This window comes from Capricornis sumatraensis, chromosome 15 (assembly GCF_032405125.1).
Source record: "Capricornis sumatraensis isolate serow.1 chromosome 15, serow.2, whole genome shotgun sequence".
NCBI classification, from domain to species: domain Eukaryota; kingdom Metazoa; phylum Chordata; class Mammalia; order Artiodactyla; family Bovidae; genus Capricornis; species Capricornis sumatraensis.
In genome coordinates this window covers 63,175,562-63,247,224 of record NC_091083.1, presented here as the reverse complement: position 1 = coordinate 63,247,224, position 71,663 = coordinate 63,175,562, and the positions used below count along the sequence as shown (strand labels likewise).

At 48.4% G+C, this 71,663-nt stretch overlaps 1 protein-coding gene across 1 annotated transcript; it reads right to left on the bottom strand.

The window, feature by feature from the left end:
• Positions 1-12,396: 12,396 nt before the first annotated feature.
• RSPO4 (R-spondin 4) lies at positions 12,397-47,756 on the bottom strand. Its single transcript, XM_068986800.1, has 5 exons — positions 47,678-47,756; positions 19,389-19,577; positions 18,421-18,561; positions 15,122-15,307; positions 12,397-12,500 (listed from the first exon to the last, which is right to left on the bottom strand). Exons 1-5 carry the CDS (start codon positions 47,754-47,756, stop codon positions 12,397-12,399), a joined length of 699 nt encoding a protein of 232 aa, XP_068842901.1.
• Positions 47,757-71,663: the final 23,907 nt, after the last annotated feature.

Here is a 71,663-nt window from a genome sequence, read left to right as displayed (position 1 = left end):
CAAATGGGAGAGGTACTTGTCCTGCCTGGGGGGCTATCGGGGAAGACTTCCAGGAGGAGGCAGAGTCAGAGCTGAAACCTCCAGGATAATGGAGGTAACCAGGTGAAGAGGAGGGCGAGAGGGCTCCAGGTGGAGAGCACAGCTCTGTGTAGGAGGTGAGGGGTAAAATGGGATGGAAGGGGGAGGCACATAGTTCATACCTTCTGCAGCCATGGGCCGTTCACTCTTGCTTGCAGTTGAGTTCCTCATTTAGGGAAGAGTGCCATGACCCGGCCTCTCCAAGTGGGCAAGATGATTCAAGAGAATGTGTGTAAGGTGACCGAAGCACAGTTAGGTCTGCACCATGGGGGAAGAGGAGGCAGAGGGACATTTGGGGGCTTGAAGGGGAGTAGGGGGACGTCTAGTAGTAGCCTTTTGAAACAGGGTCAGAACCCAGGGGAGGGGGAAGATGTAAAAGGTCAAGAATTGGATAAGCAAGATCCTTTATATCTTGATAAAGGCTGTGAAGAAAAATTTCAAAGATACTAAGCAGAGAATGACTTGTGGGGAGGCGCAGGCTATTCAGATAAGGTTACAAAGGAAGGCCTCACTGCAGAGGCGGCATTTGACCTGAGAGACTCAGAGGAAGAGATGGAGCCAGGCAGAAATCTAGAGGGAGAGGATTCCAGGCAGAGAGGTTAGCAAATGCAAAGACCCTGGGGCCAGAATGAGACCGGTGTGTTTAAGGAACAAAGGAAGCCAGTGTGGTTGAAACAGGCAAGGACAAGAGGACAGAAGACAAGGTCAGAGGGGGCGTGGGGGTCGATTAGGTTGGGCCTTGTGGTCACCATGAGCTCGTACCAGCCCTGACATAGTGCAAGATGCCCTCTGGATCCTTATTCCTGGTGGCTCCTGGCCCCCTGCTTCCTCCTCTGTTCTTATCAAGGTCAGTGGGCAGGTTGGCCATCCCTAGATCCCTCCCAGTGCCCCTCCACCTACCCCGGCTTATCCAACAGTAAGGCCCACCCTCCCTGAACCCCGTTTTCATAGGATCCTCAGTCCTCTTGTTTAATGCTGGGTTAACATTGCCATTGCTCTCTACCACATCCCCCGAGATCACCAAGGAATCAGCAACATTCACTGACTGAGTGGGTGATGAATGCATTGTTGCCATTGTTAGGGAGGTGGCCCAAGGTGAGTGCTCCTCCTTCTACTTCCTGGGGGCCTAAGCCTCAATTGTATCACCTGTAAAATGTGAGAGAATGTAGCCAACAAGTGTGTGAACAGATGCATGTAAACCTCAGTAGAAACTGGAGAACTGTGGGTTATACAGTAAGAGGCCCAACCCCTCTGCCAACACCTACTGGACCGGTGGCTCAGATGGTAAGAATCTGCCTGCAAGGTGGGAGACCAAGGTTCCATCCCTGGGTCAGGGAGATCCCTTGGAGAAGGAAATGGCTACCCACTCCAGTATTCTTGCCTGGAGAACTCCATGCGCAGCCAGGCTACCGTCCATGGGGTTACAAAGAGTCGCACAGGACTGAATGACAAACACACACAGACACAGTGGACTGGCCAAAATTAGGAAGCCAGGAACTACCAAGTATTAGCGAGGCTGTGGGAGATGGGAGTTTCATCCTGCTGGTGTTTGGACTGACGTGGTGCCAGCCCAGCCACCCTTCTCCTGCGCGTAAAACCTGGAGAGATTCTGCCGCAGGCCCTGGAGGGGACCGCAAGAGGTAATGGGTCTCTCGCCTGTGCTGAGGTGTGAGGAAGGGACCAGTCAGCAATAAGCCACATCTGACGTCATGGTAAGTGAGCCCAGGGACGCGGGAGAACCGCAACTGGAGTTAAGAAACACCAGGTGCGTGGGGGGATAAAAGAAGATAGAAATCTGTAGCACGAGGCCATTTCTATAAATAAAAGACCACACACACCACAAAACATTCCCACATGGTTCACAGGGATCACGAGTATTCAAGCACACAGACTGGACCCGTAAGAGTGGGTGCCTGGGTGAGAGCGGAAGAGCAAGGAACAGTAAGAGGGAAATAAAGCAAGAGAAACTTCCCTGGTGGCTCAGACGGTAAAGCGTCTGCCTACAATGAGGGAGACCCGGGTTCAGTCCCTGGGTCGGAAAGATCTCCTGGAGAAGGAAATGGCAACCCACTCCAGTATTCTTGCCTGGAGAATCCCATGGACAGAGAAGCCTGGTAGGCTGCAGTCCGTGGGGTCTCAAAGAGTTGGACACGACTGAGAGGGGTTTACGGGAATTGAGAACCATTAACTCAACTTTCTTGGCATCCATACCGTAAAAACAAAATGAAGATAAAATGGGTATGATGGAAGGGTGGCCATAGCAATGTTTTTCTCAATGAGCCAAAGTGGGCAGAGTACTCGGCACGGACATGGCACACAGCCAAGCTTCTGAGTTGTGAGTGTTCTAGCCACTGGCTCAAGTCCTGCTTCTCTAGCTTCCTAGGCAGTGCTGCCCTCTCGTGGCCAAAACAGTGATAAAACTCAGGCCACTGCCAGTTGTTTCGTTGCTCAGTCTTGTCCAGACTTATTGCAAATCCATGGACTGCAGCATGCCAAGCTTCCCTGTCCTCTATCTCCCGGAGCTTGCTCAAATTCACATCCATTGAGTCGCTGATACCATCCAATCATCTCATTCTCTGTCATATCCTTCTCCTCCCACCTTCAATCTTTCCCAGCATCAAGGTCTTTTCCAGTGAGTCAGTTCTTTGCATCAGGTGGCCAAAGTATTGGAGGTTCAGCTTCAACATCAGTCCTTCCAATTAATATTCAGGGTTGGTTTCCTTTAGGGGTGACTAGTTTGATCTCGTTACAGTCCAAGGGAGTCTCAAGAGTCTTCTCCAGCATCAAAATTCGAAAGCATACCCAGGCTACTACCAGGGAATCAGACGAAGGGTGTAGAAGGAAGGAGGATGGAGTCACAAGAAGAAGGGGATTTCTGATTGGGAAAGATATGGATCAAGTGAGGCTTCCTGGAGGAGCATTTATGCTGAAGGATAGATACTATTTGGAGTCTGGGATATTGATGAGCTAATGAAAGAAAATGTGGAGTTATTAATACATTATCAAAAGCTGATTACTGTGGACAGTGACTGCAGCCATGAAATTAAAAGTCACTTGTTCCTTGGAAGAAAAGCTTTGACAAACCTAGACAGCATATTAAAAAGCAGAGACATTACTTTGCTGACAAAGGTCTGTACCGTCAAGCTATGGTTTTTCCAGTACTCATGTAGGAATGTGAGAGCTGGCCCATAAAGTAGGCTGAGTGAGCAAGAATTAATACTTTCGAACTGTGGTTCTGGAGAAGACTCTTGAGAGTCCCTTGGACAGCAAAGAGATCAAACCAGTCAATTCTAAAGGAAATCAACCTTGAATATTCATTGGAAGGACTGATGTTGAAGCTGAAACTCCAATCCTTTGGCAAAGAGCCGACTCATTGGAAAAGAGCCTGATGCTGGGAAAGATGAAGGCAGGACGAGAAGGGGGCGACAGAAGATGAGATCTTTGGATGGCGTCAGCGACTCAATGGATATGACTTTGAGTAAACTCCGGGAGACAGTGAAGGACAGGGAAGCCTGGCGTGCTGCAGTCCATGGGATCACAAAGAGTCAGACACCACTTACGGCCTGAACAACAACCATGACTAAGCGAGGCTGTGCGCCCGTCTTCACACACCTGATATTTCATCCTCCAACACCCTGGGAATGAGTGTTAATGCTTTTGGCCTCACTGACAGCTGTGAAAAGGGAGACTCAGGGGGCAAGGTGACACACCCAAGGATTCACACCCAGTCTGGGGGACTGACTGGTATGCTCATTCGTTTTCACTTTGGGGTGGATCAAGGAAACCAGTGATCCTAGGCACAATTTACCCCTGAATCTTGGCATCAGAACAACCCCTTAGCAGAATTTCACATCAGGTTTGCACAAGTAATGGAAATGGAACCCCCAGAGAGAGAGGGAAGCTCGCTGTGGGATGGCTGGCAAGGCCTCATCTCGGAAGCTGCCTCTTGCTCTTTGGCAGGCAACTGAGGTGCCCACACTTGGGGATCAAAGGTGGGGTCTCACTCTCTGCACTCAAGGACGTGTCTCTAAGACACTGTCTGAAAAATGCTTCATTTCAGAATTTCTGTCAAAGCCTTTTGAATTTTTATTAAGAATATTATTTAATGACCAGTTTGCAAAATGTCTCCTAAGTATTTCATTTTTACTTTTTGGACTTGGTAATATATTTTTATCTCTTAAAAGTTAAAAGGAACAAGAGAAAAGCAAATCTCCTTTCCATGCCCTTTAACCGCAGCCCATGCACACCACACTTTGCTGTGCAACTGGCCTTTCCCAGGTAGCAGTGGGTCTCGGGAGCGCTCTGGGCCAGCACACCTCCTGCCTCCTCAGATTTCCCAGCCGCACGGTGTTCATTCCATCGCAAGCTATGTGATTATAGTGTAAACAGATCTCTTAGAGATGTTCAGGATGTTTCCAATTTTTTGTGATCACACATAGCCTGCAAGGAATAGCCAAGTACCAGCTTGTCCCTTTGCATGTGAACAAGGCTAATTAGAGGATAAATCACTAGAAGTGAATTGCCAGGTCAGGGGACACGCACAATGTAATTCTGATAGATGTTGTCCACATCGCTCAGAGGCTGGGCTCTAGGTAGAGGCTGGGCTTCCCTGTCAGCTGTAGAGGCTGGCCTTTTCCTCTCTGTAAAGTTTGGTTCCCTGGGGAAGGTAGGAGTGAGCGCCAGAAGCTGACCCACAGCCCGGTGGTTTGAAATTCTGGCTCTTTGCCAATCAGATAGGTGGGAAATAGTAGCTCTGTGTGATTTTATTGTCATTTAATTTGAGTGAGCTTGACCACCTTTGCTAGTGTGTGTGAATTCTTATTCTGGATCAGTGTTTTTGCCATAAGAGAGCAAAGCCTTCAGGTGCCCATGCATGAATGAAAAGGCAGCCTGGTGGAGGGCAACGGTTTGAGCTCCCATTCCACTGCTTACTTTCTGAGACTCAGATTCCATGTCTGTAGAAAAAAACAGGAATAACAATAAAATCTCCTCCAGAGAGATCTAGCAGAGCACAGATTTAAGTTTTTAATGTTAAGTGCCTGGCACAAGTTCCCGGCTCACAGTGCATAAGAAATGTTTGTTGAATGAATAAACAAATATGTCATAATGAAAACTTTTATTGAGCACTAGCTGTGTATATATAAACCCTTGCTCTTATATTAACCTATTTAAACCTCACAGTGACAATGGGAAGGACACCCATTTCCCCTTCTACAGATGAGGAAACTGAGGCACAGAGAAAACCAGAGTGTGTTAGTCAGTTGTGTCTGACTCTTTGCGACCCCGTGGACTGTAGCCCACCAGGTTCCTCTGTCCACGGGATTTTCCAGGCATGAATACTGGAGTGAGAAAACCAGAGGGTCTTGCCTAAAGGCTCAGTGATGGAGATGGGATTAGTGGCCTTGCTGTCTGTCCCTCCACCCTAGGAGAGAGGTAACACGGTCAACCCCTGTTTCCATTGTCTGTTGCTACAAGACCTCCCAACCTGAGAAGTGGAAAGCATCAACCATTTTTCTGTGCTCATGAGTTCTGAGGATCGGAGTCCAGACAGAACAGAGCAGGGCTGGCTTATCTCTGCCGGGGCCTTGGCTGGGAAGACGCTACAGCTGGGGCTAGAAAGGCCAGGGCTGACGGACCCTCTCCGGAGATGGATTCTTTAGTGGCAGGTCTGGCTGGATGATATCCTGCCTTGTGGGTGGCAGCCTGAATGGAAAAGCACTGCTAAAGGTGAGGCTGGGAGTCATGGGGGGCAGGGTGGGGAGCCAGCAGGTCCCAGGGCTGTGTCCCCCTGTTCCAGGGTCTAACAGCCTAAGGGCCTTAGGAATTCTGGGCCTGGCACCCCCACGAGCAGCTTCCTCTCCAGGCCTCTCTGCACCTACTGTTTCCTTGAGCTGGGATCCTGCCCGCCCATCACATTCACACCTCCTCACTCTCTGGTCCTGGAAGTGGAGCCCCCAGATTTGCTGTCCCTCCTCCTAGATCCTGTTCCCTGTGGAGGGGCCTTATCATACCGTTGTATGGACTTGTTCACAGGCTGAGAGATCCAGGGACAAGAGCTGGGTCCTTATCACCAACAGCCAGCACAGTCCCAGGCACACAGCAGGCACTTTATGCATATTTACCAGGTGGATAAAGAAATGAGATCAATGACTTCTGAATGGCTTTAAGTTGAGCCTCAACTTCCTCTTCTATAAACTGTTTTCAGGGATGCCAAGAAGGTGGCAGGAGATAAAGGATGTGAAAATATATGTGCATAAGAGGCAGGCAGAAAAATGGGAGTTAATATAATCTATACTGAGGGGAGGAAAGTAAAGAAAATGAGATACTGCCCCTAAAACACTTAGCAGTGTCTGGCACACAGTAGGTGCTCAACACATAGAAGATATTCTTGTTATTAGTCAGCATTGCCGAAGAATTGATGCTTTTGAGCTGTGGTGTTGGAGAAGACTCTTGAGAGTCCCTTGGACTGCAAGGAGATCCAACCACTCCATTCTGAAGGAGATCAGTCCTGGGTGTTCATTGGAAGGACTGATGTTTAAGCTGTAACTTCAATACTTTGGCCACCTCATATGAAGAGTTGACTCATTGGAAAAGACTCTGATCCTGGGAAGGATTGGGGACGGGAGGAGAAGGGGATGACAGAGGATGAGATGGCTGGATGGCATCACCGACTCAATGGACATGAGTTTGGGTGAACTCTGGGAGTTGGTGATGGACAGGGAGGCCTGGCGTGCTGCAATTCATGGGGTCGCAAAAAGTCAGACACGACTGAGCGACTGAACTGAACTGAACTGATTGTTATAACTTGTTTTTTTGGTTATAAGAAAGCAGATTTCCTGAGCCAGAATGACCAATAGCATGGTTTTCATACACGTGGAAATGGAAATGGAGACTATGAAGCTCCAGGAGTTCGGAGTTGGGTGGGGATGTTGTGAGACTTGGCAAGAGGATCAGAATTGCCACCGTCATGGAGACTGGCTATGGGATGCTGGGTGAGCGTCCTCTGCTGAGTCTGTTTCCGTTCTGTGCGAGAAAGGGCCTGGGCTCTGGACGTCACGGCCGACCCTCTGGAGCTGTGTGAATGCCACTAATCCCTTGCCGCTGGTGGTCTGTTGCAAGCCTGTTTCTGGTTGGGCGTCGCCCTCTAGTGACAGAAGGTGGGTAGAACAAGCACCGTGGTGCCTGGTCAGGCAGGTAGATGAAGTAAGCACAGGCCATGCAGAGACGCGGCCTGGAGAGACAGCCTTAGTGGGCCTCTCTGGAGTGGGGCCTACAGGGGTTAGGTAGGGGAGCCTAAACTTGGGCTAAACTGTTGTTCTCTCCTTCTGGGTAGCATCCGGAGGGGCCATCCCCCAGAACCTCCCCATGTACTCTGCCTGAATGCCCTCTCTTGCTGGGTGGCCCCACCAGTTTCTGAGCTTCTCTCTGAGCTTGATCTGTAGGAGGTGGTCTCCTGGGAGGGTCTTCTTCCAAGGAAGGGGCCTAAATTCTGGGGAGACTGTGGGTGAGGCTGAGATTGTCAAGGCTGCGTATTGTCACCTTGCTTATTTAACTTAGAAGCAGAGTCCATCATGTGAAACGCCAGGCTGAATGACTTGCAAGCTGGAATCAAGATTGCCAGGAGAAATATCAACAACCACAGATACGCAGATGAGATCACTCTTATGGCAGAAAGTGAAGAAGAAGTAAAGAACTTCTTGATGAAAGTGAAAGAGGAGAGTGAAAAACTGGCTTAAAACTCAACATTCAGAAAACTAAGCTCATGGCATCTGGTCCCATCACTTTATGGCAAATAGATGGGGGAAAAGTGGAAACAGTGACAGACTTTGTATTCTTAGGCTCCAAAATCACTGTGGATGGTGACTGCAGTCACAAAATTAAAAGATGCTTGCTTCTTGGAAGAAAAGCGATGACAAACCTCAACAGCGTATTAAAGAGCAGAGATATCTCTTTGCCGATTCGTATAGTCAAAACTGGTTTTTCCAGTAGTCATGTACGAATGTGAGAGCTGGACCATAAAGAAGGCTGAGTGCCAAAGAATTGAAGCTTTCAAATTGTGGTGCTGGAGAAGACTCTTGAGAGTCCCTTGCACTGCAAGGAGACCAAACCAGTCAATCCTAAAAGAAATCAACCCTGAATATTCATTGGGAGGACTGATGCTGAAGTTGAAGCTCCAATACTTTAGCCACCTGATGTGAAGAGCCGACTCATTGGAAAAGACCCTAATGCTGGGTAAGATTGAGGGCAGGAGGAGAAGGGGACGACAGAGGATGAGATGGTTGGATGACATCAGGGACACAATGGACATGAGTCTGAGCAAACTCTGGGAGATAGTGAGGGACAGGGAAGCCTGGGGTGCTGCAGTCCATGGTGTCACAAAGAGTTGGAGATGACAGCGACTGAACACCAACCAGAGCTGGGGTGGAGGGGCAATGAACCGCCTGAGACCCAAAGGTTGCAGGAGGGGTTTAGGCCCTGAAGAAACTTCATCTCCTAACTTGAAAACGTTTAGAAAAAACCTTGTCTGTAGCCCCCAGTTGGGTGGGGCAGAGAACCAGGTCCTCTGAGGCAAAGAATATAGTCAGGGGATAGCAGGACTGGAACTATCCATTCCTATCTTCGCGTCTTAGAATTTTGGAATTTAGAACATTCAAAATCCTAGAATTTGACACTTATCAGAAAACTCCATGTAGAATATCATCTCTGTAGAATCCGTTTACACCTTGAGATCAGAATCAGAAGTGCAGTCAACTGAACTTTAGACCTAGTAATCTGGGACTGGAAGTCATCTGAGAGTGTCCCTCACCCCCAGTCTGATCTTGGAATGAGTGTTTGCTCTCACTTCAGTTCAGTTCAGTTGTGTTCAACTCTTTGTGACACCATAGACTGCAGCATGCCAGGCTTCCCTGTCCATCACCAACTCCCAGAGCTAACTCAAACTCATGTGCATCAAGTCGGTGATGCCATCCAATCATCTTATCCTCTGTCGTTACCTTCTCCTCCTGCCTTCAATCTTTCCCAGCATCAGGGTCTTTTCAAATGAGTCAGCTCTTCGCATCGGGTGGCCAAAGTATTGGAGCTTCAGCTTCTTCCGATGAATATTCAGGACTGATTTCCTTTAGGATTGACTGGTTGAATCTCCTTGCAGTCTAAGGGACTCTCAAGAATCTTCTCCAACACCACAGTTCAAAAGCATCAATTCTTTGGCACTCAGCTTTCTTTACAGTCCAACTCTCACATCCATACATAACTACTGGAAAAACCATAGCTTTGATTAGACGGATCTTTGTTGGCAAAGTAATGCCTATGCTTTTTAATATGTTGTCTAGGTTGATCATAGCTTTTCTTCCAAGCAGCATGCATCTTTTAATTTCATGGCTGCATTGGAGCCCAAGAAAATAAAATCTTTCACTGTTTTCATTGTTTCCCATCTATTTGCCATGATGTGATGGGACCAGATGCCATGATCTTAGTCTTCTGAATGTTGAGTTTTAAGCCAACTTTTTCACTCTCCTCTTTCACTTTCATCAAGAGGCTCTTTAGTTCTTCTTTGCTTTCTGCCATAAGGGTGGTGTCATTTGCATATCTGAGGTTATTGATATTTCTCCCAGCAATCTGATTCCAGCTTGTCCTTCAACAAAAGAACCTGGCATTTCACATGATATACTCTGCATATAGTTAAATAAGCAGGGTGACTGTATACAGCCTTGACATACTCCTTTCCTGATTTGGAACCCAGTCTGTTATTTCATGTCCAGTTCTAACTGTTGCTTCTTGACCTGCATACAGATTTCTCAGGAGGCAGGTCAGGTGGTCTGGTATTCCCATCTCTTTAAGAGTTTTCCACCGTGTGTCGTGATCCACACAGTCAAAGGATTTGGCGTAGTCAATTTGCTCTCACTGTCTGCTCCTAAATTTGTTCACAATTAGTTAGGTCTGGGGCAGGGCCCTGAAATCTGAATTTGTAGGAAGCACCAGAAAGTGCTGTTAGGCCATCTAGGTTTTTGTTGTTGCTCTCTGGTCACTTCAGTCATACCCGACTCTTTGCGACCCCGTGGACTGTAGCCCACCAGGCTCCTCTGTCCCTGGGACTTTCCAGGCAAGAATACTGGAGTGGGTTGCTATATCCTACCCCAGGGAATCTTCTCCACTGAGGGATGGAAGCTGTGTCTCCGGCTTGGCAGGTGGATTCTTTACCACTGAGCCATCTGAGAAGACCCCTCCCCCAGGTTAGGCAATGGGTTTAACCCAGTTATGTCTCCTCTTCATCCATCAAAAGGGGGTATTGAGGCCCAGAATGAGGAAATGATTTGGCCTTGACCCCACTGATTGCCACGACAAGCTGAGACTTGGACCTGTGCCTCCCAGCGCTAACCGCCACCCCCCGCCCCCGCCAACAGCAGCCCAGGGAGTTTAGACAGCTCTGTGGAACTGTCTCACCTCCTAGGTGTCCCTGACCCTCCAGACATGTCATACAGGGCGCAGATGGGTTCCTGGGGCCTCTCCTGTGATCTTGGGGCTGAGAGGTACAGGAGTAGGGGAGCACAGCTCTCGTCTGCCTCTGGCTGAGCCCCCTTCTTGTGAGAGGCCTGGAGGGGCTGAGGGCCCATTCCCCACCCAGTCCCTTACACACCCTGGTCCTCTGGTCCCCGGGCATTCCAGAGAAAACCACGCTATATGGTTTAGGTTCGATTACTCCAAATTCATCAGGATCATGATTTTGCAACACCACTTGATGCCCAAGAAGCATCTGTGAGTTTCTTTTCCCTTTATTAAAAAAAAAAGTGGGTTCCTGAAACAACAACAGAGCGTTTCAGAGGCACAACTTTTTGCAGAAGAGAAGCTAGTGGCCTGGCCAGGCAAAGGGCTCTCGCGGACCTCAGGGAGACAAAGAGTGAGGCCTTTGGGGACGCGGCCCCCAGAGTCTGCTGGAGGCAGGGATGGGGGATCTGCCTGTACCGGGTGGAGGGGAGCCTGAGGGTGGGCGCTGTCTCTGGGCGGGGCTGTCCTTCTCCATCACCTTCAGCCTCTTCTCCATCCCGCTAACACCCCTGTTCCCAGGCCACCCTGGGGCCCTGGGGCCTCATTCTCTCCTTGTTCTTGGCTGCGGGCAATGCCAATGCAGGAAGCGCCACTTTCTGGGGAGTTAGGAGAGCAAAGGAAAAGGGACACCCTTGATGGTGGAATGCCAGGCAGTGAGGAGATGCCCTGTATTGCTCTTCCTGCTGGTATATGGCCTTGGATGGCAGTTGGGGGGCGTGCCACAGGCTGGGGTGTCAGGGGTGAGGAGGGGAATCCTCCCTTACTCCTGACTCGACAACTTCCTTCCTCACCTCCCCAAGGCTCCCAAGGCTTCCTTGCAGCTGTGGGTGTGCTGAGCAGGTGAGCAAGTGGAAGGCTCAGCCCATGGGATCCCTGGGTGACCTTGGACAAGTGCCTTCTCAGCCTCAGTCTCCTCAGAGGTACAACAAGCAGGAGGAGCTGGAGGGAATGGAGTGGCCTGGAGAATCTCGAAGTTCCTTTCAGCCTGCATGGCCTCTTCTGGAATGAGCTGGGACGCAGGACATAGGTGACCAGGGGCTCGGGAAGCAGGCCCAGGGCACCTTGAGAGGGAGGGTGCTGAGGGAGCACTGATGCGTGCAGCAGGCAGCTTCCAGAAGGGTGGACTCGGTACAAGTTTGGCTGTCCGGCCAGCGGCCCCGTCACAGCTCCTCCACGGCCAGCTGGGGTATCCAGAAGCCCGAGGAGCCTCTTCCAAGGGCTTCCCAAGGAAGCTGGGGGCTGTGGAGATGCCTCTAGGGATTGGCTAGAGCTGGAGGCACCCATAACTCTGGGTTCCGGAGTCTCCTCTGGAGTGGAAGTAGGGCTCTCAGGACTCAACAAGCCCGCCTGGGCTGTGGCCTGGGCCCTGCTCTTAGAAACACCTTCTCTGCAACGGGGCTGAGGAGGGGCGGGGAAAGACCTAGAAAAAGAGGTGCGCTTTCTTTAAGGAGGAATAGAGAGTGAGGAGTTGGGGAGGGGGCGGGGTGCACAGGAGTAGGTCTCTGTCTTAGTGTGTGCGTGGTGGTGGTGGGGACACAGTGAAGAAAAACAGGAGGAAAGGAAAAGATAAAAGGAAAGCCAGAAAAATGAGAAAGGAAGGGTAGGAAGGAGGGGAAAACCGAGGTGGCAGAAATGTAGGAAATGCAGGAGAAAAGAGAGAGGAGATGTGAGTGAGAAAAAGAGAACAGGGAAGGGAGAGGAGGGGGAACAGCTTGAGAGTGAAGGGGTGAGAGCGAACTCTTGACGTGGCCCACGCCTTGGCTGCAGGCTGGGCGCCTAGGTGGGCGCTGGCCGGGGCCTCCCATCCCCCCTGCCATCCAGCTTCCGGTCCTTGCGCGGGCGCCGCTCTCTCTGGCCCTTCTTCCGATTGGGGTTTCTCTCTGCAACAAGAGCACAGAGTATTGTTGCTGACGCCATCCTGACAGACGAGGGGTAGCCCCACTCCCCGCAGCAGGCTCGGAATGACACAGGGGTGCTGACCTGACAACCACTCCTTTTGAGAGTTGGGACGGCAGCATCACGTACCCTAAACCGGACACTCTCAATTCCTTAGGGGCTGAAGAGGGCACTGACTTGTGGGGCACCACCCATGCTGGGCATCTGCCTCATTTAGGGCTCGAGGTCCATGTGGGGCCCCCTTTGTCAAGAGCCAGGGTGGCTTCGAGGGCTGGAAGGAGTTGGGGAACAGGATCCACCCACGTGCACTCACGGCAAGTTTTACCCGGCTCTTTGCTGGAGACCCAACACCTTTCACCAGGGTCTCAGCACCAACCTCCCCACTTTGCTCCCGGCCCAGCTCTGCCCTCAAACAACAGTGACAGCAGCATCTGGCTGATGCTCCCGCTGTTGCCAGCTGTGGCTCCAGGTGCCCTGTGTATCTCATCTCCAGGATGTCCGGGAGGCAAGGGCAGCCCGGATGCCCCATATGATGCTGTCACTGGGGTCTGTACCCGCTGGCTCTCCCACCGTGGGGAGTGGATGAACACCCCAGACCTGCCGGGGAATCCTGACCCCACTGTGCCCCCCACAAACACACAAACAAGTCCCATTTCTCAGGTGAGGCAACTGAGGCCCAGGAGGGCCCTCACTTACTCAGAGGCACAGCCTAGGCTGGAGCTCTGGGCATTACTTTTGAGTGACTCCTGGCTCACCTGGAGCAAAAGACCATGTCGTCTCCATGGCCTGTACCCCAACCCCCGCCCTTGTTCACACCATCCTGGTCACTGGCAGCTTCATCCACTGCCACACCCTCACCCTGGCTGTGCCCTCTGCCTGGAATCCTGTTCCTGTTGTGAGAGATTATCAACAAGCAAGAAGACGGAGGCATGGGTGGGAGCAAAAAAGTGAAAGTTGCTCAGTCGTATCCGACTCTTTGCAAGCCCATGGATTATACAGTCCATGGAATTCTCCAAGCCAGAATACTGGAGTGGGTAGCCTTTCCCTTCTCCAGGGGATCTTCCCAACTGAGGGACTGAACCCAGGTCTCCTGCATTGCAAGTGGTTTTTTTACCAGTTGAGCCACCAGGGAAGCCCAAGAATACTATCCCTTCTCCAGCGGATCTTCCCGACCCAGGAATCGAACTGGGGTCTCCAGCATTGCTGGCTGATTCTTTACCAACTGAGCTATCAGGGACTCTGGTGGGACCAAGGACAGCCCTAAATTTCTGATTTAAAAGCGTCTGCACATCCAGGCCACCTTCTTGCATCACTGGCCCCACACTCTTCTACAGGAGCTGCTGGGGGCGTCCCCAGGTCTGGGGTATCTTCGTTTCTCTGGTCCCATCTCACACTCATCCCCTGTCCCCAGCTGCCCACCATGTATGGGACAGTCCCCCCGGAAGAAGGCTCATCCCATCCAGTTCCCTAGCGGCTGCCCTAGCTTCACGTGGTGAGGAATCAGCTCGCTCAGAGCTGAACTCTGTCTCATGTGTGAATGAATGCCAAGTGCTGTGGAACACTTGTCCTGTTGCTGACTATCCTAGGGCCACCAATGTGCTGTCAATCAGGAGGTGAGACAGCTCTGTTAGACTTTACAGAGAACTGGTCGCCATTTGGGAAACTGTGTCTCTGATGGCAACATGGTGGTGCCTGAGGCCCTGACTGTGGACAGCTACCGCCTTCACTGTGATGTTACTTCAGTCAATACTCTCTGGTGTGTTGGACCCAAGCACGGCCATAATGAAATTTGTTCCTCCTTATAGTTAGGCACTAGGCGTGGGTGCACGCTAAGTCCCTTCAGCCGTGTCTGACTCTTTGTGACCCTATGGATCATAGCCCACCAGGCTCCTCTGTCCATGGGATTCTCCAGGCAAGAATACTGGAGTGGGTTGCTGTGCCCTCCTCCAGGGGACCTTCCCGACCCAGGGATCAAACTCTCATCTCTTACATCTCCTGCATTGGCAGGCACGTTCTTTCCCACTAGTGCCACCTGGGAAGCCCAGCTAGGTACTATACTGACTTTTCTTTTTTAATGACCAGTGCAGATGGCTCACATTATTCATGACTTTGTTTCAGAGTGTCAAGGGGGTGTCCCCAGTCCTTTATTATAGGAGGTATCAGTCTGAAGGGGTCTCAAACCCCTGCTGGAAAGGACAAGCTTGATCTTCCTAAGGGGTCTGAGGCTGACCCTTGCAGGTGGACGCTGGGGAGGGCAATGCTCAACACACAGGAAGCTGTGGCTAGTGGGGGCCTTCGGGCTGTGCTGTGCTGAGTCACTCAGTTGCCTCCGACTCTTTGTGACCCCATGGACGGTAGCTCACCAGGCTCCTCTGTCCATGGGGATTCTCCAGGCAAGAATACTGGAATGGGCTGCCATGCCCTCCTTCAGGCGGTCTTCCCAACCCAGGGATTGAACCCAGGTCTCCTGCATCGCAGGCGGATTCTTTACCATCTGAGCCACTAGCGAAGCCCTCAGGCAGCCCTATAGGGATGCTTTGTGGGGTCTGGGTCCTGCAGTCACTACGCCCTAACTGTTGCCCACCGTGCCCACCCTGGTGCTCACCTCCTGGGCAGGGCCTCCGGATGGGGCATTTCCTTGACTCAGACAGCACCTGGCAGGTGGCTGCCTCCTCCCGCCCGGCCCGGCCGGTCTCCCGCACGCGGGTCTCCAGGCCCCAGGCCGAGCCGCAGGTCTTCCCGTTGTGTGTACAAGGGCTCCAGCTGCCCCAGGGGCTCAGCTCACACTCCTCTGGGGGAGGGGAGGGGAAGACAGACAGACGGACGGGGTCAGTTGGCAGTGAGTGTCCCTCAGATCAAGTGCAGGGTCTGAGGAGTTCAGCTCCCTGAAGACACCATCTCCAAGTGTTAGAGTCCCAGGCTGTCATTAAGGAGCCAAAGGGGAACGTTTAAACAGCTACTTATGAGATCCTGGGATGAGAGCGGTACTAATGCAAACACAGGCCGTGGCGGGCCGGAAGCCTGAGTGACCGACTGTGTGGCTTTAAAGGGGAAGGCTTCCCTGAGGAGGTGACATAGGAGCCAGAGGAAGAGCAGACTTATCAGGCGGCAGCGGAAAGAAGTGCATCCCAGGTAGGTGTGCACAGCCCTGGAGGCCTGGCCATCCTGTGTGGGGCACGAGGATGCTGTAGTGAGGGGCAGAGGGAAGGTTCAGGATGGGAGGGACAGGAGACAGGCTGCAAGGTTGGCTGGGAGGCCCTCAGGGCCAAGACCTGGTTTCTGAACCTGATCATGTGCCCCTGATAAGTTTAGGAGGTAGGAGTTACGCTGTGCTGTCGTGAGGAAAAATGAGGTCATGGACAGAAAAGGCAGGGAGTAATTTTTTTAAAAATATATGAATATATAATATATAGTATTCTTTCACATTTGGTTCTTTTAAGAGCCCTGGAAAGGTAGGCAGAGAATAGGGACGCTCTTAATACCTCCACTTTGCAGATTAGGACACGGAGGCCTAGAGCAGGTAAGGGGTAAGCTGAAGCTCCAATCCTTTGGCCATCTTATGCGAAAAGCAGACTCATTGGAAAAGACCTGGATGCTGGGAAAAATGGAGGGCAGGAGAAGAAGGGGGCGACAGAAGATGAGATGGTTGGATGGCATCACTGACTCAAGGGACAGAGTTTGAGCAAGCTCCAGGAGATGGTGAAGGACAGGGAAGCCTGGCGTGCTGCAGTCCATGGGGTCAGAAAAGAGTTGGAGACGACTGAGTGACTGAACAACTAGGGAAAAGAGGCGCTTGCACAGCAGAACAGCAAGTGTTTACGATCCAGCAGGGCCCAGTAACCAGGTCTCCAGATCCTGGAACTACGGTCCTTCACAGACGCATTCATCTGGGAAGCACAGCCTGATACCTGCCATGTGCCCCCTGCTGTGCGGGGTGCCCGGGTAAGGCAGGGAAGGCATAGCCCCAGTCTGCCTCCCAGAGCTCACCGTCTACAGCAGTGGGGCTGGAAGGGCAGGGTGCTTGTCCAGACCTGGGGAAGCCCCAGCAGCAGTAGGAGACCAGGGGGCCCCATCCCGAGCCACCTGGTGGGCTTCCTAGAGGAGAAGACTCCTGATCTGAGTCTTGAAGTGGGCATGGGGAGGTCAGCCAGATTCAAGGAGGGGCAGGAAGGACAAGTGCTCCAGCTGAAAGAAATGAAAGTGAAAGCGTTAAGTCGCTCAGTCATGTCTCTTTGTTGACCCCACGACCATAGCCCGCCAGGCTCCTCTGTCCACGGGATTCTCCAGGCAAGGATACTGGAGTGGGTTGCCATTCCCTGCTCCAGGGGATCTTTCTGACCCAGGGATTGAACCCGGGTCTCCTGCATTGCAGGCAGATTCTTTACCATATAAGCCACCAGAAAAGCCCATAGTTGAAAGAAACACCCCAAGCGAAATCCCCGGATGACTCTGCCCTCCGTGGGGTAGCTGGAGCACAGACTCAAATGGGGGAGGAAAAACCTGATAGGGTTGGAGAGGTGGCAGACGGGGACCACATTGCCCACAGCCTGGGGAACAATGGGAGCCACTGAGGGGCCTGGAGCAGAAGAGAAACCTGATGAGATTGTCATTCTCAGATCATCGCTCTGACTTCTGGAACGAGAGACAGTGTGGGCTGCAGGCAGTGAGACTGGAGGCAGGCATATGGGCAAGAGGCTGTGGCCAAGATCCTAGCAACGGGCAGAGAGTGGGGAGAGAAAGGGATGTTTGGGAGTAGGGTGGGGAAAAGGGAAAGGAAGGCTGGGGCAAGTTCGGGAGCTTTATCTGGCTTCATTTCCCCCAAAGTTTTTTTTTTTACCACCTAACATCTGTATTTATTCTTGTGCATCTTCTGTCTCCCCTGTAAAATGTCATGTCTACAAGGGCAGAAACTTTGTCTGTTTTGTTCACTAATACGTCCTCAGCAACTTGGAAAGTTGCCTGGAGCATAGAAAATGCTCTAGCAAATATTTCCTGAGTGGATGAACGAGATTGGATTGGATGTAGGATGACAGGCAAGAGTCCACAGTGATGCTCATGCTTCCAGGATGGCCAGCCTGTGGATGGTGGAGAAGGTCATTGATGGAGGAAGCCCAGAGGAAGCACCAGGCTGGGGGTGGGCACAGAGGGAAAAAGGCACCCACAGGGCAGGTGAGGATATGAGTCTGCTGCCTGTGAGAAAATGAAGCTGAGGAGAGCAAGTTAGGAGCCATCAGTGTTTGGAATGACCGTGAACATGAGCCCAGAGAGACTGTGTGGGCAGAGATATGTGATTCAGGTGAGAACGCTGGCAAAGAGCCTCATAAAAGGACAGATCACAGAAGCGGCGCTCACACAGGAATCTGAAAGGAGTAGGGGGAAAAGAGAGCAGTCACGACGACTAATATGACAGGCAATAACAATGACATATATTGAGCACTTACTGTGCCAGCTACTGTATTAAGTACTTTAAAGTGTATTAATTTACCCCTTACAACAACTCTCTCCCATGAAGTAGATTTTATCTTCTATTGTAATTTTCTTAACATTTGGAGAAACTGAAGGACAGAGAGCTTAACTGACTTGCTCAAGTTCACTAATGGGTGATTTTTAGAGACAGCATTTGAACCCAGGTCTTATTCCAAAAGCAATACTCTTCTTCTGGGCTCTGCAGCCACCCTTGGCAATAATAATGATGTAGATGTTGATAGTAATAGTAACCATCACAGTGGTGCCTATGATGGGTCTAGTGTATTGAAGGGTTGCTGTGTGTCCCTGACATTGCATTGGGTTTCCCATCATCACGTGACATTCTGCTACGGTTTCTTCCAGGTCTCCTGACACCCCTCACCAGCCCCTGCTCCAGAGAGGGAGGGGACAGGGCAGGGCGAAGATGCCCCCACTCACCCTGGCACTCCCGTGTGCTCTGCTGGGCCGCAGTGCCTGGCGGGCAGGTGGGCAGACACTTTCCCTTGTACAGGTAAAACCGCCTCTTGCATTGGATGCAGAAGTCCTGGCTGAAGCAGCTTTCACATGTGGCTCCGCATTCTGTAATATAGCCAGGACCAGCCTTGGTGAGGGGAGCTACCTGGGGAGGGGACCCTCTGGGACTGCCCAGGACTGGGGAGGGCCTCTGAGTGACCCAAGCTCTGTAGCATTGGGGTCCGGATTCAGTGTGTCTCTGGAGAAGGGAATGGCAACCCACTCCAGTTTTCTTGCCTGGAAAATTCTATGGACAGAGGAACCTGGTGGACTACAATCCATGGGGTCACAAAGAGTCAGACACAACTGAGTGACTAACATCTCATTTGAATCCCAGACTTGTCCACAAATGGGGCTGCATTTCAGAACTCCTTTTCTCATTTGAACTGAGGCTCAGTGGGGGCAGGTGTCATGTCCAAGGTAACATAGTTATTTTGATTCTCTTTATCATTTGAGCTGAGGCTCAGAGAGAGCAAATACCTTGCCTGAAGTCACACAGTGAATCTGGGCTGCAAGCAAGGACTCCCTACTCAATTTCCACCAAAGCTCAAAGATAGTCATGATTTGCCCAGCTCAGAGTGAAAACCAAAGTTAGGAGTTAGGACTCCTTTTCCCATTGAGCTAGGCCCAGGGAGAGTGAGTAGCATGCCAAAGGCCACAGAGCAAACAAGTGTAGAGGTGGAAGTTCCCTGCCCTGTTGTTAGTGTTGAGCTCAGAGAGGGAACTGACTTGCTCAGGGCTTCAGAGCCAGCCTGAAAGCAAGCATATATCTGAGTCTGGGCTCAGGCATACACTACTTCCCCAGGGGCTATTGTGTTAGGTGAGAGGTGGGATGTGGACCAGGAGTGCGCAGGAGCGCAGCGCTAGCATAAGATAAGGAAGGGGCCACATACTTTTGCACCTGTTGACTTCCTGGCCTCGGACGCCGAAGTAGCCAGGGGGACAGTCGTGCACACACTTGCCGTACTGGCGGATACCTTCCCGACGGATGAACAGGAAGAGCCTCTGCTGGCAGGTTGAGCAGCCGTTCTCCTCTGAGCAGATAACACAGCCTGTGCAGTTGCCCCCCAGACCAGTGCCCGCTGCCAGCCAGACCAGGATGGAGAGTAGGGAAAGGGAGAGAGAGATAGTGAAACCACAAGTGTCAGCAGCTCAGACTGTCTCATTGGGATAGAACAGTAATTGAGCATGTGGCCATCCAAATGACTGCACTTCCGATGCAACTATATCATGTGACTTTGGTCATGTGACCAAACCCTGGCTAGTAGGTTATAAGGTAAAGCAGTGTGTGTGCAACTTCTAGAAAGCTTAAAGGGCAGGGGCATGCCCTTTGTCATCCCCTGATCCTTCCTGTTGGGTGGAATGTGAACACGAGAGCTGGAGCACAAGCGTCTCTTTTGGATCACGTGTTAAAGATGTTGGAGAAATAAGATGAAAAGTTCGGTCACTCCCTGGCATATTTAATCTTCACTAACACAGCGTGTATTTTTGAGTGTGTTTGTGGTGCACATGCATGAGGGGGTGAAAGAAGACCCTCATCTCCCTGCTGCCTTTGTGAACAATACCCCATTCCTCACTGACACCATTATCAAGGGCTCCCAACATCCTCAAGTACAGGAAGTAAAGGGAAGGAACTTTTTGTTCCAGAAGTGGCAACCAAAGCTGGGGAGAAAAAGGTGAGAAAGATCCTAGGAAGAAAGCTCCTCCAGGGCTTACAGGGAGTCTCTGCCGTCCGATTACCTCTGATCATGCTGACACCAAGACAGGAGGACTCAGGAGAGTTAGGAGCTGTCAACTTGGGGAAGACGGGGTTGCTGTGGCTTCCCCTCACTTCCCAAACCCCCAAACCAAGTGAGAGGAGATGCAAGGGTACCTCTCACAAAGACTGTTGCCTGCATAAAGGGGGTGACCAGCACCTCACACCCCGGTTGGATGTTAGCTTGTGTAGCTCTGCTCCTTCCAGCACCGCTTTGAGCACAGAAAAGAGACCAGGAGAGGGAAGGGCCAAGCTGAGGGGGGAGGCAGCAGAAGAAATTGCACATCCTTTATGGCCAGCATGAGGGGTTCTCAGTGGCAGGCCTCCCCAGGAGTAGTCAGGCTCAAGAAGCCTCACCCAAGAAGGCTGGTTTCTGGCAGGCGCCTCAGCAAGAGGCAGGACAGTAGACCACTGGGGGTAGGTGGAGCTGGGGAGAGTCAGAAAGTAACCGGGTGTCATTAAGGGACAGGAAAGGGCCAGGCAGCTTCATAGAGGCAGAGATTAGGGAAACATGAAACTGTTGCATGTTCATAACTCACCAAGTTCAGCTTGTTTCATAAACTAGTTACCTTGGCACTATGTAAGCCCACTGGCCCTGCGATGTGACCCCACCAACAAAGGGCAAAGAGACCCTCTGTTGGCTTGAGGTGATCTCTGCCACCTGGCAAAATAGGACTCAGATTAGAAATTATATTCAATGACAGAGAAACAGAAGGGTATTTCCTGAAAACTGAGTTTGTGGTTGGAGACAGCCTGACACAGGCGTGGGTTGTACTACCCATTTTGGAACTAAAGAAACAGAGGCTCAAAGAGGTGAAATGACACACCCAGCATCCCCCAGAATCAGTGGTGCAGGGACCCACGTCAGTCAGCACCACACTGCCACTCGGCGCATTTGCTCGGGGGCCTCCTCTGTGTCAGGCAGAGCCTGGGGCTGCAGGCATGAGCAACACGTGGCCCTGCTGTTCTGGGATCTTACAGCCTGGTTGGGAGGGTTGCAGCCCACAAAAATGAGTGTAATAGCAACGCAGATGGTGACAAAGCAAAACACTTATTAACTGTTGTCTCTTGGAAGAGTTTAGGGATCACGCAGCCCAATCCCTGCAGCTTCCCTGGGGACTCAGAAGCCAGAGAAGGTGGAGCCTTCCCCAAGGTCAGGCAGCCAAATAGCACAGAAATTCCAATTAGAGCTACTGCAGTATTTGTAGAGTGAGATTTCAACATGCTGCAGAAAAAACAACCCAACAAGGACTCACCTCTGACCTGGGAGGATGTCAGTGTGTGCATGCATGCATGTGTGTGGACAGGTGATGGATCTCAACTACCATCATTCATCACCACCTCTTTCAAGAGCTGTTGGCTCTGCCTCTTGCTGCATCCCTGATCCCAGCCGTTGGTAGGGTGCCCTCTAGTGCCTTGCTGTTGTAATGACACCCCTGACTTTTTGAATCTGATGGCCTCACTCTGGCTTTCATCACATCTCTATAACTCATAGGAGATTAATCCTGAATATTCTTTGGAAGGACTGATGTTGAAGCTGAAACTCCAGTACTTTGACCACCTCATGCGAAAAGTTGACTCATTGGAAAAGACTCTGATGCTGGGAGAGATTGGGGGCAGGAGGAGAAGGGGACGACAGAGGATGAGATGCCGACTGAACTGACTGACTGACTATCAGTTCAGTTCAGTTCAGTTCAGTCACTCAGTCGTGTCTGACTCTTTGTGACCCCATGAAATGCAGCACACCAGGCCTCCCTGTCTATTACCAACTCCCAGAGTTCACTCAAGCTCATGTCCATCGAGTCAGTGATGCCATCCAGCCATCTCATCCTCTGTCGTCCCCTTCTCCTCTTGCCCCCAATCCCTCCCAGCATCAGAGTCTTTTCCAGTGAGTCAACTTTTCACATGAGGTGGCCAAAGTATTGGAGTTTCAGCTTCAACATCAGTCCTTCCAAAGAACACCCAGGACTGATCTCCTTTAGAAGGGACTGGTTGGATCTCCTTGCAGTCCAAGGGACTCTCAAGAGTCTTCGCCAACACCACAGTTCACAAGCATCAATTCTTCAGTGCTCAGCTTTCTTCACAATCCAATTTTCACATCCATACATAACCACTGGAAAAACCATAGCCTTGACTAGACAGACCTTTGTTGGCAAAGTAATGTCCCTCTCTGCTTTTGAATATGCTGTCTAGGTTGGTCATAACTTTCCTTCCAAGGAGTAAGTGTCTTTTAATTTCATGGCTGCAATCACCATCTGCAGTGATTTTGGAGCCGCCAAAATTAAAGTCTGACACTGTTTCCACTGTTTCCCCATCTATTTTTCATGAAGTGATGGGACCAGATGCCATGATCTTCATTTTCTGAATGTTGAGCTTTAAGCCAACTTTTTCACTCTCCTCTTTCACTTTCATCAAGAGGCTTTTTAAAAGTTCCTCTTCACTTTCTGCCATAAGGGTGGTGTCATCTGCATATCTGAGGTTATTGATATTTCTCCCGGGAATCTTGATTCCAGCTTGTGCTTCTTCCAGCCCAGTGTTTCTCATGATGTACTCTGCATATAAATTAAATAAGCAGGGTGACAATATACAGCCTTGACGTACTTTTCCTATTTAGAACCAGTCTGTTGTTCCATGTCCAGTTCTAACTCTTGCTTCCTGACTTGCATATAGGTTTCTCAAGAGGCAGGTCAGGTGGTCTGGTATTCCCGTCTCTTTCAGAATTTTCCACAGTTTATTGTGATCCACACAGTCAAAGGCTTTGGCATAGTCAATAAAGCAGAAATAGATGTTTTTCTGGAACTCTCTTGCTTTTTCCATGATCCAGCGGATGTTGGCAATTTGATCTCTGGTTCCTCTGCCTTTTCTAAAACCAGCTTGAACATCTGGAAGTTCACAGTTCACGTATTGCTGAAGCCTGGCTTGGAGAATTTTAAGCATGACTTTACTAGCGTGTGAGATGAGTGCAATTGTGCAGTAATTGACTATAACTCATTAGAAAGGGCATTGCTGTTCCTCCCATTTTCCCACGGTTACAGATGTAGAGACTTGAGTGCTAATTTTATGAATAATAAGTGATGACAGCTAGAGTTTGTACAATGTTGCTTTAGAAAGATCCAGACTTGATGGCTCCTCAACTTGACTATGCATAAGAATCTCCAGGGAGGCTTGTAAAGCCTCTAGGTCCAGGAATGTACATTTAAACAAGACCAAAATAGACATAATTGGCATTTTGTGTGTGTCTTTTCTTGCTTACAATCTTCTTTCCCTGAGAATCAGACCTGGCAAGTATACTTGTACAGTTTGACCTTGTTCCCTAGCCAGTGGTGGACAGGTTGTACCAAGGCCTGACAAATCATCCATGCTGGGACCATTAGACCATCTTTCTAGAGAATTTTGACTGTGGGTGGACAGACCATGGTTCAGGATGGCCTCTTGACCTAAGGACATTTGCAGGAGGGCAGAGTGGCCTGTTCCAGTGTACAAGTGTGAGAAGCTTTGGTGGGCACTAGCACTCTTTTCTAGCAAAGGCCCATCTCTGACTTTGAGGTTCATGTGGTACCACCTCTGTCCAGATGTATATAACATGGGCTTAAGCAATCAGCATCAGGTCCCCTTGACTGCAGTGATTGGTTCAGACACAGGCACGTGTTTTGATGGAAGCTAGTCTTAGGATTGTGTGTGTGTTTACACTCTATTTGATTAGAGAAGATGTAGACCAGAGTTGGTGGACAACGCATGATGGGAGAGGGTCCCAAGAACGGAGGCCATACAAGAGATTGCCTGTGCATCTGATCTACTCCTGGGAGGGTCCATAAAGTCTCTTCTCTTCTAAAACCATTTTGAGTATGGTTTTCTGTCTCTTGCAGACAAAGACTCCTGACTACACAGAAGCACAAAAAGAGAGATAAATAAATCAAATGCAGAGGGATGGGGGGGGGGGGGAAGAAAACTTCATGGGGCCCAGATGGTCAGAGTTTCTGAGCATCTTCTAAGTCCAATTTCTAGTCCCTGAAGTCTGGGCTCACTCCATGGTCCCAAAGAAAGTCACTAGTTAACATGAGGTAGCTCTCCTCATGTCAAATTGCAATATAGAAAACTATAAAACACTGGTGAAAGAAATCAAAGAGGACACTAATAGATAGAGAAATATACCATGTTCATGGATAGGAAGAATGAATATAGTGAAAATGAGTATACTACCCAAAGTAATCTACAGATTCAATGCAATCCCTCTCAAGCTACCAACAGTATTTTTCACAGAGCTAGAACAAATAATTTCACAATTTGTATGGAAATACAAAAAACCTCAAATAACCAAAGCAATCTTGAGAAAGAAGAATGGAACTGGAGGAATCAACCTGCCTGACTTCAGGCTCTACTACAAAGCCACAGTCATCAAGATAGTATGGTACTGTCACAAAGACAGAAATATAGATCAATGGAACAAAATAGAAAGCCCAGAGATAAATCCACACACCTATGGACAAAGGAGGCAAGAATATACAATGGATTAAAGACAATCTCTTTAACAAGTGGTGCTGGGAAAGCTGGTCAGCCACTTGTAAAAGAATGAAACTAGAACACTTTCTAATACCATACACAAAAATAAACTCAAAATGGATTAAAGATCTAAATGTGAGACTAGAAATTATAAAACTCCTAGAGGAGAACATAGGCAAAACACTCTCCAACATAAATCACAGCAGGATCCTCTATGACCCACCTCCCAGAATACTGGAAATAAAAGCAAAAATAAACAAATGGGATCTAATTAAAATTAAAAGCTTCTGCACAACAAAGGAAACTATAAGCAAGGTGAAAAGACAGCCTTTGGAATGGGAGAAAATAATAGTAAATGAAGCAACTGACAAACAACTAATCTCAAAAATATACAAGCAACTCCTGCAGCTCAATTCCAGAAAAATAAACGACCCAGTCAAAAAATGGGCCGAAGAACTCAATAGACATTTCTCCAAAGAAGACATACAGATGGCTAACAAACACATGAAAAGATGCTCAACATCACTCATTATCAGAGAAATGCAAATCAAGACCACAATGAGGTACCATTTCACACCAGTCAGAATGGCTGCGATCCAAAAGTCTACAAGCAATAAATGCTGGAGAGGGTGTGGAGAAAAGGGAACCCTCTTACACTGTTGGTGGGAATGCAAACTAGTACAGCCACTATGGAGAACAGTGTGGAGATTCTTAAAAAACAGGAAATAGAACTGCCTTATGACCCAGCAATCCCACTGCTGGGCATACACACTGAGGAAACCAGAATTGAAAGAGACACATGTACCCCAATGTTCATCGCAGCACTGTTTATAATAGCTAGGACATGGAAGCAACCTAGATGTCCAACATCAGATGAATGGATAAGAAAGCTGTGGTACATATACACAATGGAGTACTACTCAGCCATTAAAAAGAGTACATTTGAATCAGTTCTAATGAGGTGGATGAAACTGGAGCTGATTATACAGAGTGAAGTAAGCCAGAAAGAAAAACACCAATACAGTATACTAACACATATATATGGAATTTAGAAAGATGGTAATGATATCCCTGTATGTGAGACAGCAAAAGAGACACAGATGTATAGAACAGACTTTTGGACTCTGTGGGAGAGGGAGAGGGTGGGATGATTTGGGAGAATGGCATTGAAACATGTATAATGTCATATAAAAAATGAATTGCCAGTCTAGGTTCGATGCAGGATACAGGATGCTTGGGGCTGGTACACTGGGATGACCCAGAGAGATGGTATGGGGAGGGAGGTGGGAGGGGGGTTCAGGATTGGGAACACATGTACACCCGTGGCTGATTCATGTTGATGTATGGCAAAACCAATACAGTATTGTAAAGTAAAATAAAGTAAAAAAAAAATTATAATCAGAATGATGTAGGTCACCAAGTAAGTGGAACCCAACAGGTCATGGAGTAGCAGCTCAGCTTTAGCAAGGCTGAGGGCCTGAAGCTCTGCCCACTCAGCCTGACCACATGGCACACTAAGGGGCCCTGAGATTCTAGGGTACATGTTTTGAAAACCCTGGCTCCTTCTGTACCTCAACTGGATGCTGGCCTTCATCACTGCCCTCTCTCCCCTCTGAGGCACATTTCTCATTGAACTATCAGTATTTGAGCTCTGATTGCAACCTCCCTGAGTTTTCTTGGGGTATCACGGAGGATGACATCCCATGTGATCTCTCTTAGTAAGTATTTCCCTTCATAAAGACCATCCTCACGCAGTCAAAGTACCAATGGCCCTGAAAGGATGATCTTGTGTTGCTCCGGCAACCAGAAGGGCTTGGAATGACATTGGAGTCACTTTGTCTTTCCTCAAGCAGCCAGGGGATAGGTTGAGACTTGGATGTCCATCTTATGGAGAATGACAGTGGACTTTTTATCACTTCGGGGTAGGTAGTTTACTAAGGGATGCAGGCTTGTAACAACTCTGAGCACATGCATTAGACCAAGGTTCAGTAATCCATTCATCCATCCAACCATTCATTCAACAGATAGCTAGTGAGCCCCTACTCTCTGTGAGGTCCAGTGCTAGGGACTCAATGGTTACGAAATTTGGCAGTGATCATGGGAAAAGTACTTCAACTCTCTGGGCCTCAGTCATTCTAGCTGTGAAAGGGGGTGGTACTTAACTTGCAGATGTGATGAAAGCAGATGGTATAATACATTGGAAAGTCTTAGCATAGAGCCTTTCACCCTTGGGATGGTGAAGGGCTCAGGGCAGAGACAGAGGAGGCAGCTTTGGTCTCGGGCGGAGGGCAGTTTATTCTTTCTGTTGGGATCAGAGAATGACCAGTGTTCTTTGAAACAAGGATTCCCAATCTCAGGGTCACTCACATCCTGAGAATGACTGCAAGCCCCTTGTTTTGATGGGAGTCGATGGTTGAGTGTTTGCAAGTGATCACTATATTTTCTTCATTTAGGGATCTGAGTGGATTCAGAGTCATCTCTGCATTATCGTGCCTCCTGCCCACCTTTCCTTGAGGGGGTCAGAAGGCACAGGGTGACATCTAGGATCCTGAAAATTACCTGGTCTCTCAGGCAGGCCCATCTCCTTGGCAGCTCACAGTGAGCCTAAAATTGACAAATCCTCAATACCCAAGCCAAGAACTTCAGCTATATACTTAAAAAAAAAACAAACCAAAAAACTAATTCTCTAACAGTTAAAAAATCAGATTTCACATAAGAAGCTGGAAAAGTTATGAAAAAGTTATGCACACCGGGCCTGCATTCCCACAGGGCAATGCTTGGCTGGAATTCCACAGACAGGGCCCATGCTCTCTGATTTGCCAAGGTCCCCACCACTCCCTTTTATTATCCCTGACACTGAGGGCAAAGGTCAACTGCCATGTATTATCATCCTTGGGTGCCATGTATTGTCATCCATGTATCTTACAGCTGCTTCATTCATTCACATTAGAAGGCAATGCAGAGTAGGGGTTCCCAAACTTGGGCATGCATCAGATTCACCTGGAGGGCTGGTTAAAACACTGATTGCTGAGCCTTCCCCTCAGTCACTGATTCAGTAAGTCTGGGTAGGGCTTGAGAATCTGCACTGCTAACAGGGTCCTACTTTAAAGTGGAGCAGGGCTAAGAGCCACACTGCTTGGGTTCAAGCAGCTCTGCCCCTTATCCTTGTTCATGTCCCCTTGAATTAGTGCCTTAGCTGCCCTGTGCTTCAATTTTCCCACCTGTAAAATAGGGATCACACTGACCAACCTGAGAGAACCCTGAGGACCTGAGCTGGCCTGACAGTTAACGAGGGTCTCAGTAACATTGCTATCACCACCCGCCATGCCTCATTGGCATTTGTGATCTCAGACTTGCTTTGGTAATCAGTGCAGAACTTTTCATTTGATGTCAACATTTTTGAGGTAGAGTTTCTTCACATTTGGGGTGCGCCCAGGGAAGTGTGTCTTGCATGAGAACAGTGTGTGTCATGGTGGACTACAGGATTTAACACAGCTGTCCTGAAGGACTCCCTGGAGGAGAGGAGGATGGAGAAGAAAAAAAAGAGACCACCATCGCCTATCCCAAGGCAGGGCAACCTGAGGAGGGCCAGGCCCTTGAGAAGGATCCAGAACCATGTGTGTGTGGGGGGGACCCACACACAGAGAGTGCTGGATGGTGCATTCTCCTATCCCCGCCTGGCAGTGGAAGATGCATGTCACCGATGACCAGAGGAAATAAACAACATCTGGGCTCCCATCTGCCTGCTCAGATCGCCACATATGGGAGGCAGTCTTTGCCACTGGAGGCTGGCTCAGAGGACCCCCAGGCACATTCCTGCCTTGGGAGCAGATTTCATCATCCCCAGCAAGGCATGGGCCCTAGAGATGACTCCCGATTGGAGAGACCGGGGCGGGCGGGTGTGGGGACACTGTCTCAGCTTCCAGCCCACTTTCTGGCTGTGTGATCTTAGGCAAATGGCTTCACTATTCTGAATCTGAGTCTCCTCTTTTGCAAAATGTGGACAATAGTAGCAACCACCTCCCAGCACTTGTGAGCTCATCCATGTTGAGTACTTAGTACAGCGCATGGCAGATAAATGAGCACTATTTTAGCACTTGATTGATGGGAGGTGCATGGGAAGCACCCCAAGGGGCTCCCTTGAGAGCTGGGGGTTCAGCTTGGCTCATTCTCCTTCAAATTTCCACAGTCTTGCACACTGCAGGTGCCTGCTATTTCTTAAATGAATGAATGATGGCTTGATAAAAGTTCTCAAAAGCTGTTCTCAGGGAAGCTGCAGTCTAGTTGGGAGAACTTGGTTCATACATTGCCAAGAAAGCTGATGATGTCTGCCCAGCAGAGCTCAGAGCTAAATGAAGGACCCAGGCAGCCAGGAGCTGGGTTCAGACTGCAGTTCATCAGGGATGTTTTTCTGGAGAGGTAGATGTGGGAACTGGAGCAGGACTGGTTTGTGTCAGAAGAAAGGTTTCCTAAGAAAGGTGAGTTTATGACAGTACAGGAAATACCCTACATACGAACCTTCAGGCTGTGAACTTTCAAAGATGCCAGTGTGTCCAGAGAAAGGATGAAGAGAGACAAGGGGAAGAAGAAGTAACTGAAGAGCTGAAGAGGCTCATAGTGCAGGAGATGGCAAGGGGATGTTCTTTATTTGAGAAGACTGTTCGTTTTTGAGAAACAGGACCTGAATGTAGAAAGGTCCATAAAGTTTGCAGCAGCTGTTCAGAGTGTAATTTAGTGCTACCTTGTCATCTATGACGAGAGAAAAAGCTACTATCCAGATATCACTGGATCAGTCCTTCAAGAGGGGCAAGAGGATTGAATCCAGCAATGGACCAGAACCTGTGCCATCAACGTCAGGCGTGAGTGAAACTGCAGCTTGCCCCCATCTCCTATGGCTGATGACCCTTCAGCTCCACCGCCTCCCAGCTCCCCTCCCTCCTCCAGTTGGTAACCCTTCTCGCCTCTTCACTTGATGCCAGCCCCTGTGTGCCAGATGTAACAGTGTACTACTGTGCTTTTCAAGGTACTGTACTGGAAAATTAAAAATGTTTTTTTGTCTGTGTGAGTTTGTTTTTATGTATTATCTATGTGAAATGGATAATAAACCTGTTATAGTACAGCACTATATAGCCAATTATGTTAGTTGGGTACCTCGGCTAACTTTGCTGGAATTACAAACAAATTGGACTTAAGAATGCACTCTGAGAACAGAACTTGTTTGTATGTAGGGGACTCACTGTATATAAGTTGGTGGCAGGGAGGGAGCTTGGGCAAGAAGCAGAGAGCAAATCCTTGCTACAGTGTCAATACACGAGGGTTTAATGGGTAGAACCCTCAGAATATAGTAATAATAGGCACACATCCAAAATGGAAACTTTTAATACTTTCCTCCCCCAGCCCACCCTAAACTGCCCCTCCTGTCCACATGGGTCAATGGCTACTCCACTTGTGGTCAAACATCTTGGAGTCACTCTGACTCTTCTCCTTGTGTCCTATCCCTCATACAATCTATCAGAAATCAGTCTACACCAAAGCCAATTACATTCCCTCCCAATCGCCACTTGCCCTGCTCCGGCCATGCTGGCCTCATTCATCTTTGCTGTCCCTCAAACGTGCCAAGACCTCTCCCAACTCAGGGCCTTTGCACTCGCTTGCCATTCCCTCTGCCTGGAATGCCCTCCCTACATTCATCCACAGGGCTCAACCCCCTTGGGGTCTCTACTGGAATGTCCTTCCCCACGAGACCTCCCTGACCACCTTGCCTGAAATCACACCCAGCGCACATCCCTGTCTCACCCTGCTTTGTTCTTCTTTGGCACTTATCTCCATCTGATATGTGAGGGGTTGGTTTGAGTTTTTGTTATCTCTTTCCCACCACTGAAAGGTGAGCTCCAAGAGGGCAAGGATAAACCACAGTGCTCTGCACAGACTCTTCAGCGCCTTGCTTTGCTCACTTGAAGTATCCTGGCGAATGCTGCACATCACTGCCTCGTCCTTTTTCACAGCTGCTACCCCCTCCATGTAGAGATGCTGCATGGTTCACGAGGTACAATGATCGTATCCACTTCAGAAAAGAGGAAACTGAGGCCCAGGGCAATGCTGCTGCTTGCTTGAGGTCACCTACTAAGAGATAAGTGACTTACTAAGAGGTATCCGACTGGATAGTCTGACACAGGCAGTGTGACTGCCTGAAGGCTTACCTCAAGGCCACACTGCCTTCCCCCTGCCAGTGTATCCCAATGCCTCCTTTAATCCTCCACACAGAGTAACAGGTCCCCTTGCTAAGGCTTTGCTAGGTTTCCTGTGCTGTGCTAAGGCTAGTCTCCTTCAATGTCCATTTGACCTTGATAGAGACAGGAAATTAGCCAGACAGTGGCAGTATAGGTTGTCCCAGGACTGATCCCGCCCTTCTGCATCTCATTCAATCTCCCTTCATCCCATGCTCATCTCCCCTTATCTCCATGACATGGAGCAGATCAGTACCTATGTGTTCAATCAGGGGGCCAAATGACTGTTTCCCTGTCCTTCAGGTCCCCTCCAGGCTCTCTCTGAGTGATTCTCTTGCCACCACCTGGACTTGGAGGAGTGGGGAAGTACCCTGCCCCAGCCCTTGCTTGAATCCTTCTTAGACATTGGTTTCTACCAGCTGGGGAGGTGGGGAGACAGAGGCTGATAGTGGAGCCAGGGCTCACACCCACATCTGCTGTTTCCCAGCCAGTGGTGAGCCTTAGAATCAAATCCACATCAGAATCCCCTGAGGCTGTATGCATTTTCCTGTTAGACCCTGTATCTCCAATTAGTCTTTTAAGAATAACTGCTTATTTTACTGCACGTATGCTCAGGCGCTCAGTCATGTCCGACTCTTTGTGACCCTGTGGACTGTAGCCCGCCAGGTTCCTCTGTCCGTGGAGTTCTCCAGGCAGGAACGCTGGAGTGGGTGGCCATTCCCTTCTCCGGGGGATCTTCCTGACCCAGGGATTGAACCCACACCTCTTATGTCTCCTGCATTGCAGGTGGATCCTGAGCTACCTGGGAAGTGGTTATTTTGTCAGTTACTACCAAATAGCTTATCTCTTTGAAGATATTTATTATGCTTATTGAAAATTTAAAAAAAAAAAAAAGAATCACCTGGGTCTGCTTATTTAAAACAGAGGCACTTCCACCCCTCGATGTGTACTGTTGGTTTAACGCTTTACAGTGGTTCACCTGGTGTCAGGTGTGTATGAACTCATTTGATTTTCAAGAAACCACTCTGTGAGGTCAGCCAGGGCTTTCCAAACTAATGAGCATACAAAGTGCCTAGGGGTCTTGGGTTCAAATGTAGATGCTGATGCTAAAGTTCTGAGGTGAGGCCTGAGAGTCTGCCTTTCGACAAAGCTCCCCGGGGATGCTGACGGTGCTGGCTTCCAGACCTCATTTTAAGAAGCAAGAGGGCAGATGCTGTTATCACTTCTTATTTTATGGGAAAGGAAAAGTGAAAGTGTCAGTTGCTCAAGTCATGTCAGACTCTTTGCGACCTCATGGACTGTAGTCTGCCAAGGCTCCTCGGTCCATGGAATTCTCCAGGCAAGAATACTGGAGTGGGTACCCATTTCCTTCCCCAGGGAATCTTCCTGACCCAGGGATCAAACCCAGGTCTCTCGCAATGCAGGTCGATTCTTTACCATCTGAGCCACTAGGAAAGCCAAGAAACCTGCCTTTAGATCCCAGTTCCATACTTCATTCCTTAGGCTTGTTATTGGGCCTCAGTTTGCTCACTGTAAGCTAGAGGCAATCATCCACTCACTGGAAAGCCTGTTCCTTCCACAAATATGTATCAAGGACCTACTACGAGCCAAGAAGTGTTGTAGACACTGGGGATCCATCAGAGGACAAGACAGTCCTTCCCCTCATGGAGTCTGCATCCTAAAGGAGAAAGAGGGGTCATCTGAGACAGTGACAGTAAGTGAATGAAAGGAAGCAGAGTGAGCAGAGGAGAGGAGGGTCCGGCCACAAGACAGGACTCGCTGAGACATACAAGGAACGTATTCCTGGCAGAGGAACCAGCAGGTACAAAGGTCCAGGGGCTTAGCATGGAAGAGGGCAGTGAGGCCAGAACACAGAGACTGGTCAGAAAGGCAGATCAGCCCAGAGCGAGGTGCTGGCCTCAGAAAAGGCTAGTTCTGGGCTTTCCTGGAAGCAAGATGGGAAGACCCTGCGGGGTGCAGGCCAACAAGAGTCTGCATCTCAAGAGGTCCCTTTGGGGCTGAGCAGAATGGATGGGAAGGGGCAGCAGTGGGAGCTGGGAGCCTGAGTTGGAGGCCTGTGGTCATCTAGGGGGTTTGGGCCAGGTTATTGGCTGTGAGCAGCAGATGGACAAGTCTTGCTCAAGGGTAATTATGAGAATTAAAAGGTAAGCAGTCTAGTTCATGGTGCAGCAGGTAGCTGGTGTAAGCTGCTGTCAGCTCCCTGTCCTCAGCTCTAAAGAGACCTGATCTGAGAATCCCATGATGGTATCTAGTCCGCAGCCTCCTCAGAGGTGCCTGAATCCCTTCTGCTCCTTCACATCATCGGCTCTGCTCGTGCTTCCGTGACCTGCGCTGGCCTCTTGACGTTCACAGGCCACTGGGACAAAGTCTCACTCACGTCTTGCTGTTCAGTTGCTCCCTACACCTGCTGCACACCCGCCACCTCCAAGCTGGGCTGATACCTGAGGCCCTGTCTGGATGGCTCCCCCGGTCATTCTCGAAGGTGAGAAAAACAGAACAGGCATCTGCCCGCCCAGGCCTCTACACCAACTGCCCAGCTCAGGAAGTAGGAGATGAGGGGAGGCAGCATGGGGCAGGCAGGAGTCCAGGTCATATACATCTGAATTTGAATCCCAGCTCTGCAACCTTGACCCTGAGGGGTCCCTCTCACTTCTCTGAGCCTCACATCTCAGCTGCAAAATGAAAATGATGCTACCAAAGGGTTGTCTGGAGGATGAAGCGAGGTAATAACCTACAGAGCACCTAGCAGCATGCCCGGTTCATATGCCAAGGACTCACCAAATGGGAGTCAGCTTTATCCCCACTGCTGCCCTGGGTTCAGCTCAGTAATTCCTGGCATGGTGAATAACAGCTCTGGCTTCGGAGTGCCAGCTTGGCTTCCAACCCAGATGGATGGGGGCTGTGGAAACCTGGGCATGTGGCCTCACCTACCTGGCTCCTACTTTCCTCTTCTGTAAAATGGGTCCTATCTCCTGAGGTTATAGGTAATTAATGCACACAAATCATCTGGCACAGAGTAGGTGCTCAAAACTGGTATGATGCCAGCAGGGAGGAGCTGAACAGAAGAAGGAGACAGAGGCTTTGCCTAGGAAACCTCTCATGGTCCTGGGGTACTGTCTCCACCACACCAAAACCCAGTCAGTGGGAGGGTCCTAGGCTTGCAGGGCAGGGAAATTCCACACCCACTGTTAGCTGCTATCAGTTTTCTCATCTGCAAAATGGGGATGGTAATCCTTCTTATCCATTTAAAGGCAAGATTAACGGCTAGAACCAAGACAAACAGCCACAGCCAGAGATACTGATCTCTATGAGCTCCTAAAGACCCTCTGAAGGACCAGGTCTGCAGAGGGGCAGAGCCAGGCTGATGCCTGCTGAATATCTACAGCATCCAGGACCCTGTGCCATCAGGTCCTTCCGTTAAGTCACTGCAAACCCATCACAGCCTTGCAAAGCTGGGCTCTATTTACCCATTTTCTCGGATTGAAAACTGAGGCTTAGAAAGGTAAAGTGGTTGACCCGAGTACTCACAGCAAAGAGTCAAGTGGGATGCAAACCAGAGCCCTAGCTCCTAACTGCTGCGAGCTGTACCTCCCTGATGGCTTGTTGGCCCCTTCCTGCTGCCTCGCGCCTGGTGGCTCTCCAAAGGTAGAAAAGTGCCACTGAAAGTCACACAGCCCAGAGCCCAAGGCCCACAGAGAGGGGCCTGGAGCTGTGTGGTGCAGGGTCGGACAGGAGGAGAGAGGAGGCCGCAGGAATGACTCAGTGGTCTTACGCCTGAGACCACCTGCACTGCAGATGGAGCCCTTAGCAGCATCCCCAGACCTTCAATCCTCAAGTCTGCATTACTCACAGACGTCCTGAGTGCCAGTTTCTTTCTTTTTCCTTTAACAGGGAGGGGGCTGGAGGGAGGATTGCTGATGCAAGAGAATAAGATGGTCCAAGAATTGAAACTATTCAGAGAAAGCAGCCCTGGCAGAATGTCAGCCATTGGTGGGACGCTTCACTCGTGGAAAACATCAAGCCAACTCCCCCTAACCCGGGGCTGGTGTATCCAGCTGATACTTCTATTCACTCTGTTGAGGCTGCCACCTTCATCAGTCTGGGGCCCTCAAGGACAGAGTCTGGCTGACAGCAAGGGTTTAATAGACGTGTGCCGGCTGAAATGCAGTGACCCAGGGACAACCAGGAATGAACGTGGACAGAGAAGAGTCACCTGCATTTGAGAGTTCCAGGAGTATCCTCAGGGAAGGCCCTAGGGCTGCTGCATCAGGACTGAAAACACTTGTCAAGGAAGAATCGCTCACAGGAAGGGGGATCTGCTCAAAAGACAGAAAATTGGGAACTCACACCCTTCTCATGAGACCTTCTTACAAGGACATTTTGTAAGATCAAACAGCCCAGACCATAAGGTAGAAAAGCTCCTCTCCTACCAAAAAACCTTCAAACCTTTTCTTGAACAGTATTATAAGTAACAAAGTCTATTCTCCAAAGGACATACAAAGTTAGCAGTTGGGATAACAGATTAAAGAAAGATATCTTCCATGTGAAAACCAACAGAGATTAATATGTAGGTAATACAAGGAAGTCTTATAAACTGATGGCTTCCCAGATGGTGCACTGGTAAAGAATTTGTTTTGCCAATGCAGGAGATGCAGAAGACATGGGTTCAATCCCTAGGTCAGGCAGATCCCCTGGAATAGGAAATGGCAACTCACTCCAGTATTCTTGCCTGGAAAATTCCATGGACAGATGAGCCTAGTGGAGTACAGTCCATGGGGTCACAGTCAGACACGACTGACCGACTGAGCACACACATACCTATAAACTGATGAAGAAAATTCAGGAAACCCAATAAAAAAGTGGGCAAATAAAAACACAATAACATTATTTAAAAAGAAATTAACAACCCAAGCAGTAAAATTAAAAGATTTAAAATAAAACATAATTTAAACTAATAAAAATTTAAAATAAAAAGGCATTTTAAAAGTGAAAGATAAAAACAAAAAGCTTAGAAAAATAAAATGTAAGAATAAAATAAAAATACATTTGTAAACTTAAATAAATTGCATTAACCCCTTGCAAGAAAATTTGAGAGCAATTTCTTTTGATAGTAACAACCATTTAGAATCCATCAGACTGTTTCTGCAAAAATGTTCATCATATTAAATTTTTACCATGTTTGTTCATCTGAGTTTGACATTTCTTGGGAGAAAGATTAACATTTGATACAACCCTAATAAAATCATTTTTTAGACAAGCTGAACAAATCCACAAAAGACACTTAAAAGGAGTTCATATAAAGTATTTATTTATAAGTGCCTAATTCGCTAATCTAAGGAGATATGATATTATGCAAATAACACAGTTTATTAGCTTTTTACCCACAAGATGATGGCCAGAACAAAGACAGTAAATTATAAAGTGCTAAGGCACTATATGGCACCCCACTCCAGCACTCTTGCCTGGAAAATCCCATGGACTGAGGAGCCTGGTGGGCTGCAGTCCATGGGGTCGCTAAGAGTCTGACATGACTGAGTGACTTCACTTTCACTTTTCACTTGCATGCATTGGAGAAGGAAATGGCAACCCACTCCAGTGTTCTTGCCCGGAGAATCCCAGGGACAGGGGAGCCTGGCGGGCTGCCGTCTATGGGGTCACACAGAGTCGGACATGACTGAAGCGACTTAGCAGCAGCAAGGCACTATATATAAAACAGACAACCAACAAAGATCTACTGGATAGCACAGGGACCTATACTTAGTACTTTGTAATGACCCATAAGGGAAAAGAATCTGAAAAAAAAAAAAAATATATATATATATATAGCTGAATCACTTTGCTGTACACCTGAAACTAACATCACATTGTAAATAAACTATACTTCAATAAAAATAAACTAAATACATTAAAATTAATAAAAATAAGATGTTTAAGTAAAATGAAAATTTTAAAATAAGTGAAGTAAATGTTAAGAGTAAAATTAAACACTGACAATTTGTAACCTTTTAAAATGGAGAAGGAAATGGCAACACACTCCATGGACAGAGGAGCCTGGTGGAGGCACAAAGAGTTGGACACGACTTGAGTGACTAAGCACAGCCATTTAAAAAATAGGGAAAAAATAAGATAATACAAAATAAGAGCATTATCAGCTTGACTGAGGCTGATAATGTGCTATGAATTAAGTCTGCTGGACTCTCATGTCTGCCAGAAGCAGGCAAGAGGGGAGGAGGAAGGAAAAGTATGTCTGAAAGGCAGCATCTGACTGCATTTTTCCAGCTGCTGTGGGCAGAGGGCAGGATGTCAGGCCTCATCACATCATTTATACATTTATAAAGTGCGAGCAACACACACACACACACTTGTATCTTCACTGCTGTTCTCTGAGGTCCCCCTTCATAGAGGAGCGAGCAGAGGCTCAGAGAGGGTGAATCGCTGTGCTATAGACACACAGCACTTAGGACCTCCCTAGCCTCTGAATCTGGGCTTCCCCAAATAACGTTCTTTTGAAGAGTTAGGTCTGCCAAGGACTTTCAAACCCAGGCAGGGGCATGTCTGACGTTAGGCTGGAACGTCTTGGACACTAGAGCAAGCCAACTTTCCTACGACGCATGACTGGTATCACCATTTATTAGCACCTACTGTCTCCCAGGTGGGTTACATGCACAATTTTGATCTTCAAGACAGTCCTATGATGTAGATGCTACTATTGTCACCACGGTACTGACAGACGACACTGAGATTCAGTAATGAAATATCTTCACACGAACATGGCAGTAGCAGAGCTGGGAGCTGAGCCCAGGCCTGTCAGAGCCCAAATCCCGCACTCCCTGCCCGGCACTAAACACTCTTCACAGTCACCAACTGAGCACTCACTATGTGCCTTTTGTGCCCCATCTTGCAAATTAACCACCAGAGGCACAGAAGGGAGAGGTGACCTGCCCAACATCACTCAGCTGGTGAGCAGCAGAGCCCGTGGCCTTCGTGCCAGTCGGTCGACCTCCCACCGCTCATCTGGGACACGCTGGAGACAGCCGTGCCTGCCTGCCAACAGCAGGGCAGGCTGCAGAAGAGCAGTTGTGACATTCCTTTCTGGGTGTCCCCACCCTGCGGATGTGGGCACTGCAGTTGGTCTGCAGGGAAAGTGGAGGCTTCTGGCGAAAGGGAGTGGTTTCCCTACGTGGTCTGGGTCCCCCAGGCTTGTGCATGCCTTTCTTCTGAGCTAGTGAAACAGAACCCCCCCCCACCCACAAAAACCCAGAGAGGCCCCCACCAAGGGCTACAGAGCAGGGGCCCCGTGAATCACGCGACGTTATAAGAAATCATCCCAGGGCGGGCGGGGGTGGCCTGGCCTGAGGCAGCAGTGCCCAAGATGAGGACAACGGGGACCAGACCATGCACTGTGGGACCCTGGAGGAATCCCCAGGGTGGGGCCGAGGGTGTGTGTGTGTCCTGGGTGGTGCTGATGGCTGCACAGAGCTGAGACAAGGAGGCTCCGGCCAGGGAGACCTGGAGTGGGGGGCACATTCCAACCTCTCCTCATCCTGGCTGTGTGACCCTGGCAAGTTGATAGCCCTCTCTATGCTTGGAAGGCCTCTGTAGAACAACAGGATCCAACTACCTCGTGGGCTATTATCTGGATGTACTGGGAGAAGGCCAGGCAGGGTGGCTATGGACCCAACCTTTGGAATAAATCATCTGGGTTTAAATCCTGGCTTTGCCAAACTTACTTGCCAAGCTAGTAGACTGGAACATATGAAATCACTAATATTTGGCTTTTTTCAGCCTATAAAAATGGCAGTTTCACATTCTTTAACTAATGCTCCTTTCTCTCTTAATTCAGTCTCCTCGTCTGTGAAATGTGGATAATAACATCCTTTTCCAGGTTGCTGCAAGGACTAAATAAGGCTGGGAGGCAACTGAGCTTGGTAATTGGAGTCCGGGCTCCGGGACTAGGAAGGATTTGAATTTGGCTGTGTGACCTAGGGAAAGTCACTCAACCCCTCTGTGCCTCAGCTTTCTCATATGTAAAATGGGGACGATAATAATACCCACATCACAGGCTTATTAGGAGAATTTAGTCAGTTTATATGCATAGTACCTGACATTGGTAAATAAAACAATACAGGTAACAGCTGGCATAGAGGAAATAACCATAAAACGAAATCAAAAAGAGACTTTCTAAACCTTTATTGCAGTGAAAATTAAGTACCTTTAAAGAAACAAATAAATGTTTTTAGGAACATATATGTGTGTGGATACATGAGGGGCAGCAGTAAAGAATCCACCTATAATGCAGGAGACATAAGAGACATGGGTTCCATCCCTGGGTTAGGAAGATCCCCTGGAGGAGGACATGGCAACCCACTCCAGTATTCTTGCCTGGAGAGTCCCATAGACAGAGGAGCCTGGTGGGCTATAGTCCATGGGATTGCAAAGAGTCAGACATGATTGAAGCGACTGATTAAGCACACTTAACCCGTTCCTTCTGGCTAATTGAGATGTGTGTCCCCGTGAGAACCCCTTTGACACATACACGAGGTGTGTGTCCCTGGGTGTTCAGAGAACCTGGGGCTGTTCTACATCCTAACAGTGTCCACAGAAGGACTGGCTTCAAGGGCATGGCGGTTCTGCGTGGGTCCCAGGCCTCCACCAGGTGCCTCTCGTGGAACCACACAGCCAGGCCACAGACCCCCTGTGGCACTCAGGTAACCAGTAACCCTGGAGGCCCTTACGAGGCTCCTGGACAGGGGCTGGCCTCTGGTTATTAAGAAACCTCTGCAGAGCTGTGCAAGCCCTCTTGGTTGCACCCTCTAGTCTAACATTTCTTCTGGGCCTGGGAGAAAGACAAAGCAGATGGAGCATTCCTAAGTGACCCGAGAAACTGAGGCTCTGAGATGCTCTAAACCAGACTGCAGGCTCTGGAGCACGCTGCCTTCTTCTGCCTATCCAAGACCACCCTCGCTGCCCTGACCCCTTTTCTGCATCCTCATCTCCACCCCGGCTGGGTGATCTTGGGTGAGGCACTTCCTCTCCTGAAGCTCCTTTTTTTTTTTTAACACAAACACGGGTCTCCAAGGTCTCAACTGGCCTTTTCAGCCCTAGCATTCCATCATTCGATAACCTTTCTCCAGAACTCCAGAGAGAAAATGGAAGTTGAACTGTTCTGCAAACTGTGAAGAGCTATATGAATGAGCGGGTGGGTATTGGCAGCATTAGATGGACTTTCTAGAGCATTCTTTAGTAGGTGGGACCTGCTCCCGTGGTTCTGGAATCAGGAACATTGGCTATGTGACTTTGGATAAGTCGGTTTCCCTCTTTGAGCCAGCCTGCTTCTTCTGTAAAGGAAGAAGGGTAACCACATCCACCCAGCAGGGCTGGGGGAGGGCCGATGGGAAAGGAACATACAATGTCCACTACTCATCAGCTGCTTGGGGATGTCTGATGCAGGAGGACATTTAGACCCCGATGGATCATTCCATTTCCTGGGGCTAAAGTCCACCTTAAGAAAAGAAAACATCTTGGGAAGGACATGGCCATCTCATTCAGGGCCGTCAGAAACAAGCGTAAGGACAAATATGTCCAGGGCAATTGCTATTTTAAAGGCAATTTAGCCTCCTGTTTGAAACTCCAGAGCCAGACTTTTGGGGTTCACATGCCTACGGCTGTGTGACCCACGGGGCCTTCAACTCCCCATCTGCAATCCCAGGATCCCCTGGAACCCTCCTCTCAGAACTGTCGAGAGGACTGCACTGGGCTCAGCTGACACAGTGGCCTCCATACTTTTTGGACAATAGTAAAAATTACATTTTTATGTCAGCATACACATAGTACACAGAGTACACACACCCCCTCATCCACACTCACACATACCCACATCCACGTGCATACACATCTACATACGGGTACACACATGCACCCACACATTCACATATACATGTAAGCAAAAACCCATTTCTCAAAATGATAACTCATCTTAACATCTGCAATGCATTCTGATATTTTCCATGAAGGGGGTTGGCAAACTATGGCCCATGGGCTAACTTAGTGGAAACAGCGTCAGACTTTATTTTTTTGGGCTCCAAAATCACTGCAGATGGTGAATGCAGCCATGAAATTAAAAGACGCTTACTCCTTGGAAGGAAAGTTATGACACCTAGATAGCATATTCAAAAGCAGAGACATTACTTTGCCAACAAAGGTCTGTCTAGTCAAGGCTATGGTTTTTCCAGTGGTCATGTATGGATGTGAGAGTTGGACTGTGAAGAAAGCTGAGTGCCGAAGAATTGATGCTTTTGAGCTGTGGTGTTGATAAGACTCTTGAGAGTCCCTTGGACTGCAAGGAGATCCAACCAGTCCATTCTAAAGGAGATCGGTTCTGGCTGTACTTTGGAAGGACTGATGTTGAAGCTGAAACTCCAATACTTTGGCCGCCTCATGCGAAGAGCTGACTCATTGGAAAAGACTCTGATGCTGGGAGGGATTGGGGGCAGGAGGAGAAGGGGATGACAGAGGATGAGACGGCTAGATGGCATCACCAACTCAATGGACATGAGTTTGGGTGAACTCCGAGAGTTGGTAATGGACAGGGGGGTCTGGAGTGCTGCAATTCATGGGATTGCAAAGAGTCAGACACGACTGAATTGAATTGAACTGAACTGAATGGCTTCTTTATGTATGGCCTGTGAGCTAAGAATGGTTTAATATTTTTAAAGGTTTGTTAAAAAAAAAACAAACCAGGAAGAGTATGTTCTACAAAGCTTAAAATATTACCTATCTGGCCCTTTGCAAAAAATGTTTGCTGACTTCACTCTATTTTATTCTACCCTATACTGTTCTGTTTTATTCTATTCTACTCCGTTTCAGCATTCTAAAGGCTAGTTGCATTTACTAAGTTTATTTCCCAGATCTGCTGAGTGATTGTAAACATCAGTTTGAAAAGCTCTGAATCAGCATGAGCTTCAGTTTTTTTCACTAAATGGAAGGATGGAAAGATGGACGAAGAGACAGCAGACTAATAGATGGATGAGAGGAGGCAGGCGAACAAACTGAAGAGGGTCCCCTTATCCTGTGACACCTCAGCTGAGCAACAATCCCACCTCTGAGTCTCAGATTCCTCAGCTGAGATGAGGACCACCACCGACCAGCCTCTCTGGGCTATCCTGAGAAGCAGCAGGATCCTGTCTGTGCCGTTTTTTTCATGATGGATTCATTTCTGACACCTCTAGGAGATGCTGAGCTCTCAGCAGGGACTGGAGTAGGAAAGTGCTCCAGTAGTTTTTGACTGCTGGAGTACTCTTGCCTGGAAAATCCCATGGACAGAGGAGCCTGGCTGGCTACAGTCCATGGGGTCGCAAAGAGCCAGACAAGACTGAGCGGCTGAGCACTGACAGCAGGGATGATGGAGCACACCTCTGCTGTCCTCGTCAACACCTCATTTAGGCCCTGACCCCCAGGAGGGGCTCAGTAAACATTTCTTTGTGACGATGGTGACAGGCAAATGGCATCCGAGGCCCTCCATGACAGGATGCTGGAACTGTCTGCAGTCAGACCTCCACCTGCTCTGCCACACAGCCCCTTTGGCCCTTCCCACTGGCCAGACCCTCTGCTCCACCTGTGAGAGTCCCCAGCTCCTATGCTACTGCTGCTTCTGGCTGACAAATTCCCAAGACCTAGCCCTCTGATGGGGCTCCTCTCAGATGCCTCCTCCTTGCCACAAGTCTCTCTCTGAAGATGCTAGCCTGGACATGCACGTGTCCCAGACGCAACAGATTAACTACTGTGGGAAGGGGCGCCAGTAGCCCCCTCACAAACAGTGGCCATGGTGGGTGCAGCCACGCTCGACCTCCTCACTGAGCAACTGGGGATAGGGGAGGGAATAGAAGTCTTCATTTTCTTTACTTTCTGTGTGTGTGTGTGTGTGTGTGTGTGTGTGTGTGTGTGTGTGTGTGTGTCTTTTGGAACTGAGAAACATCTCAAGGATATCCTAAACCAGCTCCTCTTCAGATGGGGAAAGTGAGGCTCTGAGAAGGGAAGACCAACAGAGCTCAGGAGACATCTTCTCAGAATCATGTCAGACTGACTGGGATTTGAGCCTGTTTTACTACCAACCCTCCTCCTTGTATTGGGGGTGGAGGTCCGACTGCAGACAGGGCCAGCGTCCAGTCATGGAGGGCCTCAGATGCCAAACTCCAATAATTTGGCCACCTGATATGAAGAACTGACTCATTTGAGAAGACCCTGATGCTGGGAAAGATTGAAGGTGGGAGGAGAAGAGGATGATAGAGAATGAGATGGTTGGATGGCATCACCGACTCAACGGACATGAGTTTGAGTAAACTCCGGGAATTGGTAATGGACAGGGAGGGCTGGCGTGCTGCAGTCCACGGGTGGCAAAGACGTGACTGAGCGACTGAACTGAACTGAACTGAACTCCTGAACTTGCCCTTGGCAAGTCTCTGATGGGATTCACTTCCTTTTCTATGCACAGACTTCGGAGCCTCCAAAACTCTGGGCCCACCTCCCAACTCAGCTGTTGGGAGTTCCTGGGCAGCTCTCTGCCTCTTTTGGAGCCTCAGACCTCTTGTCTAGGAAACGGGTAATGCAGGCAGAGCCACAGTCAGACTTCACAACCCACACGCAGAGTTCCTGGCACGTGCTCGCCCTAAGGGTCTCCTTTGGTGGCTGGGCAGGGGTAGGCTTATCTCCACCCAGGAGAGAGGGAGGTGAGATATACCTTCCTCTGTGCCCAGCCATGGCCCTGACCTGGAGACTGGAAACCCAGGTCCTCCTCTATCATGGCCAGTGCCCTGGGCACCTGCCTTCTGGGTCTCAGTCTCTCTGTCTTTGGGCAGGGGACAGTGTTGCCCGTCTGGACATAAACACAGGGGTTCTCAGTTTGGAGAATTATTATATTCAGTCCACCTAACAGGCCTCTGGAGTGGGCACTGCCATAGTCCCTGCACAGATAGTTTTATTTGTAAAGAAATCTCTATTTCTAGAGGCTCAGAGAGAGGAGAAGGGCAGAGGTGAGATTCAACCCACATGAGACTCCCTCCTCCCAGCCCAGGGAGCATCCGCTCTGCTGTAAATTGGAGGGGGAAGTGGTTGAGTCCTTATGAAGCACCTACTGTATGCCTTCGGACACCTTTCCCTGTGACTGTGGTGAATCGTCCCAAACGCCAAAGAGGTAGGCACAACCGTTCCCATTTCACAGATATGGAATCGTGAATTGGAGAAGGTATGTGGCCTGCCCCAAATCACACATCCAGGGCAAGAGAGGGCCCTGAATTCTAGAGCTCCTCCCTCTGCCCTTTGCTGCCCCAGGTCCAGAAGGGTCTAAAGGCACCATGCGAACGTGGGGGACAGTTGCATCCACAAGGTCCCTCCCCGGCAGGCCACAGACACTGAGGAGAGTCGGGCATAGCCTATCTTCTCCTCATTGCCTAAATGAAGCTCCACATCAAGGCAGGGTTACAGACCAGGACCCCTCACCCTGCCTGTCCTATTGCCGGGACACCCCAGCATGTTCGAGAGAAACGTCCCCATCTGGTTCTGATTCATTTATACTTAATTAATCAACATGTTGTTTTGTAAGAGTCACTTGAGCTCTGAGAACCATTCTCAAGCCTTTTCTTTTCGTCTTTCTTGTCTTGGAAACAGAAAAATTAGGTTTCATCAAAAAACAGTGATGTTGGAGCTTGACAAAGCACGGGTCTGTGGGAGCCAGGCCCTGAGGGTGACAGCTCAGCCTCAGCGGCTGCTGGGCCCAGAGAACGTTCCTCTTGACCTCGCAGAGCAGGTCAAACGCTGGAGGGGAGGTGGGAGAGGACCAGGGAAGGGCATCCCTCCACACTAGCTACTCCTCGAGGGCAGCCCCAGGTCCGTTTACCTACACACTCCCAGACTTCCCAACACGGAGCCTGGTGCAGGGTCTGCCCTGTAATGCTTATTGAATGAGCAAGGGAAAGAGAGAGAGGAAGGAAAGAAGAAAGGAAGGAATTAAAGAAGGAAGAGGGGCTGGGAAGGAGGGGAAAAGAAAGGAGAGGAAAGGAGAAAAGAGGCATTACTAATATCTAGGTGCATTCAGGACACATTCTCTTGCCAAAGTTAGACCAGAATGTCAAAGCTGGGAAGACCCTTGGAGATCTTGTGTGGAAGTTTCCAAGCAGCTGTCTTATGAAAAATGGTTGCTAATCTGTAACTGGTTTGGGAAAGGTCCTATTCTCTGTCCTCCGCCTCTTCACCACGAATGCTCTGCTAAGTCCTGCCATCAAGAAATCTGCTGAAGCCAGCAATGCTCAAAGCTATTTGGCCAAGACTCCTATGACCACCTTGCAGAATAGGTTACGGGAAGCTTTCTGCTACCCCCCTACCTCCACCCTAGTGCCAGTGGGGAAACCAAGGCTGTGAGTAGGAGGTAGGTTGGGGGAATCCACTCACCCAAAAGGAGTGGGGGTTGGGGTGGGACTAAAATCCAAGGCTATCTCCATTGCACCTGACAGGTAAACAGAGTCACAAAGCCTCTCTCAGAAGATGCTGCCCTGGACATGCATGTGTTCCAGATGCAACATATCAGCAACCATGGGGAGGGCCGCCAGTAGCCCCCTCACCAAATAGTGGCCGTGAACGGTGCAGCCATGCCTGACCTCCTCACTGAGCAACTGGGGATGGAAGAGGGACTGGAAGTTTTCTTCGTCTTGATTCTGTGTGTCTGTATGGCATGTGTTTTAGAACTGAGAAGCATCTTAAAGCTCTTCTAAACCAGCTCCTCTTCAGATGGGGAAATTGGGGCTCTGAGAAGGGAAGATCAACAGAGCTCAGGAGACATCCTCTCAGCATCATGTCAGACCGGCTGAGATTCAAGCCTGCTTTGCTACTAACCCGCTAGGCAACCTTGGACAATCAGTTTTACTCTCTGAATCTCAGTTTCCTCATGCAGAAAATAAGCATCCCCCCAACCTCCCCTGGGCTGTTGTGAGCGACCAATGACATGATGGGCAGGAAAGGAGAATATCTACTGCATTTGGCTACTCACTTAACAGACACGCTAACTCACTGAGTCTTACCCACATCTGCCCTGTGAGTTGGATATGAAGACCATTATTCCTATTTTAAAGAGGAGTTACTGAGGAGAGAGGTTTTTTATTTTTAATTTTTTTTTTTTTGGTCTTTCTGAGAACTGAGAAAATCTTAGAGAGCTTCTAATAGACCCTCAGATGGGTAAACTGAGGTTCAAAGAGGCAAAGTGATGTCCCCAAGGTCACTCAGCTGGTAACTGAGGAAACAGAGATTTGAAAAAGGCAGGCTGACTCCAGAGGCTATGAGCTTTACCATAAAAGGGCCGTTCACAGACCAGTGTCCTCATGAGGTCGCAGACTCCCCCCAGCTCACCTGAAGCCCACCCGCCTCTCCCTTCCCTGGACCCCTCTGTCTAGTCACGCCTGGACCTGGAGTCCTTCAGACCTCAGTCTCTCCCACCCAAGCCCACCCCTCCATTCTCCAACAACCACTCTCAGCCTCCTGTTTCACTCCAGGAGCGATTTTGTCTATTCAGGGCTTTTTACTAAAAGGGACTAGAAGCGCCCAGAGAGCAGTCTTGTTCTCCTTCCCATGTAGACTTGCTCAAACCTAACACCAGAGCTGGAAAGAAAGAAGACACAGGGTCTTACTCACCTGCTGGTCAACTTAGCAAAGTTACTTAGCCTGTCTGAGCCTTGGCACCTGGCTCTATGAATAGGATGATCCCTATGTCATGAGGATGTGGTGGGGACTCCCTCCATGCGTGGAAAACCCTGGGCACAGAGGCTGGCATTTGGCCCTCAACTCTCAGACTGCCAGCTGGACAGAGGTCAAAGGGCTGCCGGCTCAGGTGTGGAACTCGCTCACCCTCCTCGGCCCCACAGACTCTGACAACCCTGGCTCTGCAAGGACAACCTCAAACTTACCTCCTGGGACATTCTGACTCCTGCAGGGAGGGAACATGGCAAAGAGTCCCAAGGTGAGAGTGCAAGGGGCCCCCGGCTTTGTGCCCCAAGTACATTTATAATCTGAACCTTGGTTCATCCTCTTAGTGGCCCTAGGGGGTCAAGACGGAAAAACTGAGGCTCTTGGAGGATGTAGATGTCTTCCAGGTCATCCCAGAATAAATGTTGTCCAACTCCAGTCTCCCTGAGCTCACGCAGCTCAGGGCCTCACCCAGGGGGAACCTACGAGAAACTACTGCCTTCTGGAAAGTCATGCAGAGATTCAGGATCTATACTGGGACTCAGACCGGGGCATCAGGGCTCTTTACCTCACCTCCTGGCTCAGTACAGATGCTTGGGATGATTTCTGAGCCACTGACTCTGTCCCTTAGTTCTTCCCACCCCTAGCCTCTGTCACCTGAGGCTTCCTGTCTCTGCAAAAGTCACTTTCCTTCCTCCCAGCAATACTATTATTACAGGGAGTGAGCATAAGGAGTCAGCCCTGCCAGCTCTTTCCCTCCCTAGAGAGCCTTCTTGGTCCAGCTTGCCCCACAGTATCCTGGGGCCTCAGTCTCTCCATCTGTAGAGTGGGGTTGACAGCAGTCTGGAAGAGCTAACGGCTTGGGGAGCCGGGCACCAGGCAGATGCCCCCAGAGCCACCCCTCGACTATCCTGCTGCACTGCCCGGCCATCCTGCCGGCTGCCCCTCATACCTTGCTTCTTCCTTCGGTTCAGGGGGAGCATGTCCACGGCGTGGGCGACAAGCAGCAAGAGGCAGAGTGGCGCCCGCATCTGGGCAGCCTGGTTCAGGCGGGCGTGCTGGGCGCCCTGGGAGGACCGACGACCCAGTGGCTACCCTGCGGCGGCGGTGCGGCGGGGCGCGGGGCATCCGCGGGCGCGGGGTCAGTCCCGCCGCCAGGGACCCGCCGTCCGCCCAGGGTCCGGCCTCCAGGTCGAGTGAGGGCGTCGGCAGAGCCCGGACGCGGCGGGCTGGGAGGAGCTGGCGCTTCGGGGGCGGCGCGTTAACCCGCTAGGGGCGGGCGCGCAGTGGGGGCAGAGGGGGTCGCCAGGCCAGGGGCCGAGAGGTCGGTCTGTCCGGCTGTGAGCGCTCTGGCGTCGTTCCTGCGCTGCATACACAGGTATGGTCCCCCACGCCACACACACAGGTACAGACGCTCAGACGCCAGGTGACCCTGTCCTGCTCTCAGCCTCTCCCTCCACCCCACTCTCTGCCTCCGATTTTCTTTTTCTTCTTTTCTCCTAAGCCTCAAAGTGACCGGCACCTCATAAATTCGCCAGGGAAGGGGCCCAGGGCCTGGACTGTGTTTCCTCCAACCTTATCTACAGGTTGGGAGCAGCTGGCCCAATTTTAACCCTTTCAGGGTAAAATTCCTCCTTCTTCCCAACAAAGGGTACGTTTCTGCCTCCCGCCACCCTGTCCACTGAAAACTGTGACAGTAATTAATAATACTGCCTGTCACTTTTGAGGCCTATGTGCTTGGCGTTGTTCTAAGCACTTTATACAGAATACAGTCTTCAAAACAACCCAGTGAGATTCTGTTCTGATTAACTCCACTTTACCAGGGAGGAAAGGGGGGCTCAGAGAGGCTGAGTGACTTATCTGAGATCACACAGCAGGTCACTGGTCTGTCTGGGTCCCATGTCTGTACCTTTTTAGCTACTATTTGGGGAACTTACCCTTGACAGTCTGTTGCTGAACCGTTGTTCTTCCTTTTACCTGTGTGTGTAATTTGAGTTAAAAAAAAATAAAAAGGTAAATGCCCGCATCTCCTTCTCCAGCCCCTTATTTTCGTCCTTAGTGAGATCCCCAGTGCAATGAGGACATTTGGGGGCATGTCAGGGGAAGGGAAACACAGAGAGTGAGGCCCCTCTGCCCTGGCCGGTCTTCTTCCATAGGGTTCCACGAACACCAACAAACAACCTCACAGGGGTCTGGGTAGAATGTCAGAGCCATCCCTCTCAATCGTGGTATTCTACAGATGGGCCACTGAGGCCTAGGGATGGGTGGTGCCTAGACCAGGAAGCCCAGAAAATCTAGGGCAGAGGTGGGATGGCATCAAGGTGTCCCAGCATGGTCCCCATCCACCAGAGCCTACCAAGTCCTCTTGTTCTCACCTCTTTGATATCCTCCTTCCCCTCTACCCCTCCTTTCACCCCTTTAATCCCAAAGATCTCAACTCCTTGCAGTATTTCACAGATGTCTCCTAGTCTCTCACACCTCTGAGCCTTTCATGAGTGATCTCTTCATGGAATGTTGGCCTACATTCCAGCCCCCTTCCCCACTGAGTAATTCAGGTCCCATCCTGAATATACCCTTCATCCAGGAAGCCTTCCCTGATTCTCGGGCCAGTCCAGGGCCTCCTCTGGGCTTCCACAATCTCTCTGTCACAGCTTGGATCACATGAGGTAGTAACTATAAATGTGTCTGTCCCTTCCTCTGAATTGTTAACTCTTTAAGGCCAGAGATGAGGTCATATCTGAATGCCAGAACCTGGCTCATGCTGGACACAGAGGAGGTATGCAACTTGTTTGTAGAATGAATGAATGAATGAGTTCTCCAGGCTTATACATGGATTTGGATATGCAGAGAAATAAGGTGACCCTAGAAGATCAACCTTTAGGAAACTGGAGAGTCAGCCCCTACGCATCCAGGTTGCTCAATGCTATAGAATCCACCTGCAATGCAGGAGACCTGGGTTCAATCCCTGGGTCTGGAAGATCCCCTGGAGAAGGAAATGGCAACCCGCTCCAGTATTCTTGCCTGGAAAATCCCATGGACAGAGGATCTTAGTGGACTATAGTCCATGGGGTTGCTAAGAGTCGGACACGACTGAATTACTAAGCATGTACACACTGCCTGGAAAATTCCTGATATCCTCAGGGCCTGTCTCCACTCTAGGTTACCTCGTCTGAGGGGCCCTCTCTGACTACTCCAGACAAAATAGGATGCCTGTGCCCTTTGTCTCTTGGTCCTGTTTTAATGCCTGTAGTACCAAGCACCACCAGGCCTGTTCATGTTTGAAATTTGCTTGTTTGTGAGTTTCTTGAGGGCAGATATCTTCTATTTTATCCTTGCACTGGACACAAAAACTGCTAAATAAATATCTGTGAAATGAATAAAAGAATGGAAAAAAATGAATGAGTGAGCACCCACTCATCCCTTGATTTGTTGTGGGACCTCAAGTACCTCCTATACTCTCTCTTGGCCTTAGTTTCCCCATTCATTCAGTGGCACAGATGAGATTTTGTGTTTTCTTCCGATCCTTTCAGAATTGGTATTTCTAGAGTTCTAAGAGCCAGAATTCAGGCCCCCACCCAACCTAGAGCTGCTCGAAGGGTCTTGGGTTCTCTGTAACTGTAGTGGGGAGGCAGTCTGGGAATCCCAGTCTGCCATCCAGCCGCGCTCTCCGAACATAGGGAGGACATCAGGGTCAGTGGTGCTGATGGCAGAATAGGAGGTGTACACACCAGGAGCCATCAGTTAAGGAACTACTGGACGCTGTCACAAGTAAATGAGGCTGGCTATAATGGCTGCACCGCATTATGCTCAGAGTGTGTATTCCTGATCAGCAAGTCCTTCTTTGCAGGATAGCCAGGACCTCAGTTCCTTCCAGCTTGTGCTGTGCTCTTTGTTGTTGCTGTTTAATCACTAAATTGTGCCTCACCCCATGGACTGTAACCCATGCCTCCTGCATTACAGGAGGATTCTTTACCACTGAGCCACTACGTGGCTTAAAGCTCACTGTGGAAGGGGCAGGACATGGAGGACCACCTACGGGAAGTAAAGAGTGTGTCCTTCCGTGTCTCATTGGTCAGAACTCAGTCATGTACCCCATATACCTGCAAAGGTGGCTGGGAAATACAGTCTAGCCATGCCATGTGCTAAGGAGGAAAAGCAAACGATTGGTGAACCTCTGGCCAGTTTGCCCCACTGGGCCACGCTCACCCCAGTGATGTGGTGGCTCCTGTGTGTGTCACTTCCAGCCCCTATGAGCTCTTCTTCCTAAGCAGCCAGAGGACCTGGCTCTTCTTCCAGGTGCAGCCCAAACTCCTCCTCTGAGCAGCAATGGCTGCTGGCTGGCTCCTGCTTGAGTGGCTAACTGTCCTGGTTGGCCAGGGATTGAAGAGATTCCTGGGATGCAATTTTATCTCCTGTACAGTTTTCTATAACCGTCACCACATCTAAATACCTAACAGGACCATCACAACACTCCCTTACTCATGCTGTTCTTTAGGGCTGCACCCACTCCCTCCCCTCCATCCTAATCCTTGACAAACCACTAATCTGTTCTCCGTTTCTATAATTATGTTGTTACACTTATGTTATATAATGGAATCATGCAGTATGTGTCTTTTTGAGACCGGCTTTCTTCACTCAGTATAATTTCCTTGAGATTTATCGAGGTTATTGCATGTGTTAATAGCTGCTTTTTACTGCTGAGCAGTATTCCATGATATGGATGTTTTATATATTTTGCTTAGCCATTCATCCATCTAAAGACATTTGAATAATTTCCAATTTGGGGTTAATAAGTATAAAGCTACTATGGACATTTGTGTACAAGTTTCTGCCTATCTTCTTTGGCAAATGTCTGTGAATGTCAGACATATTTGCCCATCTTAATTAGATTTTCTTAATTGTTGGATTTTAAGAATTCTTTATACTATATGTTATTTGCTAGCATTTTCTTTTAATCCATAATTTGTCCTTTCATCCTCTTGCCAGTGTCTTTCATAGAGCCAAGGTTTTACTTTTGATGAGGTTCACATGATCAGTTTTTCCTTTTTTTTTTCCCTAAAAGTCTTACAGTAGTGGTTCGTTTATTTATTTATTATTTTTGGTTGCGCTGGGTCTTTGTTGCTGTGTCCAGGCTTTCTCTAGTTGCAGCAAGCCAGGATTATTCTTCATTGCAGTGCACAGGCTCCTCATCTCAGTGGCTTCTCTTGCTGCAGAGCACAGGCACTAGGAGCATGGGCTTCAGTAGTTGCAGCCCGGGGCTCAGTAGTTGCAGATCAGGGGCTCAGTATTTGCAGCCTGGGGTCTCAGTAGTTGAAGCACGGGGGCTCAGTAGTTGCAGATCGGGGGCTCAGTAGTTGCAGCCTGGGGGCTCAATAGTTGCAGATTGGGGGCTCAGTAGTTGCAGCACGGGGGCTCAGTAGTTGCAGATCGGGGACTCAGTAGTTGCAGCCCGGGGCTCAGTAGTTGCAGATCGGGGGCTCAGTAGTTGCAGATCGGGGGCTCAGTAGTTGCAGATAGGGGGCTCAGTAGTTGCAGCCCGGGGCTCAGTAGTTGCAGATCGGGGGCTCAGTAGTTGCAGATCGGGGGCTCAGTAGTTGCAGATAGGGGGCTCAGTAGTTGCAGCCCGGGGCTCAGTAGTTGCAGCCCAGGGGCTCAGTAGTTGCAGCCCAGGGGCTCAGTAGTTGCAGCTCACGGGTTAAGGTGCTCTGAGGCCTGTGGGATCTTCCCAGACCAGAAATCAAACCCGTGTCCCCTGCATTAGCAGGTGGATTCTTAAGCACTTTACCACCAGGGAAGTCCCAGGTTTACGTTTTATGGATCATGCTTTTGGTGTCAAATCTAAGAACATTTGCTGGTCCCAGGTCTCAAATATTTCCTCTTATTTTTCTTCTAGATGTCATATTGTTTTACATTTAAGTCCATAGTGCATATTAAATTAATTTTTGTATAAAGGGTGAGGTTTAAGTCAAGGTTCATTTTTTGCCTATGGATGTCCAATTGATATGCTGAAAAGACTGCATTACCTCCATTGAACTGATTTTGCTCTTCTGTCAAATATTAATTGGGTATATCTATATGAATATATTTCTAGGTTATCTATTTTATTCCACAAACTATGTGTTGTCTTGTCTGCCAATACTGAGATTATGGTAGCTTCATAAGAAATTTTGAAATTGGGTAGACTGATCCTACCCATTTTATTCTTTCTCAGAGTTGTTTGAGCTATTCTAGTTCCTATGCCTTTCAATATAAATATTATAATAATTTTGTCTGTGTCTACAAAAAAATCATGTTGAATTTGATCAGAATTACAGTAAACATGTAGATCTATTTGGGGAAAATTCATATCTTAACGATGTTGAGTCTTTCAATCCATGAATATGTGTCTCTCCATTTTTTAAGATCTTCTTAGATTTTTTTTAAAAAATCAGTGTTTGGGATCATTTTCAGTATACACACACACACACACACACACATATGTGTGTTTTATTAGATTTACACCTAAGTATTTCTTTTCTGTTCTAAAAAAACAATTGTATTTTTAGTTTTGCTGCCCATTTTTAATCACTGCATATGGTGATTGCAGACATGAAATTAAAAGATGCTTACTCCTTGGAAGGAAAGTTATGACCAACCTAGATAGCATATTCAAAAGCAGAGACATTACTTTGCCAACAAAGGCCTGTCTAGTCAAGGCTATGGTTTTTCCAGTGGTCACGTATGGATGTGAGAGTTGGACTGTGAAGAAAGCTGAGCACTGAAGAATTGATGCTTTTGAGCTGTGGTGTTGGAGAAGACTCTTGAGAGTCCCTTGGACTGCAAGGAGATCCAACCAGTCCATTCTAAAGGAGATCAACCCTGGGATTTCTTTGGAAGGAATGATGCTAAAGCTGAAACTCCAGTACTTTGGCCGCATCATGCAAAGAGTTGACTCATTGGAAAAGACTCAGATGCTGGGAGGGATTGGGAGTAGGAGGAGACGGGGACGGCAGAGGATGCGATGGCTGGATGGCATCACCGACTCGATGGACCTGAGTTTGAGTGAATTCCAGGAGTTGGTGATAGACAGGGAGGCCTGGCGTGCTGCAATTCATGGGATCGCAAAGAGTCGGACACAACTGAGCGACTGAACTGAACTGAACTGAACCTATAGAAATGCATCTGATTTTTAAAAAATTGCAATTTGACTGATTTGCAATATTGTGTTAGTTTCTGAGGTACGCCAAAGTGATTTGGTTTTCTTATATATATATTCTTCAACTTGTTCTTTTTTTTATTATAGGTTATTATATGGGCTTCCCAGGTGGCGTTAGTGGTAAAGAACCCACCTGCCAATTCAGCAGACCTAAGAGACATGGGTTCGATCCCTGGGTCAGGAAGATGCCCTGCAGAAGGGCACGGCAACCCACTCCTGTATTCTTGCTTGGAGAGCCTCATGGACAGAGGGGCCTGGCGGGCTATAGTCTGTAGGATTGCAAAGAGTCAAACACAACTGAAGCGACTTAGCACACATGCACACACATAAGATATTGAATATAGTTCCCTGTGCTATACAGTAGGACACTGTTATTTATTTTCTTTTTAAGACTTTTTTTTTGCTGTGCCATAATGCTTTTGGGATCTTAGTTCCCCAGCCAGGGATTGAACCCAGGCATGTGGTAGTGAAAACAGAATCCTAACCACTGGACGGCCAGGGAATTTCCCTATTTTATATATTGTAGTTTATATCTGATAATCCAAAAGTTCTAATTTATCCCACACACTCCCTCCTTTCCCCTTTGGTAACCAAAGTTTGTTTTCTATGTCTGTGAGTCTCTTTCTGTTTTGTAAATAAGTTCCTTTTGTATTATATTTTAGATTTCACAGTAAGTGATATCATATGATATTTGTCTTTTTCTATTTGACTTACTTCACTTAGTATGATTGTAATTCCATTTATGTTGCTGAAAATAGCATTATTTCATTCTGTTTTGTGATTGAGTAGTATTCCATTGTGTATATATACATGAATGTTGAATCAGCCTTTCCACCCTGGATTAAACTCTGCTTAGCCATGGTGTATGATTTGTGTGTGTGTGTGTGTGTGTGTGTGTGCATGCGCACACATGCACACTCAGTTACTCAGTCGCATTTGACTCTTTGCACCCCTGTGGACTGTGGCCTGCCAGGCTCCTCTGTCTATGGGATCCTCCAGGCAAAAATACTGGAGTGGGTTGCCATTTCCTCCTCCAGGGGATCTTCCCAACCCAGGGATCCAACTTGTGTCTCCTAGCATCTCCTGCATTTGCAGGCAGATTCTTTAGCACTGAGCCACCTGGGAAACCTGTGTGATTCTTTTTATATATTGCTAAAATCGACTTGACAATGTTTTATTAAGGATCATTGCTTCTGTATTCATGAAGGCTGTTGATCCCTGTGCATTTTTGTCTGAGTTTGTCTGATTTTGGTAGTAGGATAACACTAGCACCAGTCGCACCAGAAGAGCAAAGCAGGCCAGACTAGAATTGCAAGGGCTCTGGAAACCAAATAGTCATTGCAACTACATCCCCCAAAGTAGGTGAGAACCTATATGTACACCTAAACAGTGAAACTGCCTGCTAAAATTGAAGATTTCAAATAGGCCTGGATATAATATAACAGCCCAGATTTCTAGGATATGTAGAAAATTAACTGTCATACTAGAAACCAGAAAACAATAATTTGAATGAGAAAAGACAATTAACCAATGCTAATACCTGATGATCCAGGTATTGGAATTATCTGACAAGGATTTTAAAGCAGCCATAAAAAAATGCTGTGAGAAGAAATCATACATTTGAAAATGGAAGATCTCAACAAAGAAATAGAAGTTAATTAAAAAGAACCAGAAAGAAATTTATAAAACTGAAAAAACATTTGAAACAAAAATGTTGCTAATAGAATCGATAACAGAGTGGAGATACCCAGTGATGGACAAATACCCCAGCTCCCTCCTTCAGCAAGTGGGGGAGCCTGAGGCATGGTCTATACTGTCCCCCAGAACTCCCCAGCAGGGTTTAGCTCCGGTTGTGCCCGGTGGTAATTGTCCTGATGATCCATGGATTGCTTTTAGGTCCTGTTTCACTCATTCTCAGCCCTGTGTTTCCCAAGATCAATTCCCAAGTAAAGTTCTTGAACTCCAGTCTGTGTCTCAAGGTCTCCTTGGCAACCCAAACCAATACAGTATCTTGCTAATTCTTCTGACCACTCTTGCGGTGTGCAGGTAAAAGCAATGCCTATTTCAGAGTAAATCTTCACTAATAATTTCCCTTATCTATACCAGTTTCATCATTTATAAATGAGAGTCGGGCTTCCCTGGTGGCTCATTACGATAAAGAATCTGCCTGTGATGCAGGAGACCTGGGTTTGATCCCTGAGTTGGGAAGATCCCCTGGAGAAGGAAATGGCAACCCACTCCAGTATTCTTGCCTGGAGAATTCCAGGGACAGAGGAGCCTGGTGGGCTACAGTCCATGGGGTCACAAAGAGTCAGACATGACTGAGCAACTAACACACAAAAGAGAGGCACCCCAGCTTCTTCCACTGAACTTTGTCTTGTTCTCTTAAATCACAAACTCTGCAACAACCCCTGTCTTCCTTCTTCACTTGGGCTATTTTTTCCCAGGGGAAGGCTAGCAGCCTTGGCCCTGGGATGCTCAGACAAACAAAGGCACTGCTTTAAACCAGCACTGCCCCCCGCCTTGCCAACCCCAGTGGAATCACAGCCTCCATGGTAGGTTGGGGTTATTGTTTTTAATACCAGTGTGAAATAAATTGAAAAATTACCCATAAAATACAGGTTTTCAACAGCTGGCCTGAAATTTCTTTCCATAAACAAACAAGTTTAAAGAGATGCCTTAGTGCTACCCGCCAACTCCTCCCCCAGTCTTTCATGTCCCCCTGTGGGAGTGGAGTCTGCTGAAAGTCTCGCCTCCCAGACACAGGCAGGCTGCTGGGGGCCACGGGTCATCCCTAGGCCCTTTGCTAACCTGCATCTCTTACCCTAGTCTGTCTGCTCCATGAAGAACCTCTCAGACTCATCCCCCACCCCTCGTTCCCGGACTGAGCATAGACTTGGAAGCCAAACTATCTAATTTTGAAACAGAGATTTCATAAATATTTTTAAGCAAATTACTTATCTCTGCTTCTGTTTCCTCCTCTGAAAACGGGGATCATGTTAGTACCTACTTCATAGGGTTGTGTGAGGACTAGATTGAATATATATGAAGCTCTTAGAACAGTGCCTGGCACAAGGCCACTTGGTGTAGCTGTTAGCTATTATTAGTTTTACAGGCAGAAGAGAAAGTAGGATAGAAGATGGAGTAAGAGGCTTAGTGACATTTAGATTTTCCACAGTGAGCCTTGTTTGGGGTTTCCTCTGGGGTGTTTATGTAAACATCTGCCCAGTGCCCTGCAGTTTGGAAAGCTTGCTGACATCTGCTCTTTCATCCCGCCTGACATTTAACTGCAGAAGGATACAGGGCACGGGTTACGATTAGTCCAGCTTACAAAAAGGAAACTGAGGCCTAGTAGGTGAACAGACTCCCCCAATGTCTCAGAAAGTGATAGACACCTGTTTGGTGGTTCGAGGACCCAAAATGAATCCTGATCCTGGTTGTAACGCTCTACCTCGATTCTCATCAAAGACTGAGCCTTGGTCCTTCATCACACACTGATTCTTGACCCTGATTCAGTCTTAGACTGAATCATAATCCTGGTCCCACATGGGGCTCCGACCCCATTCTTGATCATGGACTGAGTCCCAGTCTAAGCTGTCATCTTGGGATCAGTCAGAACCTCGAATATTGTTTCACAGTAGATGCTGACTTCAGGCTCTGATGGAACCCTGATCCTGTGACAGACTGAATCCTGTCCTTCTTATAGCCCCAGTCATACTCCTAGCTCCATACTGACATATGATCCTGGTTTCATACTGAGCCTCCACTCTGGCCCCAGATAGAGCCCTCAGTGGGGTCTCTAACCTGGGACACTACTTCTAGCCTCTTCCTACATCTGCTCTATGAATCCCAATTTCCCGTCTTCCCCAGGATTTAGTCCATCGCCTGGAAGACAGTGAGAAAGAAAACTGCTCTCAGCACGCTTTGGAGAAGACCCAGGCATCAGAGCAGTATTTCCAACCTATTACAGGAGGCAAGACCCTCATCTCGTTGCCTGTGTTTGCAAACCCTCCTAATCCCACCCAGAGCCAGCCTCGAAGACCCAAGTCTTCCTGATGCCAGAACTCTGAGGAGTTCTATTGTTTGGGTGGCTTTCAGTTCTGATTATTTAATGCAGTTGTTCATGGTTTTACACTCACAGCCCTGGTCCGCTGGGATAGGGGTTTTCTTGCTCTTGCGGTTAAAGTTGTAACACTTTTTCAAACAAAGGGAAAAGTTTTAAAACAACAGTGAAAATATTTCTAAAACATGTTCACCGTCAAGTTGATTTCTCAGTAATTGGTTGGCGGAGAGACGGGAAGGACAAAGAGAAGTTTTGCATAGTTGGGGGAGGCAGGTCTCTTGTGGGCTGGGGCAGAGGTACAGGGACCAGCCTTGGCTCTGGGGAGATGAGGGGGAACTGAGCGCAGAAGGGTGGAGGAAAAAGTCAAGGTTCATGCCTCTGAACCTTCCCACTCTAGAAGAAGTTGAGCCTCTTACTTGCTATGCACCCTTGACTGTGAGCCTCATAGTCTATGAAATGAAGACAATACATCTGCCCAAGGAAGACTCTGGAGATCAAATGACAACTGCAGAGTACCCAGCTCAAGTCCTGACCCTGGGTGGGTGCAAATTATAGCAGTTGCTGCCATTGTTATTATTTATACACATTTATATATGTATACATATATATATATTGTTTGTCAGCTGAGAGGCAGTAGAGCTTGATGGTAAATGGACGCCAGCATCAGAACACCTGGGTTCAAGTCCTGGTTCTATTACTTATTTATTACTTGACCTTCCGATGGCTCAGCAGGAAGAATCCACCTGCAGTGCAGGAGCCATGGGAGACACAAGTTCAACCCCTAGGTCAGGAAGATCCCCTGGAGTAGGAAATGGCAACCCACTCCAGTATTCTTGCTTGGGAAATCCCATGGACAGATGAGCCTCACGGGCTATAGTCCATGGGGTCACAGAGTCTGAGCATGCACGCATGATATGTGACCTTGGGCAATTTGTGGAACCCTTCTGTGCCTTGGTTTCCTCATCTGTAAAATGGGAATGGTAATCAAGTTATTGTGAGGGTTAAAATGAGTTAAGACATGCAAAGCGCTTAGAACTTGCCTGGCACATTGTAAGTGCCTAATATGTGTTGTTGTTTAGTCACCAAGTCGGGTGAGCATTTCAGGCAGTGGAAACAGCAGATGCAAAGGCTCAGAGGAGGGAATGAACTTGTGCTCAGGGTAGTGAGGGGAGGTAGAGTGGCTGGGGTGGAGGGAGCAGGGGGTGGTGTGTGGGAAGTGGGGCAGAGCAGAGGCACCGGTGGTGGGCTTGGGACATGCACAGCCTTGTCTGGGTGTATTCCCAGGGAGATGGGAGGGGCGGGTGGTGGTGTGGATAAGGAAGCAGGAGCTGCCGCCTTTGAGGAGGACTGGGGACGGACACGGCACCCCACTCCAGTACTCTTGCCTGGAAAATCCCATGGATGGAGGAGCCTGGTGGGCTGCAGTCCATGGGGTCGCTAAGAGTCAGACACGACTGAGTGACTTCACTTTCACTTTTCACTTTCATGCATTTGAGAAGGCAATGGTACCCCACTCCAGTACTCTTGTCTGGAGAATCCCAGGGATGGGGGAGCCTGGTGGGCTGCCGTCTATGGGGTCGCATAGAGTCGGACGCCACTGAAGCGACTTAGCAGCAGCAGCAGGGGACGGACAAGATCAGACACTGGCATTAGAAAAGCTGGAGTTCTGGGTCCTTCCAGTCTCTTCCTTTAATTCTCACAACAACCCATTTCACAGATGGGGAAGTGGAGGCCCCAGAGAGTCACACAGAGGGAACACAGATCTGGCTGCCACTAGCTCCAGAGCCCTGGCTCCCTGATCTCCCCCTTGTCTTCTCTGGCATCTGACTCCCACCCCTAAGGATCCTCAGGATCCACAGCCTCCCTCAGCCCACACAATCCTCAGCTACCTTCTTCCTAGCCAGCTCAGCCAAAATAGGGCTGAGGAAGAAGTGACAGGCGTCAACCCTCCAGTTATCTTCAGCCCCCTTAATTCCAGCCCCTACCTGGGGGCCTCCCTAGTCTCTCTCCAATTCCTTGTAACTTCGGGCCAGTTCAGCTCCTGGGAATTCTTGGTAAAGATATCCACAGTCCCAAGTCTTCCCCTTCTGCCATTTCTCCGGCTCCATCAGTGGGTGCCCTGCCCATACCATTTGGTGTTCACCATTTAGATAGTTGCTGTCCAGACCTTGGGGCTCTGACCACCCACCAGGCAGGCTGGGAGAGTTAGCACCCCGGGAGATGGTAGATAAGCCTCAGCTTCCTTGCCCCTTGGGTGGGATGACTCGTCTCCAGACTTCCCAGTAGGATGGAAGCCAGGTTGCCCACTTGCTTTCTGGGGTTTGCGCCCAAGTAACCCATTTGCCCTTGAACTCTTATTTCTGGTCTGCTAAGATAATCACTGTGGCTAGTCAGTTTTACCTGTAAAATAACTCCATCACCTCTGTGACTGCCCGCCTAGTCCAAGTGCCCAGCACTTCCTGCCTGTATGCATGTGAAGGCCTCCCAGGTTGTCTTCCAGTTTTGCCTCTGCCTCCGACCCCCCAAAAGCCAAAGGGGTCTGATATAAAGGAAACCAGGTCATCTCTTCTCCTGCTTAACACTTGCTGTGGCCCCCATTTCTCCCCTCATCACAGCCTGCAGGGCCCAAAGGATGTGGTCCTGCTGACCTCTTCTCACCTCTCCCCCAGGCCACACTGGTTGCCTTCCTGCTCTTGAAACACACCCACTCACAATGGTCTTGGGGCCTTTTCTGTTGCTGTTCCCTCTGCCTGGAACACTCCCCAGGTCTCCCATGCTGAGCTCTTTCTGGTCCTTCTGTTCTCAGTTTGAATGTCACCTCCTCCGGGAGGCCTTCCTTGATCACGCAATCAAGGAGTCCCGATTCTCCATCACCATGCTCCATCCCTTTAGCCTGCTTCCTTCCCTTTAAGCCTTTTCCCACCATCTGAGTTGGCCTTGAGGATTTGTGGTCTTGGTAACTCTGACTGCTCCCAAGCAGGGACCTTGTCTGCACACAATGGGCTTCTTGCCCCAGGCCCTCGGCTGGCTTCTGAGTCTAGCTGTGAGTTTGGTGATGTCCCTGCCCTCTTGGAGTTGATATCTGATTGGACAGGGGTTGGGGGAGCAGACAGATGATGCGCCAGTTGTGGAAAACGCCACAAAGGAAAAGAACTGGGAGAGAGAGAGTAGCCAGCTGGGGGAGCAGTAGTGGTTTAGTCACTCAGTCGTGTCTGATTCTTCACGACTCCATGAACTGTAGCCCGATTCTTTGCGACCCCATGGACTGTAGCCCGCCAGGCTCCTCTGTCCATTGGATTCTCCCGGCAAGAATACTGGAGTGGGTTGCCATTTACTTCTCCTGGGGATCTTCCTGACCCAGGGATTGAACCCAGGTCTCCTGCATTACAGGCAGATTCTTAGGGGTAATATTCTCTAAGAGAAAGGGAAATTGGATATGGGGGCTGTCTGGTGGTCCTTGCCTCAGGTACCAGCAGGAAGCTTACCAGCCCACACTTGGCTGTTTTCTGCATCCCTGTTTCTTGGTTCTTCTTTGTGTGAGGAGGGAAAGATGCTGCTCCTGGTCCTGAACTAGCCAGAATTCCTACCCCTGGGTCCCACCCCCTTTGCTGGCTTCCTTCTTCTCTTGGTCCAGCTAGCCAGCTCCGCCTCCCCGCCCTCCTCCATCTGCCTCCAGTCTCTGGTCTCTGTCCTGTCCACCCCACTTTGCTCCCATCTTCACTTTACTTCTCTCTGTCATCATGAAACATCTCAGAAGTTCTGCCCGTCTGTGTGGTGGCTGCTTTCTCACCCTCTTCTCTCTCCATCCTCCCTGGAGGTTTGGCTTCCATTCTTCCTCTGTACTCAGCGGATCTGGCCCCTTTTTGTCAGGAGATCCACTTTTTTCTAGGAGTCTGCAGCTGGCATGGGTGGGGGCTTCTGGCTCAGTCTCCCAGGAGGTTGCTGTCCAGATATCAGCTGGGGCTGCCCACACCTGAAGGTTTCGCTGCGACCAGAGGATCTGCCCCCAAGGTGGCTCACTCACGTGGCCAGCAAGCTGGTGCTGACTATTGACTGGGGATCTTGGTTCCTCTCCATGTGGGCCCCTCCACGGGGCTGCTTAAGTCTCCTCGCTACGTGGCAGCTCATTTCCGCAGTGAAGGATTCCATACCAAGCACTTTACACACAATCTCTTTTAATCCTCACAACATCCATAAGGGCCCCAAATAATGATTATATACATTTCTCAGATGAAGAAACCAGAGTTCAGAGAGAAGAAGTAACTTGCCCAAGTCAAGGGCACAGCTAGGATTCAACTTCAGGTCTCTCTGGCTCCAAAGCCCTACTCCTTACTACTGGGTTGCCTCTCTGAATCATCACAAAGTTCCAGCAAATAATCTGTGACTGGGAATCCAGAATCACTTTGATTTGATTTGATTTAGATATTCTCTTGCTGGTAGCCTGGTCCCACTCTCTCCATTGTGGGTGCTGCCCTTTTTTAGACCTTTTATCAATGAGTCACTGGTGTTACCCATTCTTCCTTCCCAATATTCTTGCCATCCCCTTCTCTTTTCCAGCCCTACACTTTCAGTCTTATCTTGGGCCATCTGGTCTTCTCCCTGGAGACAAAGTCAGAAGAGGCAATACTTTCTGCTGACACTCCTTGATCTTACCCACCCAGTCCACCCTCAGCTCTCCTCTGCCCATCCTCTTAGAAGACAGAGATGCAAAGGATGACCCCATAAGGCAGAATTCATTTTGTGTATTTTGCAGATATGGAAATAGAGGATGAGCTAAGGTAACATAAGGAGTGGGGAGAGGACTGGAACAAAAACACAGGCTTGTCTTATTTCAAACGCTATGCTCTTTCCACTCTACCCACTGACCCATCAACTCATCCACCCACCCTCCTATCCTCTCATCCATCCATTGACCCATCCACCTATCAATCAGTCAACCCATCTTCCCATTTACAAACCTATAATCACTCACCTTCTTACACTTCCATTCTCTCATCCATCCATCCATCCATCTATCCATCCATCCTCCCATCCGCCAATCCACCTATCCACCCATTTATTTGAGAGCCTGCTGCTGCTAAGCTGCTGCTAAGTCGCGTCAGTCGTGTCCAACTCTCTGTGACCCCACAGACAGCAGCCCGCCAGGCTCCCCCATCCCTGGGATTCTCCAGGCAAGAACACTGGAGTGGGTTGCCATTTCCTTCTCCAATGCATGAAAGTGAAAAGTGAAAGGGAAGTCGCTCAGTCGTGTCTGACTCTAGCAACCCCATGGACTACAGCCCACCAGGCTCCTCTGTCCATGGGATTTGCCAGGCAAGAGTACTGGAGTGGGGTGCCATTGTCTTCTCCATTTGAGAGGCTACCATCCATCAATCACTATTCTAAGGACTGAAGTTGACTTTGAACTAGACAAAGATCTGCCCTCTTGGAGTTCACATTTTGGTTATGGGAGGCAGACAACAAATAAATACACTCTGCATGTGAAGCTTAAGTGCCTCAAAGAAAAGTAAAGAGGAGAGCAATGTTGAGAGCAGCTAAGACAAGTTGATGGTTAAGGAAGTCCTCTCTGACAAGGTGACACTTAAGCAGAAGTCCAAAGGAAGTGAGGAAGCAAACCTTTGTGACAACTGCAGAGAAGAGTATTCTAGGTAGAAGGAACAGCCGTGCAAAGGCCCTGAGGTGGAAATGGGCTTAATGGGCCTGAGAATCAGCAGGGAGGCTGGTGTGGATGAAGCAAAATGAGGGAAGGAGAGATGAGAGAGGAAGAGACCGGTTAGGCTAGATGTCCTCCACCCTTGTTGGTCACTGTGAAAACAGTTTCCCACACTATCTGAAAGTAGAGCATTCCTATGAAAACTTTTGTAAGCCAAAATGGTGTAGGATGAAAAAACAATTGCCTTAGGATACATCTTGATGCTGAAGCTGAAGCGCCAATACTTTGGCCACCTCATGCAAAGAGCTGACTCGTTGGAAAAGACCCTGATGCTGGAAAAGATTGAGGTCAGGAGGAAAAGGGGTCAACAAAGGATGAGATGGTTTGATGGTATCACCGACTCAATGGACATGAGTTTGAGCAAACTCCAGGAGATAGTGAAGGACAGGGAAGCCTGGCGTGCTCACAAAGAATCGGACACGAGAGCGACTGAACAACAAACAACATCTTGCTGATGGATATGCACAGTATAAATTGAGATAAAGCACAGATGCTCACAGACACAATTCAAAGCTATGGTGGTTTGATACTGAGATGCTGAGTGTAGTTCTGGGGGAATGGAGCTGGGTGGGGCCCCCCTCGCTGCCCAGGCAGTGTGCTGCCTTGATAAGCACTTCCTGCAAAACAAACGCTGAGGGCTATTTTGTCTTCACTTTTTTTTTTTTTTTTTGTAAAAGTGAAAATCCTCTTTGGATTTATTTTGGTTAGTGTAAACAGGTACTAAAGTAGATGTTTCATAAAAGCAGAGTGGTCTAAAGTGAACTTTCATAAAGTGGGGGATGCCTATAAATGAATTCTGTTTCCATTGAGTTAGCCAACAGAGTTGCTCCAATAATAGATTGATTCCTCATCTGCCAGGGAAGGGGCCACAGAGCTGTGGGCATCAATACTTCCTGATCTCTCTTTTCAACCAACCAGCCCAGTGCCTTTCACAACTGCCACTGGAGCTAGCGCCAGAGACGGGTGCCTAGGAGGCTGCGTCCTGTGCCTCAGTTTCCACAGGAGATGAGCCTGTGCTTCACTGGGTGAGGAAGGAGAGGGGCTAACCATTCCTGAGCACTATTAGCATCTCTCAACCTATTTCATCTTCACTACTTTCCAAAGCTGGTATCATTGAATCCATCTTATAGAAGAGGAAATTGAGGCTCTGAGAGGTCATGAGCTTGCTTGAGGTCACATGGCCAGGAGATGGCACCACACTCACCCATATTTCTACTTTTTCAACTCTCCTCAATTAAATCTTTCAAAAACTTAGCTTGAGTTCCTACTGGGTGCTGGACTCAGTGTGAGAGACACTTGTAGCCTTATGGCCAATTTTGAAGGCCAACTTCATAGTCACCTGGCACAACCCACCATTCTCTCGATGGGAAACAAGAGACCCTCTGAAGGTACATCCTGCAGGTCACACAGCTTAGAGAGGAGGAGGCTGGGAGAGTAATAGCTTATTTTATTACACCTCTGAACGGTCAGAAAGGGAAATAACCCATATTTTCCTCCACAACTTTAGTAACTTGACTTGGAGCTTGACAACAGATGTGTTCCCAGACTGTTGGCTATAAAACAAACCAATTTTCTCTACCGATTGTCATTGTGTTTGGGGGCATAGAGCCTAGGACATAGTTGTGCCTATTCTGGGGTAATAATTCCATCAAACAAGCACATTTGATAAAAGGGGGAATTTATTCATCAATAGATTTCTTAACTGATCGATCAATTGATTTCTATGTCCCTATTGTACAAAGGGTTTGAGGCAGCTTAGGAAGAAAGGAAAGGGTGGAAACTGGTCATCTTCTGTGATTCTTACATTCCGCTCATCAAGAAATTAAAGGAAAAAAAAAATCCAGCTGCTACATTGCTGGGGAACAAATTCTTGGTATGGAAGTAATTCTGCTAAGGCTAGCGTCCTCAGAGTACATTCCAAATGCTTTTCCTATTTTCAAATTTAATTAGGAGATGTTTCTGTAGTGTGAGTCATCTTTTAATAATGGGGGGTGTTTATTAGGGAGTGGGTGGGAAGGGGACAGGACAGTTGGACAATCTGAGCTCCCTGGGTATGTGATCTTGGGTGAGCCACTTCATTCTCTAAGCACCAGCTCCTTTGTCTGTAAATTAAGATTTAGGTAGCAGAGATTTGGGGAATGCTAAACTAGCTCATACGGGCTTCCCTGGTAGCTCAGCTGGTAAAGCAACAGCCTGCAATGCAGGAGACCCCGGTTTGATTCCTGGGGCAGGAAGATTCCCTGGAGATGGGATAAGCTACCCACTCCACTTTTGATGGGCTTCCCTGGTGGCTCAGATGGTAAAGAATCCACCTGCAGTGCAGGAGACCTGGGTTCAATCCATGGATTGAGAAGATCCCCTGAAGGAGGGCATGGCAACCCACTCCAGTATTCTTGCCTGGGGAATCCCCATGGACAGAGATGCCTGGCTACTGTCCATGGGGTTGCAAAGAGCTGGACACGACTGAGTGACTAAGATAGCACAAACTAGATCATACCTATGAAAGAAACTTCCAGCACTGTCTTCTCTTCCCATTCCTCTTCTCACTTAGTCTACTAATCAGTCTTGGGGACCATGGGAGGAATGTTGTTTTCTTCCTCCAGCGTGAACTACAGCCTTCCAGAGATCATTCAGCCGCTCCTCTGAAATGGCATTTCAGATCAAGTCAGATGTACCTTCTTACACTGGCACATCTTTATCTCTCCACATAGAGCCAAGCACATAGCTGTAAAAATGAAAAAAGTTCATTCGCAAGAGGGAAAAATCTCCTGGGTTGGGAAGGAGCCCTAGAAAAGAAGTGCTAAGATTTGGTTAAAGGGTAAGAAGAGGGCATCTGGGAGTTGCAAATCACAAAAGCCAGAGTATGGAGGCAGGACTGAGGTGAACAATGCTGTTGTTGAAGGTGATGGGGGTAGATTACAGTCAAAGAGAGGGAACGAGCACAGGAGCTGGAAGGGAAAATATGAGCTTCCATTGAAGACAAGGGGTTCGCTGGCTGATTCGTTTTGGGGATGAGCATCTCTCCTCCCCTGTTGGAGAGATCTCTGCTTCTCTGGGACAACAGGCATTGGTGAGTGCAGGGTTTGCCCATCATGCTTTCTCACCCCCTCTCTTCTGTCTCTGGGGAACTCTTTTCCAATTCTGGGAGTCTGGATGGAGGTGTCAGTTAAGATGCCTGTCATTCTGGCTGCAAGAGGGGGAGCTTTCTAGTTAGAATAGAACTGGAGCCAGTTGGAATCTTTTCTTTCTGTTGGGGCTACAGAGAGGATCTCCCTCTTCAGGCTATTGCAATGTAATCTTGGGGCTATTGTTTCATTATTTATACCACATGGAGCAAAGCTTGTCGGAAGCAGAAAAAAAAAAAAGTGCTATCCAGTAGAGATACAGAGAGAAGCAAAGCTAAGTGTAGGGGGAGGGCTGCCAATGTTGTCCATGTAGGCATCTCACCATACCCGCAGCCCATTGGATGTGACCTTTTTGTGGATTACTACGTTCCCTTTGTTCAACAAGATTTCTGAAATAGGGAACTGAAATACTTCTGATGGATACAGTTGGCAAATCGAGACAGACCTCCTCTTTAGAAATAGCCAGAGCGGGAATGGAATGCAGGAGACGTGGAGGGGCTGAGTGAAGGTCTAAGATGTTGCTGACTCACTGCAGCCCTTGCTCAAGTCACTGCCCCTCTCTGGGCCTCAGATTCATCATTGGTGGTGAAATGAGCAGGAAATAACATCATTTATTTATGCCTCATCTTGTTGTGATTATATTTTAAGGCAGCTTACAAATATTAAGAGATGGAGCCAAAGCAAGAACGGTACCCAGTTGTGGATGTGACTGGTGATGGAAGTAAAGTCTGATGCTGTAAAGAACAATATTGCATAGGAACCTGGAATGTTAGGTGCATGAATCAAGGCAAATTGGAAGTGGTCAAACAGGAGATGACAAGAGTGAACATCAACATTTTAGGAAGTAGTGAACTAAAATGGACTGGAATGGGTGAATTTAACTCAGATGATCATTATATCTACTACTGTGGGCACGAATCCCTTAAAAGAGATGGAATGGCCCTCATAGTCAACAAAAGAGTCTGAAATGCAGTACTTAGGTGCAATCGCAAAAATGACAGAATGATCTCTGTTCATTTCCAAGGCAAACCATTCAATATCACAGTAATCCAACTCTATGCCCCAACCAGTAATGCTGAAAAAGCTGAAGTTGAATGGTTCTATAAAGACATACAAGACCTTCAGAACTAACACCCCAAAAAGATGTCCTTTTCATTATAGGGGACTAAAATGCAAAAGTAGGAAGTAAAGAGATACCTGGAGTAACAGGCAAATTTGGCCTTGGAGTACAGAATGAAGCAGGGCAGAGGCTAACAGAGTTTTGCCAAGAGAATGCACTGGTCATAGAAAACACCCTCTTCCAACAACACAAGAGAAGACACTACACATAGACATCACCAGATGGTCAACACTGAAATCAGACTGACTGTATTCTTTGCAGCCAAAGATGGAGAAGCTCTATACAGTCAGCAAAAAACAGACCAGGAGCTGACTGTGGCTCAGATCATGAACTCCTTATTACCGAATTCAGACTTAAATTGAAGAAAGTAGGGAAGACCACTAGACTATTCAGGTATGACCTAAATCAAATCCCTTATGATTATATAAGTGACAAATAGATTCAAGCAATTAGATCTGATAGACAGACTGCCTGAAGAACTATGGATGGAGGTTCATGACATTGAATAGGAGGCAGTGATGATCAAGACCATACCCCAAAAAAAGAAATGCAAAGAGGCAAATGGTTGTCTTAGGAGGACTTACAAATAGCTGAGGAAAGAAGAGAAGCTAAAGGCAGAGGAGAAAAGGAAAGATATACCCATCTGAATGCAAAGTTACAAAAATTAACAAGGAGAGACAAGAAAGCCTTCCTCAGTGATCAGTGCAAAGAAATAGAGGAAAACAACAGAATGGGAAAGACTAGCGATTTCTTCAAGAAAATTAAAGATACCAAGGGAACATTTCATGCAAAGATGGGCACAATAAAGGACAGAAATGGATGGACCTAACAAAAGCAGAAGATATTAAGAGGTGGCAAGAATACACAGAAGAACTATACAAAAAGATCTTCATGACCCAGATAACCGTGATGATGTGATCACTCACCTAGAGCCAGACATCTTGGAACATGAAGTCAAGTGGGCCTTAGGAAGCATCACTAAGAACAAAGCTAGTGGAGGTGATGGAATTCCAGCTGAGCTATTTCAAATCCTAAAAGATGCTGTGAAAGTGCTGCATTCAGTATGCCAGCAAATTTAGAAAACTCAGCAGTGGCCGCAGGACTGGAAAAGGTCAGTTTTTATTCCAATCCCAAATAAAGGCAATGCCAAAGAATGTTCAACCTACCATACAATTGCACTCATCTCACACACTAGCAAAGTAATGCTCAAAGTCCTCCAATCCAGGCTTCAACAGTATGTGAACTGTGAACTTGGAGATGTTCAAGTTGGATTTAGGAAAGACAGAGGAACCAGAGATCAAATTGCCAACATCCATTGGATCATAGAAAAAGCAAGAGTTTTCCAGAGAAACATCTATTTCTGCTTTACCGACTATGCCAAAGGTTTTGACTGTGTGGATCACAACAAACTGTAGAAAATTCCTAAAGAGATGGGAATACCAGACTACCTGACCTGCCTCCTGAGAAATCTGTATGCAGGTCAAGATGCAACAGTTAGAACTGGACTTGGAACAACAGACTGGTTCCAAATAGGAAAAGGAGTGTGTCAAGGCTGTATATTGTCACCCTGCTTATTTAACTTCTATGCAGAGTACATCATGAGAAATGCTGGGCTGGATGAAGCACAAGCTGGAATCAAGATTGCTGGGAGAAATATCAATAACCTCAGATATGCAGATGACACCACACTTATGGCAGAAAGCAAAGAAGAACTAAAGAGCCTCTTGATGAAAGTGAAAGAGGACAGTGAAAAAATTGGCTTTAAACTCAACATTCGGAACACTAAGATCATTGCCTCTGGTCCCATCACTTCATGGCGAATAGATGGGGAAACAATGGAAACAGTAAGAGACTTTATTTTGGGGGGGCTCCAAAATCTCTGCAGATGGTGACTGCAGCCATGAAATTAAAAGATACTTGCTACTTCGAAGAAAAGCTATAACCAACCCAGAGAACATATTAAAAATCAGAGACATTACTTTGCCAACAAAGGTCCATCTAGTCAAAGCTATGGTTTCTCCAGTAGTCACATATGGATGTGAGAGTTGGACTATAAAGAAAGCTGAGTGCCGAAGAATTGATGCTTTTGAACTGCGGTGTTGAAGACCCTTGAGAGTTCCTTGGACTGCAAGGAGATCCAACCAGTCCATCCTAAAGGAAATCAGTCCTGAATAATCATTGGAAGGACTGATGCTGAAGCTGACGCTCCAATACTTTGGCCACCTGATGTGAAGAACTGACTCATTGGAAAAGACTGTGATGATGGGAAAGTTGAAGGTGGGAGGAGAAGGGAACGACAGAGGATGAGATGGTTGGATGGCATCACCAAATCGATGGACAAGAGTTTGAGCAAGCTCTGGGAGTTGGTGATGGACAGGGAAGCCTGGACTGTTGCTGCAGTCCATGGTGTCACAGAGTCGGACATGACTGAGTGAATGAACTGAACTATAGATATTATAAAACCACAAGATGAGTAAAACAGGTAATGAAATTGAGAGAAGGAGAAAGAATGTGAGCTCAAGGATGAGACCAAGTTCCTGAATGAGTGCTGTGAGTTTCTGAACAGATGTCAGAAGTGAATAGCACCGTTTGTTCTGAGCTTTCTTACAGTCAAAGTGAAGAAAGAAAAACATAATTACATGGTTTCATGGGGGGGAACCCCCAAGCCAGTTCCTGAGCAGAAGACCAACTTTTCCTGGAATAAAAATTTAGACTAAATTTCCTGTTTTTCCCCATTATAAAGACTTTGTGAAACACTATGATCAGGGAGAAAAGACAAGTAACAGGCTGGAGAAAATCTTAATAGTTGCAACATATATAAATCAGAGTATTGAAATCCATAATAAATCAAGACCTCATTCAAGTCTGTAAGAAGAAAACACATCATCCATCATGAAATAGGCAAAGGGGAATAAAGAACCAATTCACAGCAGAATTCACAACAGATAAAATAGCTGTCAAATCAGCAAAAACCAGCAAAAGAATGGGCAATACCAGTGTTGTTGAAGGTATGAAGCAATGGACCAGCTCAGACACCTGTTTTCTTTTAGAGAACGAGATGGCTGGATAGCATCAACAACTCAATGGATATGAGTTTGAGCAAGCTCCAGGGGATGGTGAAGGTTAAGGAAGCCTGGTGTGCTACAGTCCATGGAGTCGTACAGAGTTGGACACGACTGAGTGACTGAACAACAACAACATCATTTGACATATATATTTATCTGTTTATCTGTTTGGGACAGTTTCCCTGACCAGACTGTGAGTTCCATGAGAATGACTATTGCCTGTTCACTGTTAAATCCCCAGCACATAGAACAATATCCCAGAACAGAGTCATAGGTGCTCAATAAATATCTAGCAAAGAGCCTGAGCAAGTGACATGAATGAACGGACAGCAAGTAAATTAGTGTAGCATATTTTGGAAGGTGGTCTGGCAGCATCCATTCGATTTTAAAGCCTCATTCACTGATTCGGAAATTCCTCCTTTGGCCATCTTCTCGATAGAAACACACAAATTCTCAAAGGAATGGATCGAAGAATGTTCTGTTAAATGGCATTGTTAAATGGCAAAAGTTGGAACTAACCTAAAGGCACAATAACAAGACAGTGATTAAGTTATGGTATATCCTCACTACAGTCCATGGAATTCTCCAGGCCAGAATACTGGAATGGGTAGCCTTTCCCTTCTCCAGGGGATCTTCCCAACCCAGGGATCAAACCCA

Bases quoted from the DNA above. Each gene is read 5' to 3' on its own strand.
- RSPO4 (XM_068986800.1), bottom strand. From the start codon at position 47,756: ATGCGGGCGCCACTCTGCCTCTTGCTGCTTGTCGCCCACGCCGTGGAC. The intron at 18,562-19,388 runs GTATGTGGCCCC...GCTATATTACAG, and splicing joins GGAAGTCAACAGGTGCAAAA to AATGCGGAGCCACATGTGAA. The intron at 15,308-18,420 runs GTGAGTGGGGGC...CCCCTCCCCCAG, and splicing joins GAGCACACGGGAGTGCCAGG to AGGAGTGTGAGCTGAGCCCC.